Source organism: Denticeps clupeoides, chromosome 1, assembly GCF_900700375.1.
Source record: "Denticeps clupeoides chromosome 1, fDenClu1.1, whole genome shotgun sequence".
Taxonomy (NCBI): domain Eukaryota; kingdom Metazoa; phylum Chordata; class Actinopteri; order Clupeiformes; family Denticipitidae; genus Denticeps; species Denticeps clupeoides.
The window spans coordinates 9,369,323-9,441,411 of NC_041707.1; the positions used below are offsets into that span (position 1 = coordinate 9,369,323).

A 72,089-nucleotide genomic window follows, 5' to 3' on the forward strand; every position below is an offset into this window, starting at 1 on the left:
TTGGGTTACATTTGAATGGTGCATATAAATCACATATTAACCACTCCAAACACACACACGAGACACCCTGGCAAGTCTGCATGCTATTAAGAACTGGTTTGGGCTTTATGGTTTATCTTAATGCTTTATGGTTTTGCTTAATGCTGTTCAAAACCATTTTGCCTACACTACAAGTTAGCAACAGTAGCTTGCTGTACAAAATCCTCTAAAATAGGAAAAACATTAGGAATCCATTCACCGCTTTGCATTCTCAATATAGAGGATAGTGCTAATTGCTAATATGTGGGTAATAGCAGACGTGTTGAAGGTTTTGCTTATTAATTAGCATGTAAAAATTTGGGAACCCATGCATAAAATGTCTGTTACTATGGACAGTTTAACTGATCACTGATTTAGATTTTTTTTTTTCTACAAGCATAGAGTGAACATCTATAACTATGTCTTTGTAGGAATGAAAATGCCCCAGGTAAGAAGGGTGTGTTATTGCATGTTATTGCATACATTTTTATTCATTCTTCAGATTTAGGTTGATTTTTATTTTCACTTAATTATTCGCAGTAAGCGAGTGTACAGGCCATTGCATGAGAGAGCAAATTCAAATTCACATTTTATTTGTCACGTACACAGTCATACACGGTATGATATGCAGTGAAGTGCAACTGCTGTTGACCTCAATATTACAATTATTGCAAATATTCAAGTATTAAGCAAGTTCTTACACTGCAAAATATAGTGTGCCCATGGGGGCTTTTCTTTGTCAGTATATGATACACATATCAATTTCATAAAGACAGTACCATCCATACGGCAACACTATACACTATATGGAGTTTTGCTATACGATTTGCAATATGAAATATGTGCTGTCACATATGTTCTCACATTTCTCATATCACAGGCACATCTGAGACACATCGCCAACATGTCTGGAGAAATAAAATCCTGCTATTTTCCATTGGCACTTGTTTGGCCTGGTATGCTAACCAGAATCTGTTGTCTCAAGCAGAGATGATTCTCCGTCTGGCAGCTTTAGTGAGACGGATGAGTGGTCAATCAGGCCCAGATGAACCAGTTGGAGGGACGGGACCCACTTCACAGTCTCGACTGTCACTAAGAGGCAGGCTTGAGGCCGCACCTCCCAAGATGTTCAATTACCGGCTAGTGAAATACTCGAGTGGAGAATGGCCACAATGCCTCTCCTGCTAGCACATCCTGATCTAAGCTCTTTCATCCCGTCATAAATTAGCTGTTAGGCTTTGGATGCACAGAAGGCCTCATAGTCTCTCCCGGAGCAATTAGGTTTTAAATGGGAGGTACCAGAATCCATGACCTGCTCTGACCCTGTTGTTGTAACCTCTATAAAACCGACTATGCGCATATTATTGCCACTAAGCAGATATGGCCCTTCCTCTACAGGGACTTGCTCGGTTGAAATGGGTCCAAATTTCTGGAAATGGCAGAAGTGTACATATAGAGCAACTCACACAATTTCGGTTTAGCCAGTGTCAAGCGGTCAGGCTATGGCATTCCAGAGTATATGAGCTGCTATTTCGGTTTTCGTGAACCTGTTTAACATTTTGTTTCTTTCGTTCTCCCAAATCCGACTTCACCAACGCATTCTATGGGTCGCCGTTTAAACCTAACCACACGGCGTATTGAATAAGGCCACATCCAATTCTTTCCCGAGGATCCCATCTGCAGCGAATGATCTATACAAGGGCGAGCAGTCTGGTTCTGATACTCAATAAAGGCGTTTTTTTTTTTTTTTTTTTTAAACCCATGTTTACGCTGCCAACAGCAACGTTAATCGCCCCAGGACAGCGCCGGCTCGCTTCCTTTTTGAAAATACGAGGTGACAGAGCTCATTTTGGCTTTGTTTTTTTGAGGGCCAGGGTTCATGTACTTTTATAGGAGATGTGGTTTCACCTTCAAGGACCTTTATCAGATAAAGATGCGCGAATGGGTGTGCTGGACAAAACAGCTGTTAGTGCAGCAGCCCAGGATTGAGGGAACCCCCCCCCTCTGTGGTATTTCATGGGTAATTGGGGAGGTACCCTACCAGGAGCAGATAAGACCCGAATCATCACTCACACGTGAAATCTCCACGCCTTGAGATAATCATGTCCACCGCCTCATTTTTTTTTGTCCCAGTCGCCATGTGACACCTCAATGGCCAAATCCTTTATTGTGGTGAGGAGCGTTATTACCAAAACACTAATTTTATAAGGCCATCATTACCTCAGCCAAGCTTGCATTACACCTCCTCACGCACAGCGTTTTATGATGTCATATTTTTAAAAACAGCTGTGCGATCACGGATCGAGTGACAGGCCTGGTAATGGGCCTGCAGTGAATGTCATGCTCTGTCACGCCCATCGCGGGGCACAGAGGGGCCGTTGTGAGGAGAAGCGGCACACCGGCCCTTCTGACGCCCGCTGCCTGCGCCGAGCCTCGGAGGCAGAGGGGCAGATGTGACCTCGGCAGCACACAGGGCCCCTTTGTGTCAGAGGGATTCAGAGTCCCCCTGAGTCGTCTGCTCTTAAACATTAACAGCCCACAGCAAGACCGGGCCGAGGGGAGACGCAGCCACACACACATAAACACGCGCACGCACGCACACCACATATGCACACATCAAGGTTATTTACATGTATGAAAACAAAAACTAGTAGTGAACAGCTATGTCTGAATTAGAAATATAAAGAGCTTTTTTGCCAAAAACTAAAATCTAAATCTAAAAACTGTTTGAAGAAAATAAACTACAATGCATGAAGGACGCTTGAAAACTTTCAGAAAATGTGCCAATCCACATATTGACATCAGTTATTAACATCCTAATGTATGTATCCTAATCCTGTATTGTTGTACTGTATTCAATTGTACTGTATTCAACTGTTCTATTCCAAATCAAGCATTTACCATTTGCATGCTGAACTTGCATGTTAATGGAAACTATAATAAAGTGTTTAGGAAAAAAAGGAATAAATTAATGTCTACAATTACTCAACATTACTCACACACACACACACACACACACACACACACACTGGGATCAAACACATTCACTTCCACAGAGTACAGCAGCTACTGGGCCACTGGGTGTGTCATGGCAGTGCTGGGGCAGAACACTGAACTGGCCCGACGTTTTCACTCGTTTGATTTACGATTCGAAACAAGCTAACAAATGCAAATACATAATATTACTACATCTTGATACTGTGATCGTATTAATATTTTACCAATTATTTGCCTAGATATAAATAAATGGTTTTGAATTGTATATTATATATTTGCTTACCATGGGCTTAACAAGCGTTAAATACGATTCTGTAGAGCTAATAATCACAGATGCAAATCATTATTTTTAGAGGAAAGAAAAACAGCCTTTGCCCCTCTGAATAAGACCAGGAATTTGATTTAATTATCTCTATCACAGTTTCTTGTATAAATCATACAAATGATCCCTCGGCCTGTCAGGAGCAAGTGTACACTTTTCAATCCTATCTACCGCTGTGCAGGTTATGTAAATCCCTCCTGTGTTCAGTATCTACAGAAATGCTCCAATTGTTCATTTCCAGCTCCGAGAAGTCAGCTTGCCTTAATATCATTCTCCGTCCTTGATAAAAGTGACATTACGCGTCAAACCTTCACCGCCAGTCAGTAATCCGTTATCAGAAAACGCATACCAATTTGACTAAGTCACCAATGTTGACCCTGTAACCTTGACCTTGTAAACACCAGAATGGGGGGAGGCTGTAGATTATGCATAAATATCGGGCTCTGTGTATGCAGGAAGGCTTATTACAGGGCCTTAGCCCAGACTGCATGTACCTGGTTCCCTATACAGCTTAATGGAGAGATCCTTTTGTAAAAGTGACCTTTTATGAAATACAGGCATGGCTGCTGATTTTGGTTTTGGTCATCTCCCTGAGGGGAAAACACCTGTAATAGACTGATGCATGGATGCCTTTTCTTTCATAAAACTGAAAAATGGGTCGCTCATTTTAAATGATTTTTTTTTTTTACTTTACTTTCTACTAGAGCATACTGTCTCTGAATGGTAAATACACATACACATACATCCAATGCCAAAGATTTAAAATCTTGTGATTGTTAGTCACCAACATTTGGTACACTGATCACAGTTTTTTTAGAATATTTATGATTTTAAATGATTATGATGTCTCGGTTTTAACATTTAACAATATCAACATTTCTTAAAACGTTTACCGACTATGCTCTCGACGTTGTCTTCTTTATACTATCTTATACTATCATATGAGGAGCACGAGTTTCAATAAAATTAAGTAAATAGTCAGTGTCTTCTTGGTTTTGGCCCAAATTCTTCCCTAATCCATATTCAGGCTGATCCTAAGCAGCTGGCCAAAGAGTCAGCATCGCCCAGTCTACACAGGAGGTCTCAGTGGCTGCCCTGAAAAGGACCTCGAAAGAAACGAAGGGACAAAAGGGCGTCCCTTCACAATGCCCCCATGACATAATGGCGCTCAGGGAGAAAGGAGCAGGCCCCTCTAACCCCGCCAGAACCTGAATGGGCAGCGCATTCCTCTCCTGCCCCACGCACTGTGGCCTGTCTGCTTGGTTCATCCATCTGTCTGTCTGTCTGTCTGTTTGTCCGTCGTCCTCTCCTTTTTTTTGTCCTCACAGCCATCTCTCTACACCCCAACCTGTATCCAGTCATCGTCACGTTGGGCAGTTTATTGCATTTAGTCTTATATCCGACGCTCTGAAAGTGCAAGCATTCGACATTTATCCACATAGATTCACATAGGAATGGTTTTCCACACACACTAACGCACACACACACATATTTTTTAAACATTGTTTTTACTTGTCAGTCCCTTCTAACCGAAGAGAAACGCCTGGGTGAAATATATAGAGCCGTATGCTGGGTTCACATCAGGGCCAAAGAGATCTATGCCTTCATGGGTCATGGGACACCCAGTCTCACGCTTTTATTTCAAATCGTCCTGCCGGACCAGGGCCGTAAACTCAATTTTAGGATTTAACAAGGGGATTGCATATTTTATAAAATGTTATAAAGATGCAAAGCAATAAAATGGAAGGGGAGGAGGCAAGGTGACTCAGTAACATTATGTGCTTAACCTTACTTTGCGAGGTGAAGGAAAAAGCGGGGGCTCTGTGTCTCTACCTATGAGATTTAAGGGAGAAAAAATAAAACCTTCACGCCACAATGTCACATGGCGCAGAGGAATCAGATTTACAGATCGCAGAGTGTGAATAGTAAGTATGAAATGAACGTTCGCCATAGACTGTCACCTGTGAGAGCACCTCGGGGTGGGACGGCGGGCTCATTAAAATCTGGTCCCGACTCTCCCACTCCCCCCCCCCGGAACCCTGTTGAGTCGGGCAGAAGCTTCCTCATCAGAATGATAGGTGATAAATACACTAGCGGGGGGAAATTGGACTTGAAAAGAGGTGTCTGTCTCTGCCTCGTTGCTGAAAGACTTCTCGATAATAACCCCACTCTTCCTTTGTAGCCCACCAACACAATAACTTCCTGGCTGCACGCGTCGGTTTGAAGGTGATTTTGATGAAACGTCGGGATAATGGTGGCTGCCTATCGGTGCCTTCATTCGCCTCTAGCTTTAAAGTACATTTGCAATCTGGTCTTTTTGCTCTTTGTACAGACGATTTCCTTTTTTTCCTTTTTCCATCTCCTGCGAAGGTGAACCGTGTCTAGTTAACAGCATTTATTAAAGACGAACACCATCCATCAGCCGTACGGGATTTGAACAATTCCGCTAAATCCGTAATAAAATAACAGTTCTTGGACAGAAACACTAATAAACTTTCCACCAAGGGTTTTTTTTTCTTCGCAATTACGTGCATGGTTGATGGAGGCGCATTAAAACAGGCAGTCTATTAGCCGCATATATTTATGTTTTGTGTAGAGTCAGACAGAAGCATGGATTTGCATCGAAAAAAAAAAAAAAATACAGTACATTGGTACAAATGAATGGAATTGTAAATGCCAAAGGTGTCCAGTTTTATAAATGGCACTTTTAAGAGTCTCTGGGTATCGGTGTCTGGATTTATGATTATTAACTGCGCTGAGGTTATGGCCGACCGGGAGAGGGTGAGACGAGGCCCAGTGAGACGGAAAAGGCAAAGACGGTTCACCGAAGGCTTCGCAGAACTCCTCTCTCTTCTGTCTTTCATCTGCGCCTGATTCTCATCAGTTCAGGGTGAACTCCCGAGTCTGTCTCCCATAATCTCATCATCAGGCCGTCTCTGGGATTGTATTTCATTAACATTAACAAGCAGAGAGGGGGGAAAGAGGTTGACACTCCTCCCTTTACAGAATAAAAAATCAAAAAAACGAAAGAAAAGGGGAATTTCTTTTTTTCAGAAAGGAGCCAAGGAGCAGACACGGACGGCATGATGTGCTTTTCAATGGGATTTGAGTGGAAGACACAGAGCTGGAATCTCGCCTTTTGTCCGCCTGTGAAAATGGGGCTGATGAGCCGGGAGCTGCAGGCTCCGGTTGTCATAGAAGGTGCTGATCTCTTCTGAGAATTGATTCCCATCATTCCCGGTTGCACACACTCGGGGTGTATTCCTGCCTGCCAGAGCAAGATAAGGGCCAAATGAAGTGAGGCCAAGTTACACGAAAGTGCAGAAAAAAAATTGCTTCAAACAGTCTAATGTATATGTCTGTAGGAAAAAAGGAGAAAAAAGTGTGTCTGTGTGTGCATGCGTGTGCATGTGTGTGTGTGCATGAACTGGCCAGTTTTTGCAAGGGGGAAGCAGCAGTTTGTCTTAACATTTTCTCTCTCCAAGGCATTTCATCTGATTATGAGTACTTTGCAATCTGCGACAGCATGATTGATGCTCTACTTTCATGAGGAGAATTTTAACAGCACCTCTCCAGCGCTCAATGCACACCCAATTACGCGTCTGCGCCAGTAACCTTGAATTTATGTCTCCATGGCAACAAAACTGGTCATGCATTATGGATTATCATTGAAATTCTACACCCCTACCTAACATAATGAGAGCCGGGGACTTAATCAAATCAGCCATTCTGTGTGACACAAAGTGAAGAAGTAGCTCTTATTGTTCCGGGCCCGGCGAAGGCAGCAGGCCTGGCGATCGAGCAGCTGCAGGGCTGCAGCCTGATAGATGGCTCCCATATACATCAGAGAACATATAGACAGATGGGCCTCAACGCCTGGAATTTCCAACCCAGGAAGCAGCTGTTGGCGCTAACCTCTGCTGTCCGTCTCACCTTGTTGTCATGGAACATTGAGCAGAGAAGGAGACTGGAGGCGGCGCGCTGGCAGAATTTACACTGGGTGGCAGTACTACCACCCCTCCACCAGCACCACCATCATCCTCTTCTCTCTCTCTTTCCGTCTTTTCATTTCGTGGCTCGCCTGCAGGGCTGGGCGGTAACGTCTCCCCATTGCCCACAATCTCAGAAGGGTGTAAGAGGCCTAGAATAAATCTACTTTTCTCCTCCTCTCCCTCTCTCTCTCTATATATATTCCCGTCCATCCTTTCTCCCCTCCACTCTGATGTCGCCCTTTGACAGATGACATAATTGTAGTAAATCACTGCGTGGATTAATGCAATCTATTTTTCATCTCCTCCTGGCTCCTTCCCTTTCCACTGCTCCCGTGGCCTGGCTGTTGCATGAAATATTGATTGCACTTGTATATTTCTCTCATTGTATGTAAGCATTTTTATTAGCCAAAAGGCAAGCAGAGGAAACCTGTTCCCACACTAAGTGCTTTTAGTACCTCAGCAGTTCTCTCGTTCTCTTCCTCCTCCTTTTTTTCTCTCCCCCCCCCTCTCTCTCTCTCTCTCTCTCTCTCTCTCACACACACTCTTCCCCTCTCCGCACACTTGAATCGTTCTCCCTGACCTCACAGTGGGGATTCAGAGGCTGCAATTGGAAAGCAGATCAACTGCAAACTGTTAGTCATGGGCTCCCAGCTTCCTATAGGACCCACAAAAGGGTGGGGAGTGAAACTACCGGCAGTGCTGGACATTGGCGGCACATTTAAATTGAACTTTTGCATCAGCGTCCGCAACTAAGAACCGGGGCGCTAAATTTGCACTTAAAAAGCAGTGTGCAATGAAAAAGCGGAAGAAGGCTGAAAGCCAAGGCATGGAGGAAAATAAAAAAAAATTATATATATAAAAAAATGTAATAACTAAAAATGAATAAAGTGCCTGGGCTAATTGAAGTGTGGCGCCAAGTCACTTTCATATACAGCATGCCATCCAGAAGATTGGTGAAGTGACTGATGGCAACCCAAGCTGTACTGTGTTATGCATCACATCTGGTTATGTCTCTGTTATGTTCACATCATAATGTGCTCTTTCCAGAGTTTTTAACTGCAGGATGGGGTGGAACTGCAGACTTAAAAAAAAATCTTTTCAGCATTGTAACAGATGTCAGTTTAATGTAAACCTGAACTGCTGACACATGTGTGCTCTAGCTTTTTTTTAGGGGTTCTGAAGCAGGCCCCTGAGTTCTTTGCTTCTTTTAGATACTGATGTCAATAACAAATGTTCATGAGTCATGGATGCAAGCTTAACACATGGAAATTGCTGAAAGAGAACTCAGCCACTTTCCCTTTATCATGTATACCCCTCAGTACTGTCCTGTCCATGTCGCAGTAGGACTGCTGAATTTGCAGAAACAAATAGGACTGAAACAAATAAGTGAGAAGAAAGTGCTGTGACTTGGAGGTCAGCAACAAATTGGAAGAGACCATATTGGGGACTCACAGCTCTCATGCAACCAGCGTCCTCGGGAACAACTTCACCCTTCTTTCTGTCAGTAGTCAAGTGAAATCACTTTGCCTGTGACCCACAGTCCCACCATACTGCTGAAGTCCACCATTTCTTCCAGACAGCAGGTTGTGGAAGTATTTTTTCTCTCTGTGATTTATGCTCAACTCTTGTATAAACTAGATCTCTGCTGTAGACCATGGCCACTTCCAAACCCAACATGCAGGTAGATTATCAGATTTTTAACTTATTAATATGTAACATGATAAAAATAAGACAATAACAAAGCTGAAAGCAATAAAAGGGAATTAATGAATAGTCAAACCCTAATTGTATATTGCAGAATCTTATTGCCATTCTGTGTCATATAAAAATACATCATTAGATCTAGCTTAAAAGGCCCAAAGATTTTATATTTACTATTTCAGAATACATAATACTGCAGGCCAATGAATGAACATATTGAGTCTTTAATTTGAATAAATTGATGCCTCAAAATGTATTAATCACAAATTGATATTAGTTTAAGGGGTTCAATAAACATTTGTATAGGCTGCTTTTTCATGACTGACCAGTTCACTCTTCAATACAGCGAAAATCAGCAAATGTCTTTCTGGCAGCTTTAGAGACTCTAGAGCACGGTTCGAGCTTCATTAACATTAAATTAATGATGCATGCAAATGCAAAGTAGCATTCAAAAACTCCTCATTGTCTCCTATGGATTCATAGGCCAACAGTCACACATGTTTGACATGACTTGGCTACATGGGATATTCTCTAGTTAAAAGGTGAAGAGCAGAAGTTCATCACTACTGGGAGGCAAACTGCTGAGCTCTGTGTTGCCTAACCTTTAAATAACGTAATAGGAATGTATCTGTCGGACAACTTACCATTCAAGGTCTATGAAAATGTAATTAATTATTTACATATCTTCAAATGTTTAATGGGTCAAATGCGGGAGTGGAAATGCAGTTTTGCCCACCAAAAATAGTGATTTTGGAGATCTGTAACTACACTGACAGAGGGATCTGCTTTAGTGCTCCCAGGTTTCCTTTAATTTGTTCAACAGGGTCACACTTGGATTCAGAGCAATTATTCACTCTGTACCAGGAAGATGAAGCACACTCTTGCTTATTTGAATATTTGTCATCACGTCCTGCCCTTAGTCCTGCCCGAAAGGACCAACCTCCTGTCAATCATGTTAAAGGAACCACCCTGGGTATGGTCGTCAGTGAATACTACAAAACATTGGAACATTTATTATAATTTACCAGTCAAAAGAAGGAGCTGTGCATATTTTTTGTTTCACACCAGCTTACTACCCAATATCTGAAGAAACTTTATCACTTATTTCATTTTTAAAGAACATTCATCTATATCTCAACAAGAATCATCCTTCAATTGTAGATTCTCTTATCCAGAGTAACATTCAGACACTAATAACAGGTACATTTTCTCTGGAGCAACATTAGCTAACATTTAATGTAACTAGCTGTGCAAGTTGACAGGTAAATTCGTTAACTAGGTAAAACCCACTGATGGCTAAATAGTTTATATTTTGTGCATGCATGGATTATAAATAAAATATATATAAAAGTGTAACCCTATTGCTGGGCACTGCTGGGTACTGATTGATGTGTCAATAATCATATGTACGTATTTTTTATCTTTACATGGTAGAAAAAATTACTACAGTTTATTAAATGGCCAGTGTCTGGATGATTCAGTACACATTCTTCAGATCAGCTTATTTAAATTACACATTATTTGCAATGGTCATTACAGTATAACTCTCACTTTAAGGCCTCATAAATATAAGGATACTTTTTACTGATAGGGATAGAACAGAAGAAATAAATGTTTAACTTAAATCTGCATTTCAATGGGTGAAACACACCCTGTTGTTTTCTGCTATTTGTGTATTACATGGTAATTTGTACGGCCTCTTTGCTATTCATTGCCCATCAATGGACTTTTTTAATAACAAATTAAAGGAGTCAGGCAAAACAGCAATGAATGTTTTCTGCTGTATCGTATTCAGTTCATAGCGAAAGCGTTGACTGCATTGATAAATGTAAATCTGGCCACGGCCGGTGGTTTCATCATGTGGGCATTTTCTGTGCCGTATGATTGAATTCCAACGCACAGGCCAGCTGCAGTCAGGGTAATGAACCTGATGACAAGCAGCGCCTGTCCTGAAATTTCATGCATTGGGAGTGCGTCAGGGCACACCTCAGCCAGCCACATCATTTGTTATCGTTAATCCTTACATTTATGACCGCAAATATGTTATTAGGAGGCGTGCCTTAAGCAGTTCACTTCAATTCAGTTGTCTATGACATATTGATTTGACTGCCAATGTGGCAAAAGGCCGAGCCCAAGACCTTGACTCTGGACATCCGTGAAGGCATGACCATGAATGTCTGGCCCCTATTCAACATCCTTGGCAATTTCCCTTTGAGGGAGAATCAAGGGCACGTATGGCCCATCATATTTAGCCGTGGCGGGTGGGTGAATAAGTGACAGCATGCAAGGGGAGGCGGTGATGAGGTCTGTGATGGCCACCTCAGGTGAATTACACTTGTGGAAAAGCATATCCATCCTAATCCATCCATTCTGCTGGGCCACTGAATGGCAATCTGAGCCAAAATCATTGGAAGCGGAATACTGAGAGAGGAGCCGGGAAAAACAGATCCCTTTCACAAGATGCTAAAAGCATGTTGTCTCACAGGCTGACGTCACGCTGTTCATTATCCTCCCTGGCGGTAGTGAAGTCAGGAAGTCCAGGCAGTTCCAGACAAAGCCAGCAACTGTGACCTGAGGACTAGACAGAGCTACGATCTCCATCAATTACTACTGTACAGGCTACTGAACACTAAATTTGACAATAAAACAAATAAAAAATAGGATTTTGCCTCAGCCATGTAAAATGCTGGCAAGGTGGAACGTATGGATTTTGACCATGTCCTTGTTTGACCCCTTGTGTTCTTTGCACGTACTTTGCACATACTGTAATATATTCATACATCATCTTTTTTTTTTTTTTGTAGTGATTATTAAACAGACAAAAAATAAATGTTTGTATGTTGTTCTAGTCATGGATCTGAGAAAAGCTTTAGAGATTTGCTTGTGGGATTGAAGAATATGCTAGAAACATACAAAACATTTTAGAAGCAAGACTGGAATAATATTACACCCTTTATGCCACTGCACCCAGAACTAGGGGTAAATGCAGGAATTTACATTTACATTTACAGCATTTATCAGACGTCCTTAGATACCAGTACCTACTCATTATGCAAATGGTGAAGCACGTTAATTAGAGTCATCTTTGAGTAGTAATATGATTTAACCGGTTAGAATGTCAGCATGATTAATGGAAAGGTGAACAGACATACAATTTAAGTAAATATGTAATGTTGTTTTTTTAGAGACCTAATGACTGAGCTACAGCAGCCTGGCAATAAAGGTCAAGCGAGTGTTTGCAAGTGTTTTTTCTGCTTAGGTCTGTGAGCTAAAATGTGGTTTTTAAATTAAAGAGAAGAGTTTTCAGGGTGTCCAGTCATCTCCAGACGCAGAGTCATTTGTGTTGCTTTAAAAAATTGATTGAGCAGAAATGATCTTACATCAATTCTAATGGATGCACTGTGCAGGGACACCTTGAATTCAAGGGCACGTTGGACAAGCCATCAGTCCTCCACATCAAGAACGGCATGAGTATTAGTCAGATGTCACCTGACCCTTGAAGACCAAAATACTTATGCTATTCATTGCTGGGCAGTACTTAAAGTGCACAAATCACAAACATAAAAACACTTTACATACATATAGACTGGAACCTCTCTGTCATAAGTCATAAAAATTAAAAGAAAAGGAAGTGTGGTCTGTAGCGGCGTGAGCCTCAGGAATTTCGAAACAACACTAATGGCAATTTAATACTTTCTGTTATAGATTTTATGAATCCACCACCCCCCTTCCCCATTGATTTTGCTGTGAATCTCCCTGAAAGTAGCCAAGGCGAAAGGCTGTGGGCCAGAATCTCACTTTGAAATCACTTTGCCTGTGACCCACAGTCCCACCATACTGCTGAAGTCCAGCATTTCTTCCAGACAGCAGGTTGCCTTTGCTGGCCGCCGTTTTGACACATGTGGCAAAGTGACCCAGCTGGATAAACTTGCTCTCAGTGCAATAAGGCTGTGTCACAATTAATGAGATACCCAGGGCATTATTTGTTATGTTATATATCTTATTGATTGCATTGTCTTTGATCTTCCCATGCACGCCGTCCCTGGACTCTCAGAGATGTGTGCAAAAGGAGACGCTGAAGGTTGAATAGTTATAACACAGGGAGCACCCTTACCCAGATCTGTTACAAAGACCTAGATCTGGTAATCGGTCATAACTTACAGACTGTGAGAGGTGGACCTTGTGTGAAGCATTACATCTTCTCCATATCTAACCCTGTGTGGCATGGTGGCAGAGTCATTAGCGATGATGCTGCACAACAAGCACATCTGGGCCTGAGCCCCAGCGGTGGTGCTCTCCATCAGTTCAGTTCAATTTTTATAGTGCTTTTTTTAATAGTCACTGTCATGTAGCAGCTTCTGGAAAGCATTAAGTCCTCAAAAAGACATTAATGTTGCCAGTGACATTGAATTTGATAATGAAAGGAAATGAAATCAGTAAACTTTAGACTTGTGAACTGTATGGATTTTTCATCTGGATGTCTAACGGTCCATCTAAGCATTGAGACGAGTAAAATTATAATGCATTTTGTCCAATTTCCAACTCTATGTTCCATGAGAATATGCTTGTGCAGTTGGAGGTTTAAGTAATCATTTGAGGGAGGGACATTTAAAATGAAGCCAGCACAAGGCACTGTGTGATATTTGTTTATGGACCTGAATTCTAAAAAAATGTTGAAAAAAATACATAAGAAATTACAATTTTAGATGTACTTGTGCACACACAAACTGATCACTAAAAATTTCAACTTTACTTTTTTTCTGTTCACTGATAAAGAATCCTTCAGAATTTTTATTACAGATATTTATATTTCTCACACAGTTAATTTCCTAAGGACTGCATTCACTGTTTGCATTACTTTTCATATTAGAATTAGCCAAAGACTAATAGTCCCTGTAGTGAGTGCTGCCAAAAAGGCTTTTTTTTATGCTGTTTAATTACAACCCTGAATATGCATGTAGGAAACCTAGAAACATGACCGGACATGAACCAGGTGAAGAGGAGATCTGGTCTATACAACTTACTTATCAAGTTCAAATCAATGCATGCAAATCATTAAACACTGATGAACATTTCTGGTGGGGGTTGCCAGTGCCCACACCAGTGACTGATAGTAAAACCTTTTCCGAGTACGGGTCCATTTCCTTACCTGCTAGGTCAGCTGCTACCCTACCACTGTAACATAAACTATATTAATTCTGATTTCAATCGACCCGAGCAAATGAACTTTTTTTTTCTTATGACACTCAAGTCGTCAAATTACGCACTGAGGTAACACTCTAATTGTGCAAACTTTAAAGCTTTCTAATGTCTTATTTTTCTTTAACTCATTTGTCACAAAACTGTGTTTATCATGTAGATAGCTCTCTTCTTGCAGGTCGATTTATAAATGCCATCTGACCTCTACGATCACACCACCGCACTGCTACGCTCCCTCCACTGGCTCCCAGTAGCTGCCTCCGCATCAGATTCAAAATACTGATGCTGGCCTACAAAGTCAAACATGGGGTTTCACCATCCTACCTCAGGGCCCTTACTACACCTCGCACTGCATCTCGCACTGTCCGACCCTACAGTACTGCTCGCCTGGTCCATCCACCTCTGTACCCACGAAGAACACACTCATCTCAACTCTTCTACCCTAAGTGGTGGAATGAACTTCCCCTAGTAGTCTGCAAAGGAACAGAGGATTTTCAAACAGAGTAAGACCTTCCTCTGTAGACAATACTCTTCATTGTAATCTGACTTATGTAAGAAAAGTACTGCATTCACAGTTGGTGGTCCTAGTGAACCAGAACTGATTATTTCACTGATGGTGAGTCGCTCTGGACAAAGGGCATCTGCCAAATGCAAAAAAATTAAATGTTTTCAGGTCAACCGTTTTTGTATAAAACAACAAAATTTGTCATTTCAAGGTACTTTCCCCATTAACCAGATGAAGTAGTGATTCCAATTGTGACTTGGGAAGAAGCGACTTATGACATCAGCATCAGTCTGGCCTGAGAGAAGAAGTATCACAGTCCCAAGGGACAATCTTGTCAATCACATAATTGGTAGTCTATCCATCTCCTTGTTGTTCACGAGGTGGCGGACACCCTAGCTTCCTGTCCCTGATTGCCCAGATGGCCAGATCTTATGCACTGCACCATTAAAAAATGTCAAAATAAAAACAGATCTCTTCTTTTACTCGCCCTAGTTGTGAAATGCTCCGGAAATCTCACAGGCTTGCCTTATTATCAAGGGCTGTGGCAGCAAAGGTCCCGTTGGCAAATTGTAAAAGGCCTTTATTGTTTTTTTGAGACTGGCCTGATTTAAATTGGTGGTGAGTGTAATTGAAAGTGAAAGCAGAAACTACCAGCATAAACAGAAAAGAGCAGAAAGAAATGTGCAAATCTGTCTGGTTAAACTGCTCTCCACAGCCATTCAGCAAACTGTGGGCGTTTCTGTACAAATCAAGGAAAATCACTTTTTTTTAAATCTTTAAGTAAAACATTTTACACACCTCTCAAGCAGAGCATGAAAATGTCAGGATTTAAGTCATTTTGCCATTTCCACATCGCATTAATTTCTCTAACCCAAACTACTGCCATTACAGCAACACTTATGGGTAAAAACTATGCAAATACCCAGAGCGTAATGCAAAAAGCCTGAAATAATATCAGCGACAGAGATGGACCGAGTGAGTGCGAGCAGGAAAAACAGTGCGAATGAACGTATGAATATGAATGAGAAAACACAGGGTCATTCGAGTGTCTGGGTTCTGGTGTGTTTATGATGAATGAGCATTTCACAGTTTTGTGTCAGGGTCTTGTGACTGACAAATAGCAGGCTAATGACAATCCCTACATCATATGGAAATGCAGCACTTGTAATGCATTACAATCTCCGAAATCTCACACGTAACCTAAAAGGTTGCTTGAATGACAAGCGGCAAAAATCCCAAACGGTATCGTCCTATTAAGTGCCAATTATTATTCTGGGGAACCTGTGAATGTTAAGCTGATTTTTATATAAAGCATGCAGTTTTCATGAATTTAACGTACCCAAAAGAAGTCACTCGACAATATATTTTTTTTCAGTTCTATAATTACAAACTAGAAGGACCCTTTACATTTCTTAGAATAAAATTCTCATAAAATAGTCATAATTTATCAGGTAAATGCATAGCAACAAAGGGGAAGTTGTGCTTTTATTTTATTAAGAAACCGACCACAGACACATGGAAAGTCATTTTGAAACAATTCTACAGCAGTTTTCATCCTGTCTCACCAAAACTGTCGGCCAGGGGCTGTTAACAGCAGCAGAAACCATATATGAAAAATTAATGGCCTACTGTTGCAAGAAAACTCATGTCACACAGCGTCAGTTCCTTAGAGCTCATCTCACTTCAAGATGCTGCGAACCAATTAAACTGGACCGGACCGTCATCCCTTTCAGCAGGCATCTTTCCGAGGCCAAGGTAGCTGCACAAATCATGATATGAAGCATTAATGCCCCTTGTGACAGAGTGACACAAAGGGGTTTAGGTATGGCATAAGAACTGTGAAAAATGCGTCCAGCTAACTTAACCGAGGATGAAAGCGGCTCTTAACAACAGTCCTCTAATCTCTGAGGAAAAAGCCGGCCGGATGGAGTCAGCTATGTGCCAAATGACACTGTCCTCTCGAGCGAAATCCATCTCAGGATTTAATCATTTCCGTTTAATCACAGGCGCCGTGGGGCACAGGGGAGAGGCAGGTGGGAGAGGAGCAGTCACACTTTTCACGAAGGATCATCATCCCATATGCTGCAGTGAGCCCTCTGACCTGGCTAGCCCCACTTTTAAACGTTACACACACACACACACACACACATCAACAGGCACGTTTCGGGTTTTCTCAAGCTTACCAGAGAGAAAAAAAAAAAAACGTGTGTGTTGGTGTCTGATAAGGGTGGCCTCCTCCCGGGATCTGTGTTCAAAACCATGCTGTTTGGGGTACAAACTGTCGTTGAGTCACACTGGGTCTGGACTTGAACACAACGGACTCGAGCAACAGAAAAAGCGTGTGTGCCCCCCTGCTCCTGTCTCCATGCAGGTTATGAGCTGGACCTGCATCCTATTTGCTCGGTACGAAACCCAGACTAGATTTCCCTGTAACCTAGTTAATCTGGTCCCATCCATCCCTGCTGTGAGTGGCTGTGACAGATACAAACGATCTCCGTGGTAGTTCCCAAGCCTCGCGTTGCCTCAGGGTCAGCCGAGATCTTCTTGAGACTAAGCAGTGCCACTGCGGGGCTAGGCCCGAGACAGGCTGACTGATTAGTACAGTGAGGGACCGTCCACCAGGACGGAGACAGAGCCGGATATAATGGGGATTTACATCACCCTGCAAAACCCGCGAGGTTCACGGCCTGCTGCAAATATACAAATGAGAATTGAGAGGTGATGAAGAGCCACTTTGGAGACCCGTCCCCGCCTTCCCTCAGCGGCGCCCCTCCCCCCATGTCTGTGGCAGGCCTTAGGATAACATGACTCCAACCAATAAACAATAATTCTTCAACTAATCCTTCCAAATTCAGAAGAATAAATCACATTTCACAGGATTTTGCTCAGACAGAGGTTAATTTTAGGGAGACCTTGCCTTGGAAAATGCCCAGATGCTCATGTAACGGACAGTGGACAAGCAGTTTAATATTTTATAGTCATCTGCCGGTCTCCATCACCGGAGAATACTGAGGTTTTTCTCCATCTTTATAAAAAAAATATCTGATTACATTATGATATTAAATAGCTATAAATGAGAGACTTATGACTGGCAGAATATGCATAAAAAAGGTTATTGTAAATCATAAATGTTTAATTCATGGTTTCAATGTTAGGAGCTGACTTGCTGAACCTTAACAAGACTGGTTAAAAAGTAGCAGGATAAAAAACCTGATGGCAGTTTTACTTTTGACCTCATGTTCCCTTAAAATCTACATTAAAGAGTCAAAATGGGCTCTCACTCAAATGCCATTACATGGCAAAAGCCTTGTCTGTTTTGATAATTATTTGTAATAATTGTTTGTAATGATTAGGCATTTTCACTGAAAGCACCCCTTCACAGCGCTGATGATGATTTATTAATTTTTCTAAAATATAAGATAACATTATGTATTATGTAAAAGTGTATCAAATAAATCCTCTAATCAACACTTGCATTTTGTTCAAAATATAACTATAGGGCCTGGAGTTGTTCTGCAATTGGCGTTTATAAATGTTACATATTTTATCTTCTCAAAAGTAAACCTCATGAAATATGTTCTTCAGATTAGGTTCATGTTTACCTATATGCGTGTTTCAGTTAATATGTGTACGTTTTATGGTTGTTAAGTGGTGTTTCATTTTACTTGTTCTAATATTGATCGTATTGATTGTTGCGCACACGATTGTTCACTGTAAAAAATGACTATGCTGTTTACAGTTTACACGCACAGCATTTATTCAAATCGAATCATATCTGACCATTTCCACTCGAAATGATATCTATTCCCAACAGATGGTAATATGCTGCCTACAATTAGCAAGCACATGGCCAAGATCTGTCCATTTCCACAAAATAAAACTGACATATTTTGCAGCTATCTGCCAGAATCTGACATCAGTTTGGCACCCGACAAATGCACTTGGCCAGAGCTTTGGTGGCGGCGGCATGTTTCTGTCTTCAACTTCCGTCAGTTCGCTTTCACTTTGTCCTGCAGACAGGTTTGTTAGAGAAATAAATGACGGTTGGAGTAATGAGGGCAATTTATGCCTGTAAAATATTTAATTGGCTCATGGTTGGCTGAATCTGCTGTCTTGCGTTCAGTTTCCTGAATCTTTTGCCCTGATTAAAATAATTAAATCTGAGTGGACTTATAATATGTGTTTTTGGTCTTTTATGGTCCTTTCCTCAAATTCTACGAGATCATTTCATATTCCATTTTTTCCATTTGAAGATGCACCCAGTGAAATGTAAACCAAAGCCTATTTGGCGGCGCGTCAGTCCGCCCCAGCTCGGCCGCACTGGCGTGTGAAAATGCACCTGCTTCAGACGGGCTCGGCAGCTGACGCTCTCCCACCGCTCCTGAATGGGCTGTCACTCGAGAGCCTTTTCTCTTCATTCTTCCTGCAGCTACTGTAGGTGCGACGCGCCAACGAATAGCAAGGAGGAAGTGGCGACTCCCCCTCCGATTGTCCCTGACACACGACACACAGCACTTTCTGCGGGGTGAAGACGGAGGAGGGTGTGGAAGGCAACCACAAGGAGTCTTTTATCTGTAGTTAATGATTGAGCAAACACACTATGCCTCCGAGCCCCCCTTTCTGGTGGGTGTGGTTACCCCAGGGGTCACAGAGCAGCTTTCTAATAAGCATCCCTCACAAAAGCCCAATATTTGCTTGACTAGTGGGGGCCTCCACAGCCCCGAGCAAAAGGGGGGTGGGGGTGACTGTCAGATACCAACAGGAACAGATGGGGCTTGATAAATCCTGAAAGAGAGGCATTACCTGCCCAAGTCACCAAGCAGCCACAATTATCACAGGGCTTTGGGTTCATTGTCAATTAGAGTGGCAGTTAAAGCGAGGCAGCAGCTGTGGCAGATGGCCGGGATCCAGCAGGGCTGAGCGGCCAGGACAGGGGCCAGGCCTGGGACTGTCTCTCAGCCTGGGAGCCAGGGAGCGGGCCGGAGCTCGCAAGGAGACCTTGGTTTCACTTCACAAGCCGGGCCGTGCTAATCAGAGGGGAGAGAGAGAAAAACCTACATTTCAAGGCAGTGTTCTTAAGAAGCGAAAACACGCATTCGCTGGATTAAGTAGCACATCACCTGCCTCAATCTCCTGGGACTCTGTGTACATCGTTCTAATTAACTGGTCTCCATTTAAACACACAGCTTTTTAAAAACAGTAGGAATATTTGACAATAAGTATTTTGCACATCACAGTCCAAATCAGTATCTTGGCGGATGTTTTTTTTTTTTACAATTCACAACATTAAATCTACATAATCAATATAGTGTATATACTGTGGTGTCTGGTACCAAGGTATAAGAGGCAGATCTTTGGAAGGTGTGGCCTTTTTCCAGCACATCTTACAGTAGCAATGTTCAGTAGCATTGCAGTCTGGATAATTTGGAAGTCAGGAACTTGAAATTCTAACTATTCTTGAGCACTTTTAATCACATGGTAGGCTTGACAAATCTGCTAGAATAGAGCACTATTGACTTCACATGGGTACTCATATGCCCACTGTAGACGTTTTTGGTGGTGGGTGGAGTCAGCATGGTCTCTCTGACCAGTCGTCAACTACACACACAGCGAGATACAATGCACTGGGAGTTCTGAGAATGCCAGGTCAAACCATATGGGCTTCACTCCCCAACATTAAAGACCCTTGGGTGCCCTGTCATGGCTTCACTGTTGTCACTTTACCCCATCAGTTGTTTTATTGTTGTGGCAGATTTGTGAATAAAAGAATGGTTCATCAAAGCTAAATACTTTAATATAACAGTAGCATTGCTGCATGTGTTTCCTGTACAACTTTATTCAAACCCTCATTTAAAAAGTCTTCTTGAAGCACAGCAGCACATCTATTCAGGTGTCACACCGTTCATGTTCATTGGATGTACCACAGACCTCTGATCTTGTAAACATTGCCCTTTGAAAAGGTAAATTGACGAGAAAGTATCCCGTTTTCATCCCGATCTGTAGGAAAGTGCATGCGGACAGATGCAGCGGTGATGACGTTGCCTACTCAAGGGCAGCTCATTTGCTGAGTCTGTTTGCCTTCTTCTTTGGCCTCCTTCTTTCTAGGCAGCCTCCCTTGACTCCTCCATCCGCCAAAGCGCACCAGTGGGTTTCACTTTCAGCAAGTACTGCCATTCATCACGGGGCAGGGGGTGCCAGGAGGCGGGGTGGCGGGGATGGGAATGTAGGCCCCAGCCTCAGACAGCCTCCACGCTCCTCACCACAGCTCCCCAAAATGAGCCCTGCTTTCATTAGGGGGGCCCATCGCTCTCAGTGTCCCTCAGTCTCCCCGCAGAGGCATCATTCCTCCTACTTTGTTACGCCACTCTTGGACCTTGTGTCTGGGACCAGCTGATAGCGAGGTCAGCCCATCCATCTGCTGTGCCAGGCCTGAGATGAAGAGGAGGGGAGCAGAGGTCCACGCTTACAACAATGGCCATTAACAATGCTAACAGTGCTGCTGCGGCATGGCTGGGGTGGGAGGGCTGTCACCAGGCAGAGTTGAAGACTGCTGTGATTCGATAGGTTTGCAGGACGGGCCCAACACTCAGGCATATTGTTTGGTGTTAGGCAGCCCCCGGGAGATCGGGCACTCTATCAATTTTCTCTTCTGTTTTTGCCAGCTCATGAAGTTATGCATGTATGATAATCCTTAGATTCATGTACCTTGATATCTATCTATCTATCTATCTATCTATCTATCTATCTATCTATCTATCTATCTATCTGTGGAAACCAATTTTTTTGATACCTGACACGATTATAAAGCATAAAAACGTTTTTATGTAATACCACAAAATATGTAATTATATGGGGGAGGGGTGCTATTGCTGGGGGCCATGAAAACATGTGGACATATTGTTTTATGGTGTTAAATGGTGCATGTACCTTCTAATAACCCCCGGTGATATCTCACTTTATTTACTTTGTTGCAGTTTGATCCAATTGCAATACTTAAAATTAAATTCTAGTGGAGTTTGGAAGAAAGAGACATGGGAGTGAGTTAAACAATTATAAACAATTATGAAGTTTGTTACAAAAAATATTAGAAACATGGCAACAACAGTGTTTTTTTTTGGCCTAGATATAATGGTATACTATGAACTGTCATTAATCATTAAAATTCAACAATTGCTGTTTCCAAAAATTGGTGCATGTTAGCCCAGTACAATATTGTTTTGTTTTTTAGAAAACTTGAAATACAAATGATCCGATTTAACTGCCACTTGGCCTCATCTGAGTGCCTGGGGTTCAGCCAAAAAACGAGGAGATGAGACTGTCAAGAAAGTAGCTGCTCACAATCTGTTTGGTTCCCTCTGTATTTAATTAGATTTGGACGGGTTTCATATCTTCGTTGCCGTCCGGGCTGCATTTCCTGCAATGGAAACTCTTACAAAAGCAGTCGTCCAACGGTTTCAGCCAAAACATCATGCCACAGAATCCCAGGCAAATGCCACACTCGGCAAATTGTCACCTTTTTTTTCTCTCTCTCTAAAGTGATGGACGAAAGAACAATAAATAACACACTAACGACAATTCGTTTGAGTGCGATCGCAGCCCCATCACAGCCTGCGCTCCAAAAATCTGGATTATGATTTTGAATGCAGCACATTTACTGTGTGTAAGATTCCGCTCTGTTTCTTCATCTACTCGTTCACTTCTTTGGAAAACATTGGTTTTATAGATGCAGGAACCTTACATCACTTTAAAGACAGGTGACAGCGGACATCCACTACATGCTATTTAAATTCAGAGCTGTGGTATGTTATTTAGAATATAGTCACAGTTAAGAGGCTTAATAGTTTAATGCAAGCAAAAGTCTGGCAACCTCTTTAATTGTGAGCTTCGTGGGTTCCAACAACTGATGATTTTTAGCTGCTGATGTAACTGTTCACTTTTCACTGCAAGAGAAGTTACATGATTCCAGGTCCAAGCTACGTAGCCATATTTATCACCTGCACCGTGACTGGTTGTAGATGAGGGCCAAATGGAGATTACAGAATGGTTGTCAGCCAATCAGATTGCAGGACAGGAATGAACCCTTTGGGAATGAAGGATTATGTTCTGTAATCAGTGGTTGTGCACTCTCTACGCTGCAAAAACGTGTTCTAAAAACGTTGTTGACTGGTACATAGTCCATGCCACACAGACCAAAGAAAATCAGTCCTTTGCAAACAATGTTCAGTGTTTTTTTTATATGTATTTCTTACATTTTTCAAGTGCTTCATCTTGGGCCCAGATGGTGTCATGAGACAGGGCTGAGGCTGGCTCAGAACAGCCCTCTGCCTCCTGTTTGATTATCAGGCCCAAACACACACACATACATATACACACAGCACAGCGTATGAACACACATTCTCACAAGGGCCAGTACAAACGCTGATAATGCAACAGCCAGCTGAACTCGGGAGTGCTCCCATTACCCACACAATTCCGAGATTAGCATGTGAAAGGGACCACCACCACGTCCTTGAGGTGCAATTTAATGTGCATAGATGTTGACTTGAGAGTCAGAGAGATTTTCATAGTCATTATTTCCTTTAGGCTCTACGACGCAGCACACTCTCCCCATCCATTTCACTACCTGCATTTTAGCTACAAACCTCCACTTTACATATAAAAGTGTATTTTTGCTTCTCTGCCAATGCGTTTTAACTGTTCATTGTGCAGTCAATATTTGCATATTTTTCAGTGGATAATAAAGTGTCTGGGTTGCAATAAAGTGTAAATGAATAGCTAAAGTATTCTGCTAAAAAAGTATGGTGCTATAGTGTACACACTCCAGAGAAATGTTACAGTTCTTCATCTTAGACTAAAGCAATCTTATACACTAGCTGACATAATTAAGGGGCAGTGGTGGCCTAGCAGTTAAGGAAGTGACCCCGTATTCCAGAAGGTTGCCGGCTCAAATCCCGATCCACCAAGGTGCCACTGAGGTGCCACTGAACGATGTACCGTTCCCCACACACTGCTCCCAGGGTGCCTGTCATGGCTGCCGACTGCTCACGAAGGGTGATGGGTTAAATGCAGAGGACATATTTCATTGTGTCAACGTGTGCTGTGAACTGCACTTTCAATTTGCATAATTTTTTGGTGGTGTGGAGGCTGGGCATAAATGACCAGTTATTTACAACATTGAAAAAAAAACTTTAATTTCAAGGGGCGAGAACCATTTGAGCGTAAGTGACATATTGCCCAAAAAATTAAGCATGTGGATGACAGAATACATCATGAACAAATATTCTTATCATTGGCAAAAACATTTTCAATTTAGTTTCAGTTAAAGGCCCTGGCGCCAGTTGCTTCCGTGTGTTCACTGTTAAGTCATTTGGATTTAGTTTAATAACGTTTTTAAAAAATGAATATGAATTCATAAAGTGTCACTTATTCCCATGCAGCTCTCACCTCTTGATTTGGAAATTTCCACTAATACATTACTAATATCATACTACCATCTATACTGCAACCCTGTATATCCATTTTTATATCCATATCCAATTGTACTCTGTTATTGAGTTATATATACTGTATTTAATTTAGTATATATGTAATGGCAAGCCAAGCAGGAAATAAATACATATTCATCAACAAGGAACTTAACTGGAATAAAACTGGAATATATGCAATGAAAATCTAAGTAAAAGGTGTAAAACTTGAATATTTGAATTAAAGTCTGAATAAATGGAATGAAATTCTGAATATATAGAATGAAACTTGAATATTTTGAATTAAAGTCTGAATATACAGTACAGGCCAAAAGTATAGACACGCCTTCTCATTTAAAGTGTTTTTTTTTTATTTTCATGACCATTTACGTTGGTAGATTCTCACTGATGGCATCAAAACTATGAATGAACACATGTGGAGTTATGTACTTAACAAAAAAAGTGAACTAACTGAAAACATGTTTTATATTCTAGTTTCTTCAAAATAGCCGCCCTTTACTCTGATTACTGCTTTGCACACTCTTGGCATTCTCTCGATGAGCTTCAAGAGGTCGTCACCTGAAATGCTTTTCCAGCAGTCTTGAAGGAGTTCCCAGAGGTGTTTAGCACTTGTTGGGCCCTTTGCCTTCACTCTGCGGTCCAGCTCACCCCAAACCATCGCGATTAGGTTCAGGTCCGGTGACTGTGGAGGCCAGGTCTCCACTTTTTGTTAAGTACATAACTACACATGTGTTCATTCATAGTTTTGATGCCTTCAGTGAGAATCTACCAATGTAAATGGTCATGAAAATAAACACATTGAACACATTGAATGAGACGGTGTGTCCAAACTTTTGGACTGTACTTTATCAAATAAAAGTCTGATTATATTAGACATCATTTTTTTGTTTTATGTTTGTCTGTAGCAGGGATGGTTCTAGGCCAGGTTAGAGGTTAATTAGCTGCTGTTTTCTAACTGAGTTAGCTAGCATTAGCTGCACATTTCTAAACTTGTTCGCTGTTTTACAGAATCAGATTTGTGCCAAAATGAAAACAAAAATATGACATTTAAATGTAAATTAAAAAGTTCCAATTTTGACAACAGATACATTCTTCAGATACATTCATTCAGACTTTCATCCCATGTATTCAAGTTTTATTCCATATATTAATTAAATTAAACATATATTAAACATTCCATGTTTTTAGTTCCTTGTCATTATATATATTATATATTTCCTGTTTGGCTTTCCATATTGTGGCACGGTTTTACATGATCTAGTTCAGGTTTACTACTGGCTTAATTAATCGTGGCAAAGGTGTATTTTAGATGAGATTAGTACCTCCTCACGACTCTTATAAATGCACTGTTACCTCTCACCCCGCCCACACATTCATTTTAGCACTTTGTGATTTGATCATTAATTATATGTTCGCTGCAGAGTATGTAAAATAATTCCACATGCATAACTAAATTAGTTTGGAATGTGTGATCCAGGTTGGGTTCTTTTGGAGGCCTCCTGTCAGACCCGTAATTGACAACCCAAGTGGGTCAGCGGCAAGGCCAGCCCCCATTAATTTATTTTCTTAGACGCCCCATCCATATTCATGAGCCCCTGCTGTTTTGTCTATCGCAACGCATCACACTTACCGCATAATTGTACTTGGAAAAACTTAAGTGCCATCTGAATGGTCACGCCATTCAAATTAGACTTTATTTCATCAATTCTCATTCCAGGACTGGAGCAAATGGGCTCTCGTGGCAGATGTGAGAGAGGGGAAGTAGGGGGGAAACATAGAAAAAGTAATATGCTAATCTGAATGCTAAAAGTGCACACAGTTCTTCACAGTGTTTCAGAGTGAAGAGAGCAACTTTGTATTAGTCACACTCAATGCGGCTAGCACATAGGAGGAGTGGATGAGAGTGGATCAGTAGCCACTAAAAGAAAGAAATATATGTAATATAAAATATAAGTGATGAGAGAAATTGAGAATATGTCGCTCTGTTTAATGGCATCTAAATGCCACAATTGTAGATACATTCCATAAATGTACGTAATATATACCGAAATACAGTGGGACTGCACAGATCCAAAACCAACTGGGCACATGACGAATGTTGCTTCTCTGGAACACATAATGTATAGACAGTGACACCAGTCAATATGAGGACAAAGCCCAAAATTGAATAAAGTCCACCCTCAATGTAATCACAACCTTTTCATGCTATTGGCTTTGAGGTCCGATGCATTGTTGTATGTGTGTGGCGTAATGATTCCTATTTGTTTACAAACCAGCCACCAATAGCAGAGTTTTTGGGATCATGTGATGCATACCTTTACCGTCTGAGGTAATTTTGTAATTATGTGCTATTTGCAGCGCCACAAACATACATTCATTACCATTCATTAGGGCCTGCAAGGTTGCTGTTTGATCAAAACAACAACATTAGTTGATGTAAGCCTGCATAATGTCTCATCTGGTATGGAAATTGCTCGCGGTAGACTACCATTACCTAAACCCTCAGTTTTTCCCCTGGAAAATAATAAAACTGTAATTATGCACACAAGCTGAATTTTGGAGCATTGCACAATGCTGGCATTAATGTGAATTTTGGATTATGGGGAATTTCCCACCCTCAAATTCATTTTAATAAGGCTGTGTGGTCACAGTGTACATCAGACAACAATGTCAATTGTGGAAATCCATGAATGTAAAAACATATTATAATGGCATAATTACTTATTTGTAGTTTTAAACCCAGTTTAATATTTTAGGCAAGTACAATGACAGAGAGATAATGGATATTATTTTGTAGTAATTAATAGCAGGCATTATTAGCAGGCAATAATAACGAAAGGAATAGACAGTTGTATCTGTCAGAAAAAAACACTTTACTTATGCCGGTGCCTATTTCTGTTGTGCATAATGAGCACATTCACAATGTCTTATGCATTTAATGATTTGTGGCACTTGCAATTACGCCGCATAATTTTTCATGACACCTGAAAATGCTATTAACCAAGTGTAAATCATCATAAAGGTTTGGCGTTATGTAATTATCTGGAAAGAGAATGGTAATGTGTCGAGATGGGAGACCACACCCTCACAGGGCAGGGCTGGAGGTGTGGCTTGTTAAGCCCAGGCCTATAAATGTGGAGAAGAGAGGTGGTGTGCAGACGAGCCCTCGCCCACCCACAGTTTTCCAGGCTGGTAGAGGAGAAAGGCTTTGGAAACAACTGCTGGTTTGTAGTCATGAGGTGTCGGGTAGCATGGGTTTTTGGGTCCCTTTGGGCCACCCGCTGTCCATTCTTGGCTGGAGGCTTCTAAATGCTGTGACATCCTTCAGGGGGACGAACTGAAGCCACTCTGCTGTGACCAAGACCTTGTGCACCCCTGAGGACGTGACTTGCTGGAGTTTAGGATTGGAAAATACAGCCAAAAAATGACTTCAAAATCATTCTCTGAAGTGAGTCATAAAAAGACAATAGAAAATGAGTGTAGAAAATGTGTATAGACAATGAAGAAAAAATATATATTAAAAATACCTGTGCAATTGAATGAAGTATGAAGTTCATTAAACACTGACCCTGTCAAAGACACAAAATGCACATGCATCTGGCTCTGTCTGGTTACATGTAGACAAGTGAATTTTCCCCAGTTCATCCATCATGAGAGAATTCCGCCTCTCACTCGTCACATTTTGCACTTTCTAATTCACAATTCTCAGATGACAACACGCTGGAACTGTAGGCAGGTCAGTCCAGTTCCAGATCCCTGGCGCTGAAAACAGTGATTCCCCCTCAAAACCGTTGGAAACGTTGACTCGACGGACCACAAAACAAGATTCCACAGCCACCCACCATCTCAGATGAGACTCAGCCCAGAGGAGACGCCGTCACTTCTGGACAGTGTTGATGTATGGCTTCTGCTTTGCATAGTAAAGCCTTTAACTTGGATCTGTGGGCACAGCAGTGAATTATGTTGGTATTCCACCATTAAAGAATCTGTGTCGTGGTATTACAACTGACACATGATGACACCTCAAGATAGTGACCTTTTAAAGAGGAACGATGTCAACCAACACGTAGTGCATTTTGACACTTTCTGCGCAGATATTTTTAATGACCAGATGTGAATCAGCACCACAGGCTGTTCCTTATGAGTCAGTTTGTTAATTTTTTCATCCAGAACCATGATTGTCGGGGATTTTTAATGTGATTCTGCATTTTACAGAAATACAGAAAAAGTACAATTTTGAGGGTAGAATGTCACCATTTTCAAATCAGGTCCTATTCCCTGCAGGCACTGGTATCAGAAAGAGTGTATTGCTTGCAATTTTATTATAGGGGTGCTTCCCAGTTTAAATGTGTTCCTGTACTGTTATAAAACACACTGGCACTGTTGGAAATATTGGCATTTATAGGTTGAAAATGGATCAAAACACAATCAAAACGGATGTAAAATTTATCATTTTGTAGAACACAATGTCTTTTAACAATGAATTTTTAAAAAGCCCAACAAACACTACCCAGAGAAGGAAATGCTGTGAGTGTCTGACACAAAGCCACACCTCCTTCCACAGCTCCTCCTATTCCTCCTTTCAGCCTCTTGCTCATATTTTTTGGCATTTGCACACTGGAGTTAATTAAGATCTAGGGTTGGTGATGTTACACCAATCATCTCATGCCTTGTTTTCACATTCCTTATCTTTGCTTTAATTCAACAATATTTTGGGGTTTTCTTATCTTTTTCCATTTTGGAGTGTTTATGTTAAATGCCATAAAAACAATATATTTTTTAGGTCCATTCTTTATATAAATGTGTAAAATATAAATGTTCAGATCATCAAAACTATAAATTACCCAGTGCTAGTGCAGTCCCCTGAGCTCCTCAACGTTCCCCCGGAGGACAGTATGTCTTGACCTGTACCCGCTCAGCCACTGCTGCACCATTATGTGAAGGTACTGTCAGTGAGGAGCCAGTGGGTTCACAGGCCACCACTACTCTCCTCTGAGGGTCCTGACCACCTGTCAAAGTCTCGCTGGGTCCTGCTGCACCCTGTTCCTGTTCCTGTTCCTGTGGTACCGTCATGTGGCCCAGAGGTTCCTCACGTTTCTCTGATAGTATTCTGGGTCTCTGGTCAGCGTCCTCTTGGTCAATTTGCACATGGCTGGCATATCCAGCAGCCAAATGTTTGGTCTCTATTGTCATGCATTACACTAAATTAATTTCAAGCTCATTTTCTTTTTTCGGTTTGACTCCAGTAGCATCACGTGAAAAGTGTGTTATTGTGAAAAGTCTTTCATTTTGAGCACTTTGTGGAAATTAAAAGCAGAACATATGACATGCTGACTGAGTGACACTAAGAAAACAGTTTTTTTCAGTTGCCAGGTAGCTTAATGATGCCATTACTGACAAATGACAGATCACAGCGAGGGAACATTTACGACTTTCACTACATATGCACTTCCCGGTGTTCCTAGTCAAGGTCCCCTTTTTAATATGGTGGTAATGACATTTACAGGGAGGATTTTCTATGTGCTCTATGGTTAATGTACCCAGACAAGAGGATGGAGGAAATTTGTTTCAAGTCCTCATTAAAAGACAGAAAAAAGACCCCCCCAACACTCACACACACACACACACACACACCACAAACCCTTTTTGTTTTTTCTAAGAAATATAGTTTTGATTTTCATACGAGAATGCATACTAAGCAATTCGGACTTCGGATGAAACAGCCGTCGCTCTCGCCACATTATTAAATCTATATTTAGATGCACGGTGTGGGCGCCCATGACCGTTGGTGGGACTCACTCTCCATATTAATGGCTCTTAATTTAATCATCCCAAGATCTTGGAAATTGGAATGTGTCAACATGAAAGAATAAATAATGGGGGAAGGGAGGTGGTTTAAAGAAAAAAGTGCTCAGAGTAATATAAGGATTTTCTCGGGGGTCAGTCATGAACATATTAACCAATTTAATTAGATTTGCCCAGGGTAACACCGTCTTTAACTTAGTCAGAACATCAAATCATTGCTTTTCCTTTTATACCTGGTGTCCATTTAACCTGCACTTAATTGAAATTGGATGTTTCTAAATGGGGAGAGATGGGTAGGTAATGAAAAGGGAGAAATATCACACCTCAACATCATGACCGGCTTGCGTATCAGATTTTCTTTCCTGTTTGCCTTTACTGCTGATATTCAGCAGCCTGGATTTAATCACTGTCACCGACTTGATCATTTTCGCTTGAGATGGAATAGGGACTGCGCAATATTATATTGTGACATTGTACGCCAAGAAACGAAGACAGGAGATAAGGCCACCGTCACCTGGCAGAGAAACAGGGAGGAGGCCGTGATGGCCCACCCATGCTCCTCCCTTACCCGCCGCCTCCCACATCTCCTTCCATCACCCGGCCTCTCTATCTTCCATCGCACTCTATCAAACCCCATACATTTCCCCCTCTATCTCCTCCTGTCTGTCACTCCACTGCTGATTCTATCACTGACCCCCCCCCCGCCGTGGCTGCCTGGCCAACGCGAGTGCCACATGTGGCACGAACTTGACAGGGGAGGGACACGGGGGGCATTGCATCAACAGCAGGTCGGTCCTCAGATGTGCGCGGCCCCCGGGGGACGGCTGGGAAATGAGATGCCTATCAGTCTATGACTCTGCAGATGCTCCTCACAATTGCCGAGCTTCACGCTTCATTATGCCAGCATCAGATACTTACTGGGAGACGGGGGCCGCCCATGACCAACAGCGTTTCACCAGATGAATAAATGACCTACTTTTCAAAAAAAACTTTTTTTTTTTACAGTGATTAATATTACTTTAAATATAAGCCAGTGTTTTGTAAGAAACTGACTTGCACAACAGCAAGCACTGTACCAGCTGAGAATAGCAAATCCCTGTGGTAGCGCATCTTTAACAAAAATACATATTTATGTAGTTTATAAATAACTAGATAAATGTGCAAATCAGCAGAAAAACATGAGCATAGAGTATGAATAAATGACGTAAACCACTAGACACCTGGCCTAAAACAGTTCGATAAAATTCTGAAGCGGCCAATCAGGGAGCAGGGAGATGCTGGCAGGGTTCAGTATTTTGGGGGCTGAGGTCACCCTCTGGCAGGTGATTGATAAGCGGTGTCTGCTGCAAAGATCGGCACTGAGCATCCCACTGAGCAGAAAAGCAATTTTATTTACTACCAACAGTAAGGCTCCTCTCTTGAAATATCTAATTACAAAAAAAAATAAAAAATCAAATTGCCACGTAATTTGCTGCCATTTCAATATGAAACCAAAAATGATGATGCTAAAAGTAATGAGATATTAATTCAGAGTGGCTCCAGATACACATTTCTTTTGCATTTTAGCAATAAGCCATGCAAGTATAAGTTATTATCCAGCCTTAATGTAGACCTTCTTATTACAGTAATTTGTATGGCCGGCCTGTATTCCATTTCCTCTTTTGTCTTCCCCTTTCTCATTAAATTTTAGATGACGATTTGTCACTTGTCTGGAATTTTCCCTCTCGACCAACTCACCTCTATAATTTTTAAAGAAACTTTCACACACACATATGCACACTGACACACACATGCACACACACATATATAGGCATAGAAATGTGTGGCTTTGATCAGATTTTGTGTTTATGTAGTGTTAGAATGAGACACATGGAGCTAGTTTTAGCTCTGGAACATGGTTTATTAGGACCTGGATTCAAAAAGGCTGAAATTTGATAGTGTGGATTCAAGAATAAGAATCTGCGTATAAAAATATGATGTTATCTTATTCTAAAGATCAAGGAAAGGCCTGAAACAAATTTATTTCAAATAGCCAAATTTGCTCTCGCAAAAGCAAAATGTCCCTTTGAATGCTGTCATGTGTGTCCAATTTAAAACATTTGGCTCAATTATGTTAAATAGATCCCAAGTGGAACAAGCAGGTGGCCCAGAATTGAATCATGAACATTTGCTGGCTGTAACGATCTTCCCCAGTTTATTCCGATTTGAACTTTATATCAAATGGTCACATGCTAACGGCTCTCCCATTTACAAATGAGAGGATCGTTAATGGGGAAACTGGGGAGAAGTAAATCAGAAATTCAGTTAGGTTGTAGATTTTATACTTTAATTTAGTATCTGTAATTTCGTGATTTAGTTGTGGTAATTGCTTTATATTTTATTAAGACAAAATCCACATTAAATGTGGCAGTTTTGTGAGTGCAAATTTTGTACCTAAATACATGCCCATCATAAATATATATTTTTGTTTAATCATCGTCTGTCTTGTTTAGACATCTTTACCTGGTGGTCATATAAGAAAGGAGGGGCCAACATGAGTCGAGTCAACTGGTTGCTCGGCAACAGCAACAAGGATTGGCACAGGGAGAACACTTTTATGAGATTTTCCCAAGAAACTGATATGACAAAGCTGATGAAATGATTGGAGATTAGTGGGGTTACCTGGCAGGTAGGCTTTATTGCCCGGGAGGGGGGGTAATTGGGCATTAAAACAAATCTAATATAAACCACCTGATATTTGAAGAACTAATAAATGCATAATTTTGACAACATGAGGGATTTAAAAAGCATAGACTCATAAACTGCATGAAATTATTCTTCTTATGGAAAATAGAAAAAAAAAAAAAGATAAAATTTCCAGAAATAGCAAAACTCCAAACTGAATCTCAACATCAACTCAAGGGCTCATCAAATCTGGCCCTCATAACTCAATCCAAATTGTGTTCTCCATGATTCTGACAGGCCACATGGGATTCACACCTGACTCAATGGGAAAAAATTAGCAGCACTTGAGCTCCGTGATTTGAAGAGACCTGATCTACACAATTGAGATGGTTGTGCAGTGACAACAGAAACCCAGACATGCTACAAGGTTTTAATGCTAGCCAGGGGCAATACTGGAATTGAATAGTTTTTCTATAGAACCTCCCTGGCATGGGGTCAACCACAACCACCGGGCTTCTTTAGCAAAAATTCCCACCAACGTCTTGGACCACAGAGCATGCTGCATGCGCAAGGAAAAGCTCGCCGATCAAATTAGTCCAGGACAGGAAAGCAATATGAAAGTGAAAGTGAAGTGATTGTCGATGTGAAACACTGCAGCACCGCACACGGTGACACAAACGTGACAGGCTCCAGGGGAGCAGCGTGTGGGGACGGTGTTTTGCTCAGTGGCACCTCAGAGGCACCTTGGCGGATCGGGATTTGAACCGGCAACCTACTGATTACAGGGCCGCTTCCTTAACCGCAAGGCCACCATTGCATTTGTGGCACAAAATGGCCCTACATCATGTCATCAGTGCATTACCAGCAAAAAATGACTTCTTAAAGTCTTCTTGCTCTGCTCGGTGCTCGGGGAGAAGAGGGGAAGGCAATTTGGGCATTTAGGGGAAATATGAGAAGACTGCAAAACATACAAATGATGAAAACCCACAATTCATGCTAGTGGATGACATAGCCGAGGGTCTGACAGGCCACGAAGGCCGGACAGCCTCATCACAGGAGCCGGGGGGGTCGGTAACCAGATCCCTGCCAGGAATTCGGTCCCCGAGGAGCTCAGCCACAGGAGGAGGACATGAGGGAGGAACCGGCTCGATGGGAACCAGCACAGAGGATCAGAGTGACCTGTGCTGACACCTCTGTCATCACACGTCCTCTCAGATGAAGGGGTGGCCCAGGGAGGGGGTGGCTGGTTTCCACGGTGGTGACAGCGTGAGAGAGAGCGTTCCAGAGCCCTCTTTACCTTGGCAGGAAGAGCCCAGCAGGGGAGGAAGGAAGCGATTCTTGGTGAACGCCGCGCTTGTGGAACAGCTTGAGACTGTGTTGGTATCCATGTCAAATTTTGTCACTCCTCAAGAACATGTTTTTGCAGCTTTCAAACTGAAGATAATGGTTACTGTGCAGTTTTCACAGTTTCGACAGGAGCTACTTATCGTTTTTGATGCAATTTGAAGAAACATCATTTTTTTACTCATAGCTAAAGGTACATTAAGGATAAGCAACATCCTGCTCACAGTCAGAAGCACCAGCAACAGGAAATGTTTGTTTTCAATGCTAACAAACTGCTATATAATTACTGATTTTACAAATTTGCAAGAACCGCAGTTTGAACAATTGACATATATCTCCTGCATCTTAAAATGCACTAATTTGCATAATCTGCTGGTTTGGCATTAGTTCACGACTCTGAAAATACCACTCAATGTCATTCCCATCTCACCAGCCCCTCATATCAATATCCTAATCTATTAATTGATTAGCCTTTCATGAGAGAGCCCGCAGTCACCCTGTGAAATGAACTCCTTCGCCTGCCGCTCTACATAATGATGAGGTAATCGGGCTAATCGGATCTCTGGTTATTCATTCCTGGGCTTAGCCGATTGTTGCCGAGAGGTAATATTGCCTGTCATTTTCGGGTGTCTGGACCATTAGTCGCTGCAGCCGCTGGAACAGGGGGCTTTGTGTGCCGCTCCATGCATTAGGCCACCGCTCCGGTGCTATAATTTAACTCACCATGGACTTTGGGTCAATAGAGCGATGGCACGCCGTGGTCATTAACTGATAAAAGGGAGACATAGAGTGTGCGAGGAGGTCAGACGAGGTCACCGGTGTGGAGAAGAATGGCGTGGTGTGTGCCACTGCTCTGCTTATTATAACGAGGCCAGCTCTAATGATAATGTATAAATGTCATCCTTATGAGCTGAAAAGGTCCCCGGGATTCAATGGGCTGGGCAGCGAGACGGCTGCATCTGATTCATTCACTCCTGCGCCGGGGCCCGGCCGCATTTATTTCCAGCCGGGGGTGCGGCGTCTTTGTCAATTCCCATCTAATCTCCGAGGAACCGGCTGAGGAGGAAAACGTGCGCCGGGTCTTGTTGCAATGAGAGACAATGCAGAATCGCCTGTGGCGGTGACACTGTCTCTCCGTGGGATCTGGCCACTGGGACTTGGCAAGTGCACTTACGCTGGAGTCTATGCTCGAGCACTGAGAAGAAAAAAAAAAAATCTTCTTCCTGGCACTATTACATCACCACTGGCAAGCGCTGTGCCGACGAATAAGAGACATTACTCAGCACCCCCCTCCTCGGCAGCAACCGTGCACATGGGTTGGCGTATAATTCGGAGCCTCTGCAGCTAAATGCGGGTCAGAAGGATCATAAAGGCCCAATTTATGTTCCCTGAGCCCCGTCCATTTGTAACAGATGATAACACTTAAGGTAATTAAGGAGCTTGCGCTTCATCCGATGATGCATCCGGCATTACCCATAAGCCTGTATTAATGCATGGGCGTGGCACTGAATGGCATTACTACCCATTATTTAATGTATACCGATGATGTCATCACTACATTGGACTTAATAACCGGGACCCAGTTCAGCCAGAGAAGTCTTGAATGACAAAACAACAAAGCCCCAGGTTTCAGCATCAGGAAAGCCTGGCAGCTATGTCCACCGACCCAAAATAACCCGATGCATATGATTACTTAAAATGAATGAAACTAATTACTCATTCAAAGAGACATTTGGCTTCACAGGTCAATGGGCTCGGTAATGGAAAATATTAACCTCTTACACGAGCAATTTTTTTCTTCTTTTGAAAGTTTCATTCATAGAATGATGTTCCGTGTCTGGAATTAAACAGGTTGTCAGTGTTTAAAATGTGCCTCTGAATAGTTTACTATTTACATGGAACAGTAAGTATGTTACAGTAAAATATACTATCTAGTGTTAATAGAGGCAACAGTAAAGGAATGTAGATCTTTGTCTACTGTAAAAAGAGCACAAGCAAAATATATAAAGTATTTACATTTTCTGTATGCCTCTGTCACCACAGACCAATTAACAGTATAATGATGACAATAACGCAAAATGTCATATTTTCTAAATCTGTGTGAAAATTAGTGTTAACAGGGCATTTTGCTGAATTCCAGCTTACATGGCAAACCGCACTGAGTTTTGTTTCTCATTACATTCATTAGCTTTGCCTTCAAAATCAATGTGTTTCAGAGTGACTTGAAATAGATGCGTGTCGATGAACTCTCATGCATTTTCACCAGCATGCATATGTAATGCATTTTGACATGCTGTACAATAAATGTATATATAAAAAAACATGTTATGTAATCAAATGCAGTAGTAAGCTGACCCTACAAGACCATCTCTGTTCAGAGGACCATGGGAAAAGAAATACAGAGTTGAAGACGCTGCATCTTTTAATGCACATCACTCTCCACACAAGTTCACAGGCCTTCAGTATTTAGTGGGCGCCCTGATGCTGATAAGCACTCATTATTCCCCACCGAACTCCTTAATGCGAGCATTCACCATGGTGTGACAAGGGCTGCGCAAAAAAATGAATCCTGCACTTGTTATCAGGAGCTGGGGGAGCTCACATGTGTGGCAATGAATTCGGCCATTTTCGCCATCCGGGACATCACAGAGCCCCCCACTGTGTCCGAACAAGTCCAGACTGCAGGCCCGGCGCACAAAGAGCGACCGAATCCTGACTAGGAGCTGTTGATCAACTTCCAGAATGGGCCTAATGTTGTGCTGACCTACAGCAAAGTCCTGGGCTGAGGGGCTTCCTGTGCCTGATCAGAAACAGCTGAGTACGAGTGTCCATGGCGCAACCACCGCCGCCTCCACCACCAGCAGAGCTGCAGTCCATTCGATAAAAAAAAAATAATAAAAAAATAAAAACCTATTAAGGCCCGAAGATCCAAAGAGCACACTTAATTAGCTGCTATGAGCAACTTACACTCCAGCCAGAGTGCCATGGTTTTTGCCAAATGTGTCGCCTTGAATTCCTCACAACTGACTGCAGGTCCAGTGTCCTAATCTTCTTTAAGCATTTGACCGCCGCTAATATTTCAACTTCAGAAAATAATGTTGAAATAATGACTTCTTCTAATTACGCTCAGTAAGGAGGGTTGCGTAGCTTTGCTTTAATAGCAACTCTCTAATTAGCATATTTTCATTACCCAAGTGGATGAATAATTTAGCAGCCCCTAATACACATGAATTATGGGGTTTTGTACAGTGATGGATCTGAGGGGCTTCAGCATTCAGATCGCGGCTCAATGTATTCGGCCATTCGGTCGTTAATTAGCGCTGGGCTATTGTCCTTGTCAGCTGACCAGCCAGTGCAGCACAGGAAGGGGATGTCTCCGGAACCTTTTTTTTTTTTTTTTTAGGTTACCATTTATCATGGACTGTTCAACAGCTTCAGGTCACTGGGTTGATTCGTGCATGGGCACAGTCATGGGCGCATGGAATAAATTCAAACTGCTATATTTCATAATAAGATTTTGGGTTTACCCCATACAGTGATTGGAATAAGTTAATAATATAACATTTTATAATGGGATATGGTGGGTGTTTTTGTGTTTGTGTGGGTGAGTATCAGTTATTTATCAGAGATATATATTTAAATGTTGTATGTAGGAGATGGAACGGTCATGCACTGCAACAGGGAAACCTCCTGGGTTCTGCCTGTCTGTGTGGAATTCCCTTGTTCTCTTTATGCACTCTTGGGTTTCCACCAGATGCTTCATTTTCGAGTCTGTGGGATGTGAAGTTGGCTCTCGTGTCCAGGAGGGGTTGTTGTTCCTGCTTTATATCCAGCTCCTTCCAGATTCTGATAAGGATCGTCAGGTTTGGAAAATGGATAAGTGGATGATAGAGTTATGGTCAGCATAAGATAATTGTGAATTTGCATCATGCCCTCTGCTTTCCGCAATACCCCTTATAAAGCAGCAATGGCCATGCCAAATAGTGTTCCAGGACCTCTTGAAGCTGTCATGATGATATATTACCCCAAGAACATGACAGGTTATTGTAGGACCCTGGCTTTCATGCCAGCCTGACCCCCAATGCCACTTGTCATAATCTACCTACAACGGCAGCAGGTCTAGTCCAGGTGCTGCGTATGACCAGAAGTACAAAATTGATGTTGTCTAGTAATGAAATTCCATATATCAGGGAGCCTGACAGATGGATTGAAAATTAAAAACTGCAGATAAGGAATGCCTTTTTAATGCTGTGCAGCACAAGACTCATAAAGTCGGGTCTGAAACAACTACACTGCAAACCAGTAATGCCCAGACATTTGGACCGTTTTGCGCCCCAGATTTCACACTTCTGTGCCATTACCCCAGAAAAGTGGACGTTTTATTTTGCAGGTCACCACATCTCTAAACAGAACTAAAACACATGCACACACACTTCCCGTGTTTAGTCCTCCTATGACCCCAGCAAGCACAATGAAAAATGAAAGTGGGTCCATGTAGCACATGAACACTGTCTCTTTTCTGATGCCTGACTGAGCGGCATGTCACTGGAATGGTTCAACAGAACTCTGAGCTGATGTACGGCCCAGAATTGTACAGCTTTTTACGCCGGTGACCTTTTCTCCAGCAGGTGGCCGCTTTACAGCATTGGCTTGGCTCCTGCCTTTGCCCCGTGGGCGAAAAATATACAGTAAAGTGCTGTCAGCTGCCTCCCAGTCCGCCCCAGATTGTGCAGACAATGTATTTTATTTTGCTGCTGTTAAGCTATTTTTCTTCTGTTCGGAACACCAAGACGTTGCGGAAATGCTTATAAATATTGATTCATCTGAAAAATTACAAGCTTCAGGGGGTACATTTCATTAAGGCGCACGGCCTGAAGGAAGCTGTCTACCTGCAGTATTTATACCAGTGAAGTGGTGTAGAGGTATGGTAATGTGGGTCTCTCAACTGTTGCTGAAAGGTTGGATTTTGTAAACGCGTCCACCAAATGACGGATTACACAAATGTATTTCTGTTGAGGTTGTATTGATTCGCTTTCAACATTTTTTGGTTTGAGAAAGCATTTTCTGTCACCCTTGAACACCTGAAATACAATGCAACCTTGGAGTAAACAGGGTTTATGTCCCCTTTTACGTATGAAAAATTATACATTGCTATTGTCAAACATATGAAAGTTAAAGTGAAGTGATTGTCATTGTGATACACAGCACAGCATACGGTGACACAATGAAATGTGTCCTCTGCTTGTAACCATCACCCTTGGTGAGCAGTGAGCAGCCATGACAGGCTCCCGGTGAGCAGTGTGTGGTGATGGTACCTTGCCCAGTGGCACCTTGGGGGATCGGGATTCGGACCAGCAACCTTCTGATTATGTGGCCGCTTCCTTAATCGCTAGGCCACCCCTGCCCGTAATATAAACTGGCTGGGACATATCAGGTAGAAAATTAACATTTGATTCTGATGTGTTGGACAGATTTGTGTGACTCTGACAAGTGGCAAATTGTGATGGCTGGGTCATAGTCTTTATTGGTGATGGTTATAAATAAACTTTCTTGCATATCCAGTTAATGTGTTCTTGACATTTAAACCTTTTGTGTGGAGAAAATGCCAAACCCTGCCCTTGCCTTGCTCTAAATCAATATTTTTTACAGTAAGGTCACATACACAGTTTCACAACGGAGGCTTTCAAATGCTTTCAGTAATGCTGCTAATGCTGTTATAGATTCTTGATATTCAGATAAACTATTTATTTTAAAAAACCATAAAGCTCAAGACATTGGGATCATCATAAATTCACTATAAACTGTATTTGTAATTTATGTGCACAGCTGTCTATTCAATAAAAAAAGAATAAATAAATAAATAAATCTGATTATCTCCCAAACCCTACTGAGAGCGCTAAATAGGATCCTATTCTCAGTATGAAGTCATTCAGTTATACAAAACATCAAAACCAAAATAGGAACCTAATAACGCGTAAATAAGTAAAGCATGAACTGCCCCAGAACAAAATCTGCTCAGCCCACTTTAAGAAACAGTGGGCCCTCTCATTACTTTAACAATAGCATCATGTTACTCATTAAGACATGACTATTATATCTGGGTGTGTGTCATTAACATACCAGTTATTTATTAGTTCCAAAGTTTGTTGTAGTTTTCTTCAGAAAGCCAAATCAGGCTAATAAACAGGGGGGAAGGGGGTCACTGTCATTAGAAGAATCCGTAATGAACACGGCAACAGCATGTGCACCAGCTCATGCCACTCTATACACAACCGCCATGCTGTTAGCAGGCCCTTTTACGAGCCCTGTTACCCATTAACAGCTTGGGCATCGGCCCACAGTGCCTTCAGCTGGGAGACACGGGGCTCGAACCCAGCACAGCGCTCTTCACTGAGCAGAGGCAGAACAGGCACAGATGAACATATATGCATTTACATTTACAGCATTTATCAGACACCCTTATCCAGAGTGACTTAAAATCAGTAGTTACAAGGACAGTCTCCCTGGAGCAACTTAGGGTTAAGTGTCTTAGTCAGGGACACAATGTGGGATTTGAACCTGGGTCTTCTAGTTCATTGGCGAGTGTGTTACCCACTAGGCTACTACCACCCTATGATCAATATGAGCCAATCTCTCTGTTCTGTTGCATTTTTCTGTTAGAGCCCGGATAAACATGGTGAGCAAAAGGATTTTCAATTCTTGGCATGTCTCAGTCTGATCCAATCATGCCATTTTTAATAGACTACTTTTGGTTAATGGATGTTCATTTGGCCATTATCTTAGAGTAAGCCTAATCATAATTTAATCATAGGCATGCAACTTATGAAGAAGCCCTTTTTACTTATACTGAGTCCAAGCATTTGCAAGTTTGGCATGTTGGGTAGGGTGATGCATAAGCAGGCGGTTCTTGTAAAATTGTCATATTAGCTCTTTTGATCGACTCTGTTCTTCCACAAATTGGACTGAACACCTGCAATTTATTTGACTGTCCAAAATGTGTCCACAAGGGTGCAATTGAGTTTACCCATAATCCATCAGTTATGCTTATAGAGATAAATTCTGTAAAACCTCTGAAAAAAAATCTGTAAAAATACTGACAGACATTATTATTACACAGGCGATTACGTAATAATGATCAGGTTCAGAATCGTGTTTATTAGCCAATTTTGTGAGCAAACACATACAAGGACTTTGATTCCGGATCATTCCAGTGTCTCTCAAGCAGGTGGTTCTTGTAATTTGTCATATTAGCTCTTTTGATCGACTCTGTTCTTCCACAAATTGGACTGAACACCTGCAATTTATTTGCCTGTCCAAAATGTGTCCACAAGGGTGCAATTGTGTTTACCCATAATCCATCATATATACTTATAAAGATGAATTCTGTAAAACCTCTGAAAAAAAATCTGTAAAAAGAGTGACAGGCATTATTATTACACAGGCAATTACATAACAATGATCAGGTTCAGAATCGCGTTTATTAGCCAATTTTGGGAGCAAACACATACAAGGACTTTGATTCCGGATCATTCCGATGTCTCTCAAGCAACAACAATAATATACAACATAGTCTAATATCTTGTATACAGGCAATGTACAGAAATAATACCACAAGTCTACAGGTCTATGTGTATCTTATATTGCAGGTACAGTAGCTGTGAGCCCCAAAGGCACCCGGTGCCAGTTTCTGTGTAAGCGGCTAATTCTCCCTCTTTACGCGTTAGTTGTATCACATGGTAGCTCCACGCCAGGGAAAGAGCATTAGAAGGTATTAGGTGGACGATGAGAAATATTCATTTCTACCTGCTACGCTCTGCCTGAGCTTGGACACGACCAGCGGAATAATGGCTTTGTACACGGCCGAGGGGGGATACGCTTACGAAAGGGTCAGAGCACTTCCTGGCCACTGAGCGGGAACATCTCTTAGCCCAGATCTCTTGTCTGGCCTCCATGGGAGACGAAGCAAGCGTCCTGCTGGGACAGGAGAGGGTTGACGCATGGCTGAGATGCCCCGCGAGGTTGGGGGCTGCTATTCATCGGAAGCATACAAGCATGGAGCCAATCAGCGGGAGCCGACACATCAATCACTTTTGCTCCCAGTGGGCCGCTCTGTGACGCCCACCTGGAGAAACAGTGAGAGGAGCACTGTGGGGACATTACATTAAATTAGAAAACTGCTTCAGAAAGAGGTTTGAATAAAGAGGGGTCGTGCCACAGAGTCAGAGAGGAAGGGGTAAAGAGACATTACGCAACGACAGAGGGGGTTTGGGTGGCTGATTAATGTTAAATAATTTGCTTACATTTTAAATTCAGACAATGACAACAGTTCCAGCAGTTTAACATTCAGATGCAGAGCAGACATGCGTACATACAGACCGTCTGAGGCATAAATCAGCCGAATTGGTCATTGGTATACGCCACAGTGAGAGCATATTGGAGAAATATAATGTTTTAATCTATAATTTTCATCTGGTTCTCAGTAATGAAATCCACTCCACCTCTCTGCAGGAAAGACTCCGTATCAGCACCTCTTTCATCCCCTCTCGCCGGCGTCCACCACTTCTGATGTCCTGCTGTTATGTTTAAATGAGCTCTAACAACTGTATAATCTGAAATAACATTGCCTTTGCGAGTCTCAGTAAAAAAAAAATCATGTTCGGAGCTAATGGTTGCTCTTTGGACGTGTAATGCAATCATTTGGCTTGAGAGGAGTGTGGAGGAGCAGGCAAATGGACATCGGAGGGAAAGCAGAGTTGTGGGGGCAGGGGTGGGGGGTGCTGATTTAATTTCGTCCCAGAGTCTCTGGTCCCTCCTTTCAGGCTCCAATCTGACAGGGAGATGGGAATGGGAGTATTCATCAAAATTAGATTCTGGTCCTTCACTTAGATCACGCCAGCAGTCGGGAGCTCAAGCTCATGGCCAGGGCAAGGATATTGAACTTGTCTGAATTCATAATGATCGGGGAGAGGGTGACCCGTTAGGCCTAGACCAACGCTCTTCAGGGCTCATATTTTAGCATAAATGTGCTGTACGTTTGGGGGTGGGGGGTGTGTTGTGATTTTTATGATATTCTGCGCTGTTATGAGGTTTTAATTCCAAAAGCAATCTGATTACCATACCACTACCCCCCCCCTCCTCCCTCCAACTCCCTGAAATTCACCTTTCGCCACAAGATGGTTGAAGAGACATGCATTATGCATATCAATTGATTCTGCTGCGCACCTCGTGAACAGACAATCCCGATTCTCTATTGAATAGTGCATGAGTTGGCGCACTTGATTTATTTTTATTTAGATCCTAAAGATGACCTACGTTCTTCATATTACAAAACCTTCTCAGTTTTATTTCTTAATAGTACCTTTTCTTAGATATGCAGTTCCTGATATTACATTTAGTTATTGTTTATTTAATATTTTACATTATATTACACTACATTTACATGAATATTTATTTCAAGACAAATACTTAATTATGAAGCAAATCTAAGCAAACCTTTTTAATATATAGGGTCTTGGTAGGAAGAGCTGCTCAGCTGACGTTCCCTGTTGCAGAAGCTTTGTTTGGTCTGTGGCATTGATTGTAGTTAATGGATCTGGCTTAGACAGGCAAGGCATGATGTAATTGTCCAAGGGGTTTAATCACCTGCTTGCTGCACACAGGACTGGGTCCCCAGCATCCACTCCCATTTCATGTAAAAAAAAAAAACCCAAAGAGCACAACCACATGGTTCTATGCGGGTCTTGACGGAAGCCCTGTGCAATGCAGGCATTTCAGTCAACCCTTGACATTGAAAAGGAGAGTGAGGTCCCACTTAATCTAAAATTTCTATCATGCCATGCAAGCACCATCCCTTCAGGCCACAAAGGCAGGTAATGGTGGCTTCATTGCATGTCTGAGTGCATACGCTACACTGAGCAATGCTTTTCAATTACCTGCAGCAGGCCCAGGATGAAAAAAACTACCACATATTCCTGAGACAGAATGCTTAGGTCAGACACGCAGCGAAATAAAATATACTTTATGTCATTTAAATTGACAGCTCTCCTTTCAGGCTATTGCACAGAGGTCATCAGAGATCTGAATGTGAAAACACACTCACAGGGAAACTTAACTGCAGTGTCTGCGTGTGTGTTTATGCATACGTCTGTGTGTGTTTGTGTGTGTGTGTGTGTGTGTGTGTGTGTGAATAGCAGCATAAAACATGGCTTAACACAACACATGCAAACTCTTTTAATGGGCAATGTGGGGATTTACCCTGTGTCTCCACACTGGAAAGTCACCCCTCCTTTCTGTATACTCTGGTGAATAGGAGACAGATTCATATGGAAAGCCAAGTGTTCCAAAACCCACCTGCCTAAAGATTTTTTTTAAAAAGAGAGAAAGGAAAAGGACTTTATGCTTATATAGCAATGATCAAAAAACTGCCTGAGGCCTTATTTACAAAGCTGGACAAGTATGTTCTATATAATGCTACAGTATTGACTACAGTAAAGTAAAAAAAAATAAAAAAGCATAGTGGCACAACAAAAGCAAGGCTTTCATAGACATAAGCTTAGGCGACGTGTAAGGGACTGTAAAGTCTGATTGGGTAGATTGTCTTAATACAAATACAAAAGTCTGTTTTGTACGGTACACGTGTTTTAATCAAATAAGCAGGTGCAAGAAGGCAGGTGATTTTTGTAACAATCGGTTTTCCATATATTCTGAACAGCTGTGCTCAGCTGCACCCAAACCACAGAGATGGGTTTCCGACACCTCTGCGCGCAAGCAGTAGCGAAAGCAGCACACGTGGTTTTAATCCAGCCCCCCCCCAAAGGTCCTCATAAGCCTATTCATGTGCAGAGGGCTGCATAATGGTGCAAGTAAACACCTGACAGAGGTGTGAACCGGTTTGTGCCTGTTAACTAGACAGCTCTTTCTTTAACACAAGCGAGTATGAGTATTAATGGCTTATGTGACCAAAAAAAAAATAAAAAATCCCCAGACACCAAGGTAAGGTCCACTCACCACTCATTATACTTCCACTTTTTTTTTATTGTTTATGCTTTCACCATATTTCCTCAACCCCGCCCCCACCCCAAAACACTTAATAATTCTATATAAAACGAAGGTGCACGCCCTGTCGGCCGGGTTTTTACCCAGAGTGCAGCCTCTAAAATCAAAGCCATTTATCATGTTTTTAGGGAAGAGTGGGGTTGGGAAGGCGGGGGGGCTGGAAATCTCCTGGAGTCCCCCATGCCGGGAGATGCATTAATTAGGTGCATGTAGGAAAGAGAGACTAGAGGAAGGGCTGTAATAGATTCCTCCAGGAATTGATGGGGTTGTTTGTAAGGGGCGAAAGAGGACACCTCTGATCTTACAGAAATAGAAGAGGGGAATAACACGGGCTGCACTTGGGACCACGCACAATCAAACAAGGCTTATTGCCATAACACGAAACACCACATACAAATCATCGCCTTTTATTTATGCCTTATGATTTCGTCCCCTAAGTTCAAACAGACTCTGGTTTCATTCAGGCATTCACTGTTCACAGGCACGGAGAGAGAAAATGAATGCCGAATGTAATCCCAGATGCGGTGGGTGCAACAGATTCAGTGATTCGTGCCGCCCCTATTTGCAGCATTTAGCAATTTGAGAAAACACACAATTCAAATACTCGCAGGTATCTTTTTTTATGATCTCATGTATGCAAATGAGTGTTTGATTTTGTTCGCCCCAAATGCGAATTTCAATTAAGTACAAAACATATCAAAACTTGGCAGGATGTATCGCAGCGCGTTGTGTTTTCACAGAGAAATAATTTATGGATGCACAAATAGCACGACACACTGAAGATAATTACTGCACTCGCTGAGCATCCTTTAGCATGCAAATACTCCACTTTGTTTTCTTTTGCAAAGATCAATCATTACCGAGCAGGTAAAACATAATCACTGGGGTAATTTTGTGACCCATTTCAGTTTTGGATCATGTTAAAAAAAATATTCCCAGTTTCAGCACGCTGCTTTTATGCATTATTCAGGTTCACAGTTGGTCTCTGCAGCGCAGGAGGCTGCAGAACAAAGCCACTGTCAGTCTGCACTGCTGGCAAAACCATTTGTTTCCTCGCCGTGTTTGTCCAGCGTGCATACGCGCGTTTATAAGGTGTTTTGTGGGGTCAAAGGTTGTCTGGCCCAAATGTTACTGCCCACCTCTGGCCTGCTCGAGTACATGGCGGGTCAAGAGAACTGGTCCTAATGTCATCTCAGCTACTCAGGGGAGAAAGGCCAGGTCTGGTCTGGAAAAAGGTGTGGGGGCCATGTGAGGTACACTTATGGTCGGTTATCCTGTGGCAGTAAATGGTCAAGACACATTTGTGTGGGTCAGCACTTCCTCACACGGGAGGTTTTGTACCACATGAAACCTATTAGCAGGGCATGAAAGCCATTAAGGGATAGACTGGTGCAGGGGACCACATATGTTGACCACACACGGCTAAGACAAAAAAGAATACTATTTCTTTTAACTCTGATTTTTGAGATATGTTAACCACACATGGGTCTATGGTCTGCAACATTTTTAAATTCATACAGAATTCTAAGCTAACAACAAAATGAATGCATAAAGCTGACATGAATAATAATATGCCAGGTCAATGAGGCTTGATTATATGAAATGATTATCTCTTTGCCTCCAAAATTGATTTGAGTCTTTGGATGTTTTTTTTTCTTTAAGAAACCCATGAAACCTTTTCTCCAGCTGACGATGACAGCAGCCAAAAGAGGATCAGCAAAAATACTACAGTAGAAATAAAACATCTTAAGCATATGCAAATGGGGTAGTAAGAGTTGAAATCAAACATTTTTACCATTTTATCATTTTACAGAGTGCATTGCAAATTGTTCTTTGCAAAACTGGTGCACTGTACGTCAAATATTAGCTACTAGGCCATGAATTCAATTAATTCTGTTATGTAGTTACCCACTACAATTGCAGGATTGCAAAAATATCCATTGACTGTAAAAAATAAAACTGCTAAATGGAATGCGCAAGTCATGCATATGGTTTCATGTCAAAGGCTTTATAATCCTGCTTGCCACGGCTGCACATATACTAAAATGGGATCGATACAGAGAAGATTAGCATGGCTCTGCGAACGGATGACACGCAAATCCGTGAAGCGCTCATTATTTTTGGTCCAGTGGTGGCCTAGCGGTTCAGGAAGCGACCCCGTAATCAAAAGGTTCGAATCACGAGCCGCCAAGGTGCCACTGAGCAAAGCACCGTCCCCACAGACTGCTTCCCGGGTGCCTGTCATGGATGCCCACCGCTCACCAAGGGTGATTGGTTAAAAGCAGACATTTCGTTGTGTCACCCTGTGCTGTGCTGTGCTGCAGTGTTTCACAATAACAATCACTTCACTTTCATAATTACAGTGATTCACTTGTCACTGCAGTGGGTGGGAGGATGTGAGCAGGTCCACTCTTATTTGTGTAAAGTAAAGTGGCATCATATTGACCGAAAGCCCTTTGAGTATATTGAGGTGTACTTTCTTCAGGACGTCTGACGTGAAGGTGTCCCAGGAACTCACGTTGGAATCCATCACGCCCTGACAACTTTCCCACCCAATCTCCAGCCATCACTCTCTCCCTCCATCTGCAGTGTGACCTCACCCATTCACTAAATCTTCCCTCTGTCAAATAAAGCTACAAGAATGCGGAAGTCGGGTGCCGGCAAGGACCAAGATCAATAAAGCCGAAGACGGCCTGAACGATTTACCCAAAGACAATGCGATGAGGTGCCTGCGACGGCACGCCAGACTATAAATCCCACCGCACTGCGGTCACCGCGATGCCTGAGAGCCAGCTTTAATGTAAACCGCCTTTCATCATGCAAGACTTTACTGTCCATCGGCCAGATAAATCCATATTAACAGGGCGATGAGAAAACCCTGATGCATGTCCGCAGTGGAAAGCAGCCGCCGGGTCGGAGCTGAGCGCCTCGTATGTCATGACAGCCAGACTCTAATGAACCTCCCGTCGACCAGCTCTCAGCAGGACACTGTACATTACACAGGTCCCTCACCGTGGAAGCTGTACAGGAAGTGCGGCATGAACTACGAGTCCCATGAGGTAATCCTTTGGCCTTTGGATGATGTACGACACAAATACGCTGAACAATAATTAAGGCACCAGCATAATGAAGACAAAGAGGGGCGCAGACATTTTTAAATATACGCTCCTTTCCTTACAGACAACAACCAGGCTCCACATGAGCAGTTGTCACTTTCTGACCCCCACTTTCTGAGAGGTGGACCACTCTTGATATCACAGATATCACATGTTCATTAACAGAACTAATCTCAAGCAAAGATTTGCTGAGCTGGAACCTCTGTAGATTGGTGGGACGGTGGTCATCTACCCAGGTGAATTGAGAGCCCCATATTTCTGAGCAGCACAGATAATGAATTTTTGAATGAATATTACAGCACTTATCAATTTTGCGGAAAAGTATAACATTCACTATTGTGTGATGTTGTGGGCTTTTTAATGAGCAAACACATTAAATCATGTTTTAGGAATGCTTCGTGTTTACAAGTAAGGAAGGGTTCATCTACTCCAACTACTACAGCTTCTATAGTTTTAGAGTCTAGTGTCGAGAGTCTAGCTCTACAGTTTTACGATTACTAAACGATCTCATAAGCCTTACTTTATTGGTCCTCCTTTATTCAGGCTGTCACTACCTAACTTTGTTTTGTAGTCAGCATCCAGTAATTGAGAAAATGGTCATGTTTCAAGCAACCATGATGCTGAATTATAAACGTATTAAAAATCTTCAGTAATAGAGCAAACGCTGTAGGCATCCATGCCATTTTGCCCTCTTAAATAAGATAAACTAAAAGATGTCCTCTAGTATTCAAATATTTTGAACACAAAATTTGTGGTTATTATCTCTGGCCAATCGGTTGATTGCAGGGTATCACCATGGCTTGGCTAATGTCAGGTACAATGTTTGTCCAGTGGAAACCCCAAAAAATAGAGTCATGAAGCCAGAAGCATGCAGTGGAAAAGGCCCATTAAAGTACAGTATATAGTAGTCTTCAGTGTAAAACCTATTAGCAGGGCAGTGCACACAGCAGACACACAGACCACACAAAATTTCTCCCCCACATGCCCTTTTGTTAGCATTAGTATTTTTAAAGTCCAGTAACTTTTTTTTGGTACGGTGCACACAAAATATTTTATTTATATTCCATACATAAATAGTAGGGCATTTGGTCCCATTCCAGGGCTCTTCATATTTCCCCCTGACATTATCAATCCTTGCCATCATGTGCAAAGTCAGAAATAAATTGCGTTTTTGCCGATGGTTCTTGGGAAGGAGACGGCAGGAAGAGCATTATAATATAAAACATGAATAAACAAAATCACTCATGAGCAAATGTGCAGGAGCATGAGAAGTAATCTCCTTTAGGCAGGGTCCTTGAAATTAACTCAAAGAATCTGCACACAGAACGTGTGGAGATTAATCACATTTTTTTTTCTCTTTCCCCCACCTTTCCTCAGACTATTCAAACATTTAAAATTCAAAACATTGCAGTAATTACTTTACTTATTGTGTTTACTATGGGAAGATTGCTTGGTCACAGGTGAGGCAAACTGAAGTCAGACTGGAAATGTGACTGTCATATCCTCGCCTCGCATCAGGCGCCGCTCAGGTAAAATACAGACGAGTGCTGGCAGAATATTCAATGACTGGGAATTTACAAACAGGCAAAATGCGTCAAGAAACCGGTGACTTCAAACTACCGATGTATAGGGGAAAAAAAATCTATCAATTCATGAATAGGAATTTCTGAAAAAGAAAATGATGTGAGTCAAATCCATTTAAATCAGAACTCTATATCTGTGTGCAGTTGAGGGGTCAATTGTTTTTGATAGCTTCACAATTCATTTTAGCTATCTTTATAGGGTTCTGTCTGTAAAAATGAAACGAATGAAAATGTAATATTGTTATCAGCATATCAGTGTATTAAGTTCCTAAATCTCTAAATAAGACATGAGACAAATAATGCAAGGTCATTCATGTCAAAGATCAGTTTTTTGACAAATCACCATTCAATGTGCATAGGTCTGCTTCCTGTCTTACTTAACATTCTGAACACTTTTCTCAAATCACTGGAACTGTGGCATCATGGAGAAGACAAAAGAGGAAACACCAGTAGATGGAGCCAAATATGATATATTTATATGTTTTAATTCTATATCTAATGCTGGCCTAATTTCTGGTATAATAAAAGCTCTTTCCTCAAAAATGATTCTTGTATTCAGTCTATATAAGGCCTGCAAAAGGCCTGCTGACCTCCAAATCTCTATTTGTTTGTCATAATCAAGTAGCAAGATGTTCATGTTTCTTTGTAGCCTATTAATGTTAAATGCTTGAGGTGACATTTCAAAAATGTTGAATGTGCCCACTGAATGCTATCTAAGAATGAGGAGAAGCTAGAAAATGACAACAGCAGCTAAATATCACAAGCCTGCAGTACAAACACAAGTAAAATGTCATGTAAATGTGACTGTTATTGCACTGTCACTTTAACCAAATTCCAAGCAGATTAGAAACTTATTTGCCACAGCAATAAGAGCTTCACTTATGGGTTCTTGCAGCAGCCTCAGCAGCAGCATGCCTTCCTACATTGTTGCAAACATTTTTAAAACACTGAACACAAAATTGCATTCAAAGCAATGACAAAATAAACTCACAAAGTCCAGTGCAACTCAGTTTTATTAGTTCTTTTTTTTATATATATATTTTGATACAAATGATAATTCACATTTGCACCACACCAACAAGAAGTTCTCAAATGTATTTATCTATTGTGAGCGCAAAACCCAGCTTTCCAAGGGCCGTTCTGAGAGGTCTTCACGTTGTGTCCATATCTGATCTATGCTTGGTAAGCCATGAGTTTAAACTCCATGGTGGCAAAGCACCACCAAAGTCCGAAATTCCGCCTGTACAAATAATTGCTGATAATTTTGCAATTAATGTGGAAAATTTCATGAAGCCTCCGTCACTGCCCCGAGGATCCCATACTTGCCACTCTTTACAGCTGCTGTTAGCCTGCTGAACCATTTCAAACAAACTCATTTAAACCATCCCTTTGGTTTGTTAAAGTTATAATTATGCAAATATTAAGAGTGTTTGAAACTGTGCCAGCAGGATCAAATTATTATTCATACCATTGCACGTACTGAGATATGCATCAATGTTTCAGTCGGAACGGTCTGTCCAATCCTGAGATAATGATTTGGAATGCTTGTCTGCATAAGACTGCTGGCCTTTAATTGGGGACGTGGCTTTATTACACGTGTAGAAATTAACAATAATTGCTCCTGAATGCATGAAAATGCTAATTGTCTCAATATCGATTAACGAAAGCATGCATTCCACTTCAGCTGCTTCTGTGGATGTTGTCTAGATGTTTCATGCCCCCGATCCCCTCCCATCCCCTAAAATGAGACAAAATCTCTCGCCGTGGGGATTTTAGTCCCTCCCATGTACCTCACTGCTCCCCAGTGACTACCACACTGAAATGAACACTGTCATGGCGGCCCTGAAGAGGCATGGCACCCTCTCGAGATTCCAACTGTTCATGACGATAACTCCTGAATTCAGCATCCCACTGGCAAAGCCCCCCGAATAATCCATTCTCCATACAGATTTCTGCCTCTGGAGCGACTTTATCCCATTATCACTGGAATTATACACACATTACAGACGGCTGTAATCCACACACTTGGAGCCTGACGCTCACAGGAACATCACTGTTCAGGGGGGACGAATACATGCTTCAGGTAATAAAGCTGTATGGGCTCTGAGCAGTGGAAGTGGGTTATTAATGCACATCAGCAATCTTGCTGATTTCATATGCCAGGCTGTTCCCCTCTAGATTGTCTCTTCATGACATCATCTTGTCACAGAAATCACAATTGTAGACTTTCAGCAAACTAGCCAACAAGGATGTGGATTAAAATGAAGTAACAGTTAAAAAAAGAAACAAACACAATCTTGCACTGACTGTGTTTGGTGTGATTTTTAAAAATATTATTGTGTCAATGTATGCAAATCCTAAGCAAAAAAGAACAATCAAGCCCTGTGCTTTGCACACATTGCTGTGCCTCGTGCTAGTTTAAAAATAGTGCCATTAATGTCTAGCTACCACTGTATGCTGATGCATGAGGATCGCATGAAAGGAAAGATACCCTGGGACCCAGGACAGCCAGAAATAAGATGCTGAGACAACACATACGTGTGGGAAATATTTGCAAACCACGCCAATATTGTGCGCAATTGATGATCGGATTCAGGTGTGTGCACAAAAATCAAGCCAATGAAGCGACATGAACACTGCGGTCAACCCAGTACAACAGCCGCCGACCTGATGAGACTGCTGGATCAACCTCAGATGTGCTGAGCAGAACACAAAATCAAAGAAAAACAAATGAAGGATTATAAATAAACGTCTGCTCAGCCATACTGTATGAAATCGTCTGGGGGGAGAATGTTTTACTGATCCTTGAGGACCTGCTTGGGGAATAATGAAAGAAATGCTAGCACCTCCCTCATAAAATATGCCTGGCTTTTTATATTCGGCTTCTTTGATGCTTCATTAGGCTTGATTTTTAAATAGGGAGAAGAAAAATGGGCACAATTGGACATCTGCTGTAAATAACGTAACCGAGTCCTCAGGAATCTCGCCCCTCATCATATTGTTCCCGTCATCATGGCGCTGCGTGAATATTCATGTTCGGTTGTTTCCATATCCTAGGGCTCCAGCAGAGACAGTGAGGGGTCACGGGGGAGGATGGCGTCTCTGTGAACGCGGCAGGTGGCTGAACGGAAGACGCGGTAACTAGATGCACCCGGCGACAACGTTGCGGGGAAAATGCAGCCCCGTCCCTAACGCGCCACATTTGCCTAATAACACAGCATGCCTCAGATCACAGGGTGGGCTGTGTAACCTGCTACTCCCCCTGTGACCCTCAACACTACACACAGAAATAATACTGCACCTGCAGATATGTGATCTGTTAAGGATCAGTGAGGGGAAAATTTAATATTGCAAAATTCACTCACTCACTTTCTTTCTTTTAACTTTCTCTCACCTATCATATGACTCTTTACTGTTACTGTACTGTAATTGCATATTAACAAAATTCATTCATTTTACAAAATCCATTCATTGCACAGTGAGACATCTCAATTCTTTTTGCACGTTTCTGCTCATTTAACACACGTTTGCCTTGTCTTGTGTGTCCTGTTTGAAATTTCCATCATATCCACTTACAAGCATCCAACATGACGTTGTCCTGTTTGTCCTGTTCATTGTACAGAAAAGTTTTACTTTTCTTTTATTGAGATTTGTACAGTATTGAAGTTTTAGTTTTAGTTAGTATAGTTTAGTTTAGTGCAGTGTGTGTGTGTGTGTGTGTGTGTATACACACTTTTTTTTTCTTTATGATTGCAATATGGGGGGTCTGTGTGAAAAAATTCAGAACACGGTATACTGTGTGTACTGTTGTACTGACAATAAACCAATCTTGAATTCTTTGTTCTTAATGCAATAAATACATGGAATGTGTGCTGAGAAGAAATGGAAAGGAAATGGCTCATGCACCATGGCACCATGTATGGGCCTGTCATGGTTGCCCACTGCTCACCAAGGGTGATGGTTAAAAGCAGAGGACACATTTTGTTGTCTGCACCATGTGCTGTGCTGTGTATCACAATGACAATCACTTCACTTTCTTTCTTTCTTTCTTTCTTTCTTTCTTTCTTTCTTTCTTTCTAATCAGTCCTCTGGCATGCATTGTTGTCAGTGTCAATTTGAAGAACTGTAACCAGTGGTTTCACAGTCACATGTCTACCTTGCTAGGTCATTAAATTGATTTAAAAAATTGGCCTTCCTCTTTTAAAGACCCAATGGTGGTGACATAAGGGCTATAGATCTGGCATGCTAAGCAAAGTTTTTCACCTGACAACTCATTTGCATTTTCACCATCTAGTGGTACCTATTAATTTTAACACAAAATACTAAGAATACAGTTTATTATATAATGTATATGCATGATCACAATCAGCCTTAACCAGTGGTACTTCTTTTTATGACACAAATACTAAGAATGTATTTTATGTATAGTACAAAACTAAATGTTCATACACGTTGTAGTTTCAAATAGATCAAGTTTGGTTTTATTTAGTGAAAAGTTTGTTTGCGGTTGCGAAAAGTTAAATCTCTGAACCTGCTGTTTTAATGAGACCTGACTGCGTCGCCACGCTGTCTTCTCAAGAGAACCCTTTTCATGCAGTTACACAAAAAAAAAAAAAACACAAAATCACCATAAAGCGCCACGCAGCACAGTGACTGCCGCCGCCTGTTACAGTGCAGGCCGTGTGATTAAAAACCATCAGCATTCAGCGCCACGTTTTCCGCGAGACAGAATAAACACTGCAGATCCGGGGGGTCTCCTTTAACTGTCACACTAATGCCGGGGAGTGTTGGAGCATGAATGTTACAGATTACTCTCTAAATTAGGAATCATTTACAGCAGCTGCTCGTCCAATTTCACCCGGAGAAGAAAAGGAAGCCCTCGTCCAAACCAAACTGATCCTTAACCTGCAGTGTGATACTGAATATGGATCGGATGTGTCTGCCCGTATTATTATTTATGAAAGACAGTAATCGGGGGAGGAAACGAAAAAAAAAAAAAAACATGATTGAAAATTCTGTAGGGCTTTCAAACAAGTTATATTTCTGTGTCAAGCACATAAATGTGTGTGCGCCTCTTTGTAAAGAGGCTGCACTTCTTTTTTTTCAGTTAGTAATGACTGCCGGTGAGTTTCATTATGGTCTATTGAATCACAGTAAATAAAATTCAGTATTTACAGGATTCCTGGCCACCTTTTCTAAACACAAGCAAAAATTGCATGAAATTAGCTGATTACTGAACCGAAATGTGCCTCATGTCTCACAGGGAGGTCTACAAAAGTTCATTTCTGAAACATCAATAAATGTGGACGGTTTCACCAGGAAAAGTTACTGGATACTTTAAATAAACCGCAAGATTGATATCATAATATTGACTGGAGTGTTGAGGGGGGAGGTTTTTAATTGTCACGTTGTTGCAAAAATGGTGCACGTGTCTCTCCCACAGGGATTGAATATCATTTTTTAATCAGATTTCCATGGTGAGGTGAATATGCAGGATTTTGGCGCGATTCCTCACACACTAACCTTCCTCTGTACATCCAGATGAAGAAGAGCGGAAAAGATGCAGCTGAAGGTTGAACGCTCTTAATGGAGGCAATTTAGACATTTTCATGTAGGGGTGGACTTACTTTTGTTGCCAGTGCTTTAGACATTAATGACTGTTTAGAGGGGTAGCAGATTTACACTGCTATATAGGTAATACCAGTAATGTTATGTTTTCACTGTTGTCCCAAGAAAAGATGAATTTTTGTGAAATACTGCACAGACACAAAAACTTTGCATTGGTCTATATCTTCATATACTTGTTCTAGAATTATTCTAAAAAAGCATTAGATGAAGTTATGGATAGTTAGTTAGTGAGTGAGTGAGTGAGTGAGTGAGTGAGTGAGTGAGTGAATGAGTGAACGAGATGAATTTCCTGCCATAGGCGACAACTGTAATGAGCTACTATTGTGAAAAGCTGGGAAAATGACTTTAACAGTCGATATTGGTTAACCTGCTTCTGTTTGATAGGCCTTTGAGCCTGAAAGGTGCCAGTCACTACAATGAAGTGGTAAGATGAATGGAAACTAAAATCTTTCAACCAACTCAGGCCCTTTCCATTCCTTTGCAAAGTCTTTTATCTTTTTTTTTTTTTTTTTCGATTAGATCACTGGGACACTGCACTCTATATCACACAACACAGCCGGGCAAATTACACATAAATTTAATGCCATTCTCAGGCAAATGCAGTGATTACGCTGAAAGTGAGACACATTCTGCCGAGTTAAAGGGTACAGAGCAATGGTCCTTGAGTTCCTTAGGATAAATCATTCACGTCAATTCGGTTACTGATGAGGCATGAATACATATGGCAAATTCTGTTCAAGAGTGATTTATTTTAATTGTCACACTGGGACCTGCTATTACATTGCAGTGGGATGGGTCACTGCATTAGAAAATTAAAGCTGAGACGCTCATTTTAATTCTATTTGTAAATTCTGGCCTGTGGGATGGCGATGTGCTGAGCGCATATAAATAACTTCTTAAGTCCCCGGAAGTGGCCAAGTCGACCGGCACAAAAATCAGTCACCTGCACACGTCCTGGTCCTTCCCCGGGAGCCGCGGTGTGTCTGCCCGTCATGCAGATTGTATATGGATGAGTTGCTCAGTGTGATGAGCTCAAAATGTATGGGCCAGTCTTAAATTGGGATTGCTGAACAGTGAATGCAGTTCATTCCTTCAAAGCCCCTGAAGCGGTGTGGTGCACGAAATGTCAGGCCAGTGATCTTTCAGTGTGACTTCAAATCTGGACATTCTCACATTAAAATCCAGGTACAAATTTCATTTCCCACAAATAATTAATTTTAAAATCAGTGAATCTGACTGGCAAATAATGCAAAAGATTGGGTTCAACCTTGTAAACACACAAAGGATAGGTCAGTACTCCATTACCTGTATTTCAACTGTATTCAAAGCAAATATGTGAAGTGAAGTGATTGTCACATGTGATACACAGCACACAGTGCTCACAGTGCAATTTGTCCTCTGCATTTAAGCCATGAGCAGTGTGAGGGATGAGCAGTGTGAGGGATGGTGCTTTGCTCAGTGGCACCTCAGTGGCACCTTGGCGGATCGGGATTCGAACCGACAACCTTCTGATTACGGGGCCGCTATCTTAACCGCTAGGCCACCACTGCCCCAACTAGGCCACTATACAGGCACTATATGGGGCAATTAGCAAAGTGGCCTCACACTGCCAAGATTGCGGGTTCGAATGCCAGCTTTGGCCTCTTGTGTTAGTGTGAAGTTTGCATGCCCTCCCTCTGTCTGCAGGGGTTTCTGAGTTCTTCCTACGGTCCAAAGGCAAGTAGACTAGTTGATGGGTGAGTGCGTGAGTGAAAGGTGTGTGTCTATGTCTGTGTGTGTGTTGTGCGTATGGGTGAGTCCCCATCCCTGGTTTTGCATAAGCTGTTCTATAAAGTTAGAATCCTGGCTCCCACTTTTAGTTATAATAAGCTTTTTGAGAGGGAAAGTTTTGCAGTCTTGCTGCAACAAGTCGCACACTGCACCTCATACAAAGCAAATTAAACATTTCTGATTCATCAGTATTGCATCTCCCAGCCGATCCCTACTAACACCAGGTAAAATAAAGGGCTGTGGAACAGAGACTACCTCTTTCAGGTTGGCTGGACACTGGTCAGGACAAGAATGTGGACAGGCCTGAGAGCCCCAAGGTATCGGCTGGGAAATGCACACACACACACACACACACACACACACACAAAAGCAAAAATAACTGGAATTGCTCAGGCATAAATAAATAAATGCTAAATAAATAAGATATGTGTACAAGATAACTAACAATATTCTGTCCTGAGGCGCAGGCAACCCAAACAGGGTCATGGTCTTTATGAATAAAAAAGCATAGATATGGGGAGATCTGCACTGAACGGAAGAGAATTGGGCCAAAATATCTTCAGACCACCCACGTGAAAAACTGTGTCTTTTCAAAGGATGTTATGAGATTTCAGACACTCCGCTCCAGGACAAACACAGCATCAGTGCAGACACTCCTCAGATATTCCCTCAATCAGATCTACATCCCATCACATATTTCAAAAAGTCACTAGCCCCGAATTCCTCAGTTCTGGTTCACTTCACCCCCACTGCTCTGCTTTCAGTATCTTTTAAGGACGTCCTGTTGGATAATGTCATCACTGTCAGCACCTCTTGTGTTGAGGACCTTATTTGTTTCTAATGCTAACATCAATTATTACTTTTTTTTTAAATGGGTCACACAAAGTTTTTGCTAAGTTAGCTACAGCCTAATCAGATATTATAAAAAAAATATATTAAACATTTTCTATTATGACAACAGATATCCAAATATCAAGGAGAAATGTCCGTAACAACCTCTCTTAGTAACACGGCCTGGTATTACATTGCTAGTTATATTGACAATGTTGTCCGATTCAAATATGGTTTTGGGAATATAGTTTTTTGATTTTGCATAATCAAGTGTTAGGGAATCTTCATGTATTCATGAAGTTTCCTTGTAGATGCATTATCTTGGTTGGACTCTTTGTTTGTAAGCAGCAACTTTTGTATGGGCTTCCTACTGTTATTTTACTATTTTGTCACTATTTTTTTAGTTTTTCCACCAAAACCATATTAGATAAACAAGACTTTGCGGTCCTCAAACACAGAGTAACACTTGAATTTTTGACCATTTGTCCCATTTGCATTGTTAAGATAAAGAAAGTTGGCACTTGGTAAAGAGAGATCAGAGGAAGATTAGCATATGCATCTCTGAGCTCTGAGCAGCGCCTTCCGACTGTTCTCAAAGCACAATCCCAGGCCTCCAAATGGCCTATTTGGGTAATGATCAGTCATGGGAATGAGCCTACAGAGGGACGAAAATAACGAGATCTCATTTCCCTTCTATACTGTCCGTGTGTATAAATGCCCATGTCAAGTAACAGTAGGAACGGTGCATGATGGACGAGAAGAACAGGGTTAGGAGGCAGGAAAGGACAGCTGTTCCTTCAGCAGGAATAAAAGTGCTGTGTAATGCAGCCCCCTTTTAAAAGATGCAGGTCACTCATGGGTTGACATCTCAGCAGTCAAGTATGAAAGACCAGACCATGATAATCAAAAATATTTTCCAGAACGTCATTCAAAACTAAAAATAACAGGACGAGCCATTACCAAATCTGTGGCCTAGTAACGGCCTGGGTGAAAGCGCGTGTTTTGCAGAGGATATAAATTATGGTATTTACTTCTGTGAATGGCAGAAATAATTAAATAAACACCAACCAAAAATACGGCAGACAAAAAAATATGGCATAACATTGGACAAATTAACATATTTGATAGTGAGTTAGGCAGTATGTTCTCCTGTAATTATCCACATTCATCAGTATATGCATATAGCCATTTCTGAAACATTACCTTTAGCCAAATGCAAAAAATATTATTCATATGTTAAATGTGTTTAATCTTGAACAAGTCACACACTTCAGATTCTTTCATGTAGAACTGTCTACATATGTTAATATACAGGGCACCTGGAAAGTATTCATACCGCATCACTTTTTCCACATTTTGTTATGTCACAGCCTTATTCCAAAATGGATTAAAGTCATTCCTTTTCCTCAGAACTCTACAAACAACACCCCATAATGGCAACATATAAATATTTACTTAAGGTTTTGGCAAATTCATTAAAAATAATAAATTCAGAAATCACATGTGAATCTGATGTTCCATTATTAACATTCTCATGTGCCTTACTTAATGTCATGTGTCAAAGATAACCCATTTTTGGTATGCTAGCATATGAATGGCTGAATACAAAGGTTCTTGTTCTTGCCCAATAATGGTAGTAGGTTATTGCATTAATTAATGTTAATTAGGTCTGTCAGACCAAACCTCAAGTACAATTGTCTTTGTATCGATCACAATATATAACCAGCAGTTGGTTTCTCTTTAGTTTCTATCAGGAGTAAGCATAGACATATGAGTACATAATCTGCACAATTTGCATGGCAAAAGTTTACTGTTGGATGCCCTTCCTGATGCAACCCTCCCCATTTACCCTGACCTGGGCCTGGCACCAAGATCTACACTGTCATGTGCATCTCCAGTGGCTGGTGTCACGTTTCTAGTTCTAGGGCCGTAGTGGTGTGTGTTCTCTGCTGTGTGTGAGTACGTGTCTGTTCCCCTTTTAGGTACTTGAGGGGACGGGCTTGGTGATTGGAGACTCCACCCACGGCACAATGTGACGGCCACAGGATCCATTTAAGGGCGCCGGCGCGCCAAAGATGGTGGCCCAGTGCTTATGGAGGAGAGAAGATTGTTGCGTTGTTGTGGAGGATTTTCTTTTAAGAGATTTAGAGTGGTTTGGAGTTTCCTTGTGTGCCTGTTACTTTTGTGTTCTCTCCCTTTCGGCCATTGTTTAGCAGTGGTCTTCGGTTTGGTCTGTTGTTTTGCTTCACCTGCATGCACTGTAAATGAACACACTAATATTGCACTTTGATTGTGTTGGTGTGTTTTCTAGCCACCTATTCCGGTCCCTTTGTTGTTCACGCTCTCTACCCCTAGACGGGCACGTGATTAAAGGACGCAATTCCGCTTACGCCTTCATTTAAAACGGCCATTGGATAGCACAGAAAATTAGCTGCATCTGATTCAGGTCATTTTAGCTTCAGCGAACTCCCCAGAGGCCTGAAGGTCTGTTACAAGCCTCATGACACGACTCTACAAATTGCAAAGTTAAGTGAGTTCAGGACCACAGCCAGCCTTGTTCTCGCCTGCAGCTATGTGAAGCAGAGGACATGTCTGCAGTCCTGACAAGACGGCACGGCGAGGGCAGAAAAAGGAAATGAAAAGGACCTTTCAAAACCAAAATTTTAGACTTGTAAGGTGGGATGAGATGAGATCAAGAAAAGGACACTTCTTTTTTTTACACCGCTGTAACGGTTTGTGGCTGATAAGTGATCCCAGCTAACATTGTCTGTGAAGCTCATCACCTAAAATAAAATGTTCAAGACAAGGTTGGTTTTCTGCGTCAGTCATCCTCAAAATCAAGCTACCAAACTAATGTTAACTGCTATATTACTTTGATGGCAGGGTCACCTTTTTCAGGTGAGACAATTAAGATGCACGCTGTGTAAGGCGGAGAAAGATTGTTGCTAACGTACACTTAGCATTCTAACTGAAGAATCTGACTAGACAGGTTTTCCGAGCACAGTGTCATCATTCGTTGAGATAACAGAAATCTTTGAGCTTTTTATATGCTTTTAGGAATAAAAGAAAAATATAGCATAAAAAAGGAACATCTCTTTCTAAAAGATGACAAGTGTTGAATGACAACATGGATACATACAGTACATACGTTTGAGGTTGTAGAAAAAGTGGGGATATTTGTGAGTTCACCTTTAATGATGTCATTTTCTATGACTTGCACAATTCCAAAATATGATCATAATTTCAAAATCTTCCAAAAATCTTCTAACGTATAAGTAACATTAATGTTAAATGTGTTTAGTCTGTGCATTTAGGCTGTCTTTATGCAAAAATCAGTGTAATGCAATAGGTTTATTTTTAAGGACTCACCTCCTCACACACAAACACACAATAAAAAAAAAAAGGTTGATTTGCCGTTGCCAATTGAGCCCATATTTCCAATCTTCTCCATGTATGTAAGAGAAATGGGTCGATGATATCTTCTACTTCTGAGCCATGTCTGGTGTATGATAATCACTCGCTCACCCACTTCAGTCTCAGACTCGCCACTGACCCCGTCTGACCCAGATGAAATTGATTTTGCTCCTGAACCAAATACAGGCCAACATTAAGCTAAGATCAGCAGAAGTTGAGGGGGAGAAAAGTTGGGCGGATTGAGGCGGACGAGGGGAACAATCACGAGCTCAGTTCGCAAGAGAAGCTCCCCGAGTTGGAAAGATAAATGGTCACAATGACTTACTCTGATGGAACATCTGCGGAAAAACAGGGCAGAATGACAGGGGGCCTGTGAAAAGCTGTAATTTAATAGCCTAATTTCCTGCCTGGCCCTGCAGAAATATCTGTCTGATGATGACAGCTGATGAAAATACACCAGGATTTGATTTGCTCCCCAGCGGAGGACAAGTTCAGGCCCATCTCTCTCCCAGGGTCCCTGAGGCAAGCTGCCATGGCATTATTTTGGATGTTTCATTATAAGTATAATAACACATTCACTGATCATGCTCCTCCGGAGAATTCAGGCACCACAGTCTATGGCGCGGGTCGTATGTGCACAAGAGTGTCAGGCGTTACACTTACCAGCCGGAGACAAGTGTGGACAAGTCATTTAGGAGGAAATTACATGTTGCAGCAACAATGCAAAAGTGCTTTTCTTTGAGTCCATACCTTGCTCATTAACGTCTAAAGGGGGGAGACAGATGATGTGCACTTGCATGGCCTTGACAACTCACATTTCCTATTCCAAGAGTTAAAACAACTGAAATAAATAACACTCTTCATGAACGAAACCCAATTAAATCTGCATATTTTACATGTTCCTTAGTGCCACGGTCTAAAACATAAAATTCATTCTGACGTTATGTTGACCAAGTGATTTATTTTTATGGTAAATTTGAAGCATTTGAAATGGCTGACAGCCTTTCAAAGCTGACAGCACATCATTTCACACTTTTGCTAACAACTCACAATTAACCAATCCTTAGCCTATTCACATCTATACTCATTACATCCCTCAAAGGGGACGTTACTGGCACAGCCTATAGACCAATAAACACTCATTTAACCGCAGTCTGAGACACTCTGGCATTTAATGGCAATTATATGCAAATCGTATCAATACTTTTCTGTGCAAATGACGCCCACAGCGATGCATTGTTATCAAGCCGTTCCCATAATCCAATAATGTATATCAATAGTTTATTTTTGAGTCTAGTAGTGCAAAGAAAAAACAAGTGTAATTACATCAGCCCAGCTTGGCTCCTTCTTCATGTTCAATTTTATATTCAATTACAATTAATGCTACGCGTCATTATGGCGACAATGAGATGGGTCTCGGAGAAGAGATTAATTTTGACCATGGTTTAAAGCAAACACCCCCCCAACATCAAAAATACAAACATGTATTTGTTTCAAGAGGGTCAGTGTGAGCGACGGACGATGGTTTGCCGAACCTAAAGATAGCACGGTTCCCCTGTGGTTCAATGCTCGCCCTCCATTACCATTCTACACTTCTTTTTATTCCCTTCTTCAATGTCCAAATCAACGGATGACACGGACATTTATAATTCATCAGCACTGCTCCCAATGGTTCCACACTGTGCGCCCCTTATCACCGTGGTCAACGGAAGGCTGCACAACCACTCTAATGAATGGCTTCGAATAAACTGCAGAATGTTTCAGCATTTCAAAGGAAATTAACAAGCTGTTGTGCTGAGCAGTGTTAAATGTCGTAGATGAAAAGATGTTCATCATAATTCTTGTCAAAACGAATAATTTTTTCACTGATGGAAACGATGTGATAACTAAATACAAAAAATACTGACATTTTTCATGAATTAAAGAAAAAGGATCCCATCAGAACTGCTTTAGTTGGTTGAAGCGGGGTGACTTGAAAAGACAATCTCCTGAGAGTGCTAGGATGCTCGATTGATCGAGGATCATCTTATGCACCCGGGTTGAAATGAGCTGTTTCTCAGGAAACCAACACGAAAATATGTCAGTGCCAGGGATAAAAGTAAAGAGAAGACATATGGACACATTTCCATTTTAAAATGAAAGATAAAAACAAGACTCTTTGTAAATCACGTGGAGCCACTATCACCGGCAAAATCACAACAAGCAGCAATCGGCTATTCTGGTTAGTTTAATGAACTGCAGCTCAGCATGTTCGCTGGGTATTTTTAACAGGGACTCTGATTGTTAGCGTTAGCTGTGTTAACTCATCTTCTGGTGGGCGTGCAGCATTTGCAAGTTAGCGCATAGCTAGGCAAAGACAGGCAAACATATGCAGCGACATTAAGCTCTCTCATTTTTGCATTGCATTGGTTCTGTAACATTATTTCCATTTGCTATTACTTTTCAGAAGGAATGTCATAAGCGGCTGGATCAAACAGAATGAGTAAAATACCATCAATTCCATAACTAATTGATAACGTTTTTTTTTTTTTTATTTCATCTTCAGAAATACAAGGGATACTAAACCATGGATTACCGTTTACACTTTATATTTCACCTGACCTAAATATACTGAAGATTTATTTGACTAATATCCTATGGTTTTTTTTTTTGGTCCAGTAAAACTTAACCTAAACTAAAGCAATTTAGATGACTAAATTAGGAGTAAAACTAAATGACATTTTCGTCAAAAGACTATGACTATATCAAATCAAAATTTGGTGTCAAAATGAACACTGGTGCTGAGACGAGCAACATGCTAATATTGTTTCCTGTCTGAGTCAGGTGTGAGTCACGCCTCTACACCAGCCGCCCGACACTGCGCCAGTCACAAACCTCTGACTGGCCAACATGGCACTTCCTGTACAGCCGCGGGCCATGCTGTCAAGGTTTTTACTGCGGACTGGCCGGTGGCAAGGAACTGCCAGAAACACGGACTGTGCCAGCTAAGGGCAAATCCGGCCAAGGCCTCAATTCCCAGGCAATAAATTACCGGTCGGGCTCCACAGCACTGAAGCGAACTCGCTTCCGAAGGGAGGAGGAAAAGAGTTCAAAAGCAAGTCATTCACTGTCGAATCGGAAACCAGATAAGGCATGACCCAAAATCAACAAACAACTCTGACTTGCTCATCCTCATGAGCAGAGATTCCACAGAGCTACAGAGACCAGGGCAAAGTGTGCATTTTAATGTGAAGCAGGTGATGGGTTGTTCTTGCATGACAATTATTTTTGTTCCTTACGATTGTTCAGCGACCAATTTATTCCACAGTTTTTCAACAACGATGCTTCCCTATAACAAAATCATTCTGTATTATTCACTGACAGCATTCAGTTTCATAGCCCCTCATTTTCAAGCATGTATTTAGTTAAATCGAGGTGACCATCAAGTGCCAGATTCTGGGGTGTCCGTGGAAGAAAACCTTAATTAACCCCTTAACTCTAAATCCTTATGCTTTTGTGAATATATAGTTATACAGTACAGGCTAAAAGTTTGGACACGCCTTCTCATTCAATGTGTTTTCTTTATTTTCATGACCATTTACATTGGTAGATTCTCACTGAAGGCATAAAAAATATGAATGAACACATGTGGAGTTATGTACTTAACAAAAAAAGGTGAAATAACATGTTTTATATTCTAGTTTCTTTGCTCTGATTACTGCTTTGCACACTCTTGGCATTCTCTCAATGAGCTTCAAGAGGTTGTCACCTGAAATGCTTTTCCAACAGTCTTGAAGGAGTTCCCAGAGGTATTTAGCACTTGTTGGCCCCTTTGCCTACACTCTGGGGTCCAGCTCACCCCAAACCATCTCGATTGGGTTCAGGTCCGGTGACTGTGGAGGCCAGGTCTCCACTTTTTGCTAAGTACATAACTCCACATGTGTTCATTCATAGTTTTGATGCCTTCAGTGTAAATGGTCATAAAAATAAAGAAAACACATTGAATGAGAAGGTGTGTCCAAACTTTTTGCCTGTTAAGAGGCACATTATCCTAATGTAACCTTTCAATATTAGATTACATTTCTGCCAGTAGCTCTTTTCTATATTCTATCCACTACATATACTGGACTGTTCTGCACTCACAGACAATATTACTGGTTAAATATAAATGTACAGATAAATGTTATCTATTATAAAAATACAATAAAATTGTTTACTTGATGTAAATTAGCCTTTTAATTACTTACTTTTATGACTGAGAAGATGGGTTCTTAGGTTAACAATGTCACAGTCTAGTGTGCAAAGAAATTGAGGCTACTTTACTATACTATGCCACAGTCATTCAACCCAACACACACACACACACGCACACACACACAGGGCACACACACACATATCTTAGTTCCATAAAAGCCCAAGCAATTACACACAGAAGGGAAATTATCCTCCAGAAGACTACACTCACATTATACGACAGTGAAAGAGACCCAAACTGCAGGAACAACATCAGCTTAATTTAAAAGCAAATATGTGTTTACAGCAAGGCACGCTCGTTTTGCCACATAGATTACAGGGGCTTTGTCTGCTCTAATTGTGTGTGGTAATGTGCTTCTTGAAACTCTGTTATTGGTATTCATAGAATTCATGCCACAGTAAACAGGTCGGACCGCTCATAAAGGCGTAATTAGGGAGGCCATGTGATCACCATGCAATCAGGAGCGGGGGCGGGGTCCTCGGCCACATGCCTCAAACCTTTAACCTTGCGGGTCCGCCTCAAGACAGGGATTTGGGAGAAGGAGAGCAGCAGATGTGACGTGGGCCATTCTCCAGCGCATTCAAGGTGACAGGGCTGCATGTGTTACCGGCAGTCCCAGTCGCTTCTCTGCGCAACAAAAGCCTTGTTATGAAGAAAAATGGGCGAAGGAGGGGCGGGAGTTTTGGCGCAGAAGCTCCTGGAAGGATGGATAGCCGCACTCCGAGGCTGACCTCTCTGTGGATCTGCAAGGGCATCTCTGTTGTTTTTTTTTGTGTGTGCAGGTGCATCATACAAGACCCCGCTATATAAAGGCATACATTCTGGTTATCATGGCCTGACACGGGGAGGGGGGTAACACTACTACATTATTAGCCTGTGAAATATAGGCCCGCGCTCCGAGTGTGCGAGCTACTTAGTCTTCCAGGGATCGCAGTAAGGGCCTTTCCAGGTCTCCGAACTTAATACTAAACTCAGCTGTTTAGTCACCTATGTGATCCCCATTTACCTTTTGGGAACTAATCAGGGAACAACTTGGCGAAAGCAGTGTTTTAACGCAGAGCAGACGTCATGTGACGCTCACCTGGGATGTAATTATCTGGGACGGCGCACCATTTGCGTCTATCTGTGGCCTACTGCCGCGATCAGACCCCGGGATGCCGGCGTGTGGCTGCCAGCGAAATAAGACTCTGGGTAATCCTTCACATCCAAGAAAGTCTTCTGGGTCCCCGTCGGGTCCCCAGTCCGGCGGAGATGGAATGTGAAAAAGGGAAGGCCCCCCTCCCCCGCCGGGCCCTGCATCCGAGAAACATTCTCTCCCCTCTCAAAGGAAATGTCACTAATCCCTGCCTCCTCAGAGCTGTTTAATCTGAACCAAAAGTCATTAAAAACAGTAAAGGGATATCACAAAAGACTTTCAAGCCAATAGGCTCGCTGCTAACGTGATTACATCATTGATCTGCCAGCAAGAATACAGGCCTTCAGGTGCAAAATGACTTTTTAATGAAATCGGGCGAAATCTGGTTATCTGAAAATGACTAATCAACGTTAGAGCCAGGTGACTCGGGGTGGCATTTCATCCACGTCCCTGCGCCGCAATTCGTTTTTTGCCTCATCCCCGTGACATCACTTGAGAAATCAGGACAGAGACGGACGGGCCCGCAACTAATCCAACATAAGAATGTCCGTCTCTGCGCTTCGCTTCTGCCTGCGCCTTGATTGCTCCAAAATCCTCCGATTCAAGAGAGAAGGTCAGAGGGAACCCATCCTCATTACGCCGTTACTTAAGTCCGCCCGTCCCAGTTTGTCAGCGCGCGTAATCTTCTCTAATGCATTTCCTTGCGCCGGACATCTGTTTTGATCCCAAGGTGCAATATAAATATCCGCTGCGGCTCTCCACCACGGTGCGGTCACTCAGCGTTAACCAAGTGGACATCTCCAAAAAAGTGTGCCGTTTCCAGAAATACTTCCTGCCCCTAAAGACCTTTCGGGTTAATTAATGAGTCTGTAAAAAATATCACTTAATTTGTAATTTCATTACAGGCCATAATATTTCCTTCATAGGAGTGTCTTCTGATGAATGTGTTGTGCATTAAACCTTTAATGTTTATGGGGCCGATCAGCCTCATCCTGCTTCCAGCTCCGAGTCGCAGCGCCACCCATAAACGCGGGCGCCTTGGATCACCTGCGCTCCGGCTATATTTTCCAAACTGTACTAATGATTATAAAGGTTAATATATACCCAATATTGAAAATTAATGGGACAAATCACATGGAGATTTCACACTGCACCTCAATTAAGGTCTCTAATTTATTTCAACTGTAATTACTCCAACCGGGAGCACGTTCTGTTTTGAGGAGCACATTCGTATCCCATACCTCAGCCTCGATCCACACATTAACTTCTGCCTTTATGGTTAAGTTATATTGGTTATGCGAAAGGATTTTTCAATAAAGTGGAGTAATGGGCCATGGGGTACTTTTTAGTCTTAATCATGCGGTGATGGCAACGTTCAGTTCAAAGACGCCTGGCTTCACTCCCGGGTTAATAGAACTGCGCAGCTTCTTTCTTTCACCACTTATACAGGGTGGCAAAGCACTTCCACTTTTAAACGGTTATACAGATGAAGCCTGCCGGCTGTCGTGGAAGTTCTGCACTTATGCTAAGCATGAGCATGTGGCCTTATTTAAACACATACATGGGGTGAAAATTTTCACTCAACCTCAAACAACAAATATATGATGTAAAGAGTAGTACAATAACAATGTGATGTACAGAAAGCTCCTATTAACAGTGTAATGTGCTTTATAGAATATATAGAATAGTTGTATTCATTTTAGTACAGTAATGTGGAGCTGGGTTAGCTATTTATGAGGATGATGGCATGTTCCTGTCAACTCATTCTGGTCTGCAGACTTCAGAAAATGTTGTTTCTGGTACTCTACCATCAGATCAACACCAAGTTTCCTCAATTTTGTATTTTTATTTTGATATTAAAGTTTCCTACTCATCATATTAATATGGGAGGAGTCCAGAGGGATGACTGACAGCTGTCATGCCATCTCCTCTGTTTGTCACGTGACCCCTGCTCACATGCCTGGGAGCGCCGCAGAAACGAGGTGACACGACTCCTTTAAAAGGGCAAGATGGCTCCCAGGCCGCTCAGTCATTGAATGCCATTGTTTGGAATCAATGATCCAGCTCTACTCACCTCAAACCTGTAAGTACAATCCTTCCTGTTCATTGCCGGTTTTCCTGTCCTGTCTCCCTGCCTCCTCGTATCTCGTGAGCGTCGACATCCGTGGATGTTGCCTCTTCGGCTGAGTTTGCGTTTACCGGCCACCTTGCGCTTCTGCGCACCGGGGTTTCGTTGCCATGTACAGGTGCACACTGTCCCATCTCGCCTTGTTTTCATGACAGAGTTCCCCTCCATTCTCTACACTTTAATACCCCTGGTGCACAAGGGGCATTAGTAGGGCATTCACACTCACAAACGTACCAGTGCTTTAAGTCAAGAATTCTGATGGGCAATCTTGTGAATCTGAACGTCTTATATAACACCAAGCAAAACATTCCAGAATAAAAATCAATTACCTTATTGATATTTGCCGTAAAACATAATCATTATTTACATTTGTTATACTGTAACAGCAGTGTAATAGGGTAGCAGCAGGTATGGAAGGTGTTTTTCATGCTTTCGCCTTCAGAAACTGCAATACAAGCTTGTGGGTATTTGAATCGCAATTTCTGTCTCTGTTCACATGTCGTTGCAGCCCTACTCATCATCCCTTCATTTCCTGTAGATAGGGGCACTGTCATCATCCTGGAAGACTCTGTTCCCATCAGGAGAAAAGTGTTTCATCCTAGAATAAAGGAGATCACTCACAATTACTTTGCATTGATCTGCAGTGACCCTCCAAGGGGACAAGTGGACCCAGGCCATGCTGCAAAATGGCCCAGAGATATCATTTAGTTTTACCTTTTAATAGGTCACATGATATGTACTGAATGTACATTATATCCAGAACATCCGGATATGTTAGTTTTGCATGTTAGTTTTTTGTGCGTTTCAGTCCAGCAGGATGAGTCAGGGTACAAAGGCAGATGCTGCTTACAAAGCAGTTTCCAGAACAAACCTGCCATTGGCTCACTTTTCCGCAAAGCAAAAAAAAAAACAGAACCCGTGTAGTACTTCTCTGATTAATTTTAATGAATCACTATGAAGTTCTCCCAAGCTGAGAGTCTGATAACTCTGTCGTTTTGATGTATGGCCTTTGCTGGGACCAACGCCTGGATCCCCCCCATCACTTTCACATCCAGTTTTCCAAGTGCCTGTTGATGAGGGACTTTTTTGCTGCTTTTTATAGGCTGCGTCCCTTCTGTTCCGCTCCACAGATGGGATTTCAGTGTAATTGACAGTTTCCAGGCTTCATCCTTCAACCAGACAGGCTTGTGTGGGAGGGGGGGCTTCCAAGCTGGGCCATTTGAGCACTGTGTGAGGGTGTTTGTCTGCTGGCTCCCTCTAAAATACATCCAAGATGGGTCAACCTGAGAGCCATGGCGTACATCCCAGCATTCCCTGGTCTCCCTGTACAAGTCTCTGGCATGCCAAGGGTGGTCTGCTCATGCATTGATCTCATGGAACAGCTTTGTGAAGTCGGCCCTTTGTCTTGTGGCTCTACCTCGACTTTGTCCTGTCATTTACCGTTGTGGTTTTGACACATCCTGTGTACAGCAGCATCAGGAAAATAACAGATATCTCTAACCCCTTGAACTCTCGCTTCGCCTACCCCCCAAGCGAGGAGGCTTTACCCATTCACAGCTCCTTAAATGTCTACCAAGGGACCATGCTATTCATGCGGAGACATCTCAAGACAGGTATAGATCTTAAGCCAGTGTCAGGCAAAGCCCTATTGAGCAAAACATCCCAAGATTGATTGCGTTCACAGTTCATGCATTGTGTATCCATCGAGGGGGAACTCTTCTAAGGGGAACATCATGCAGTCAGCACTTCTCAGTACTTGTTCCGTCTTAAATTATGTGATATGCAGAACCAAGAAATGTTTCCAGTCTCCAGACCCTAGGTTATTCATCTGCGGTGCATAAAATAATACACTTTGGTGCAGGAAGGCAAGGCACTGGTGTACATCAAGGGAGGACAGATAATGCTGTCGAATGGGAAATCAAGCCTCTGTATTCGGTATGCAACCAAAACACCCAGACGCATCCAGACACATGGAGCCTCGGGGAAAACGGTTGCGTAATGCCGTCTTTGGACAGGGCCGCGGTCCCGATAATTCATGGAATCAGTGATGTATACATTTGAAGGCGCGTTTGCGAACGGATTGGTGGAGGGGTCCCCACAGCAACAGACGGCAGCCTATTGAATCTGGCTGCGCTACCTAGCCAAGTAGGTGATGTCATCCGTGTGGAACAAGCGCTCCCTCACGCCTGTCTGGTGCAGACAGTGTCCGCGGGGCGCGAGTGGCTCTTACCCACTGTCTCACCTTGGGAGCGCCCTTCGCTCTGACATTGGCAGGGCACATGCATCAAAACAAAGTTGTGAACGGGTGCATGCATCATTTATCAGGGAGACTTGAACGGGAATAATGAGCGCAACACACCGCAGTACACGCACCCATCAAATGCTGACTGCAGGATTTAAAGCCGAGGGGTATATTGATTTTAATATTTTAACATGAACGTGTCACAATGTTTGAAAAACCTCTAAATACAATATTTTTTCTCACATTTTTTTCTTTCCAATCTCACATCAATTCCACGATCCCAGGACATTCTGAAAGGGTAAGAAACAGAAGACGTCAGGTAGCCTATCAAAATCATAATCTCGATTCGTGTCTCACTTCAATCTGAGCGAAGAGCAGCAGCGATTCCTCAGCCCACTCTGACAGCCAGCGCGGCTGCCTTATTCACTGTGACCAGTGACCCCGGACATTGTGCCATGTGACCCTGAATGTGCTGTGATATGCGAGTCTGCTGAAGCAAGAGTGGAGACGTGACTTGTGAGAGAATTTAAAATAACGAACTAAATTAATAAACCTCAGAGAAGTCTTGGTGTAGATTGACCAGTCAACCATGTATTTGATTTTTTCTGAATGATCATGTCTTTTTTTAATCACTTTACAAAATTGCTTTACATTAACAATTGTGCAGCCATAATGGTGAGTGTTCTTACCAGAAATTTGGGGACCACTGAAATAAAATTACATAGGGCACAGTAAGAAAATTACAATTATTACTAAATAATAGTACTATGATAATACTGCTAATAATAATTTCTACATGGACCTCATAATCACCCCTTAATTAGCCCTAGCAGACCGCATTACTAGTAGAAGATTTTAAACAGAGCAGAGCTGACAAAGGCCATGCATGCAATACAATTTATTTGTCTGTATGCTTCTAAA

At 42.0% G+C, this 72,089-nt stretch overlaps 1 non-coding gene across 1 annotated transcript; it reads left to right on the plus strand.

Moving 5' to 3' along the window:
• Positions 1 to 47,107: 47,107 nt before the first annotated feature.
• On the plus strand, positions 47,108 to 47,209 carry LOC114802908 (U6 spliceosomal RNA). The gene has a single exon (XR_003751822.1). It is a non-coding gene; the product is annotated as a U6 spliceosomal RNA (small nuclear RNA).
• Positions 47,210 to 72,089: the final 24,880 nt, after the last annotated feature.